The sequence below is a fragment of the Camellia sinensis genome, chromosome 11 (genome assembly GCF_055761805.1).
Source record: "Camellia sinensis isolate YWXY chromosome 11, ASM5576180v1, whole genome shotgun sequence".
NCBI lineage: Eukaryota > Viridiplantae > Streptophyta > Magnoliopsida > Ericales > Theaceae > Camellia > Camellia sinensis.
Genome location: NC_138971.1, coordinates 47913413 through 47978079, shown reverse-complemented (window position 1 = coordinate 47978079; position 64667 = coordinate 47913413). Strand labels below are relative to the sequence as shown.

The window sequence follows — 64667 nt, the reverse complement described above, 5'->3', positions numbered from 1 at the left end:
TTTGTGCCCTGCCTATTGCAGATTGACTATCACAATGAATGCATATAGCTGGCACAGGTTTTGGCCACATTGGAATGCCTTCTAAGAAGTGACGAAGCCATTTTGCTTCTTCTCCTGCTTTGTCCAAAGCAATGAACTCGGATTCCATTGTGGATCGTGCGATGCATGTTTGTTTGGTGGATTTCCAAGAAACAGCAGCGCCTCCTAAAGTAAAGACATATCCACTTGTGGATTTTGAATCTTTAGTATCCGATATCCAATTTGCATCACAATAACCTTCAAGTACTGCTGGATATCGAGTAAAGTTCAAACCATAATCACGGGTGAATCTTAGATATCTAAGAACCCGAATGATCTCTTTCCAATGGTCTTCTCCAGGGTTACTAGTGTACCTACTCAATTTACTGATAGCATAAGCTATATCAGGACGAGTACAATTCATTAGGTACATTAGGCTTCCAATGATTTGGGAGTATTTTAACTGAGACACTGCATCACCTTTATTTTTTGATAAATAAAGACTGATGTCTACAGGTGTTCTAGCTAAATTCAAATCATCCTTGATAAATTTATCAAGAATTTTCTCAATATAGTGAGATTGAGATAATACATATCCGTCAGATGTTTTAGTAATTTTCATTCCTAATATAACATCTGCGACCCCCATATCTTTCATATCAAATCTTTTGTTAAGCATCTGCTTAGTTGATTTGATCATGTTTTGACTGCTTCCAATGATAAGCATGTCATCCACATAAAGACAAACTATGACATATCCTTGGTCAGTGTTTTTAACATAGACGCATTTGTCACATTCGTTTATCTTAAACCCATTAGTAAGCATTGCGTGATCAAATTTTTCATGCCATTGCTTAGGTGCTTGTTTTAATCCATAAAGAGATTTTACAAGTCGACAAACTTTTTTTTCTTGCCCTAATACTACAAACCCTTCGGGTTGTTCTATATAGATCTCTTCATTTAGATCACCGTTTAAGAAAGCTGTCTTAACATCCATTTGATGTATTTCTAAATTAAACAACGCTGCTATAGAAATAAGCATGCGAATGGATGTTATTCTTGTCACAGGGGAATATGTGTCAAAATAGTCCAGACTTTCCTTTTGTCTGTAACCTTTAACAACAAGTCTTGCTTTATACTTGCCAATTGAACCATCTGCTTTCATTTTTCTCTTAAATATCCATTTATATCCAAGAGGTTTAGAACCTGGTGGAAGATCCATCAATTCCCAAGTATGATTTTGCATAATGGATTCAATTTCATTATTAACAGCCTCTTTCCACAAAGGTGCTTCAGGACCTGTCATTGCTGCCTTAAAGCTTTGAGGTTCATTTTCTAACAAGTATGTCAGAAAATCTGGACCAAAGGATTTTGATGTTCTCGCTCTTTTACTTCGTCTTGGTTCATCATTAGGTAAATCCTGTTGGTCGAGACTGTTACTAGTCTCTTGTGTTTGATTGTCATTAGTCTCTTGACTTTGTGTACAATCATAAGTTCTTTTCTGTGAACTTAATTCCTGTCCTTTCTTGTAAGGAAAGACATGTTCAAAAAACACAGCATTCCTTGACTCTATAATAGTGTTCACATTTATATCAGGCATTTCTGATTTATAAGTCAGAAACCGATATGCACTACTATTCTGAGCATAACCAATAAACACACAGTCTACTGTTTTTGGTCCAATCTTAGTCTTTTTAGGAACAGGAACTTCAACTTTTGCCAAACACCCCCACACTTTTAAGTATTTGTAGGAAGGCGATCGACCTTTCCACAATTCATAAGGAGTGCTGTTGGTTTTCTTGTGAGGTATTCTATTAAGAACATAATTAGCAGACAATATTGCTTCCCCCCACAAGTTCTATGGTAAGCCTGAACTTAGTAACATGGCATTCATCATTTCTTTTAGGGTTCTATTCTTCCTTTCAGCAATTCCATTTTGCTGTGGAGAATAAGGGGCTGTAGTTTAATGAATAATGCCATGTTGTGCACAAAATTCATTTAATGGTGCATCATATTCACCACCCCTATCACTTCTAACCATTTTAATGGTTTTACCAAGTTGATTTTCAACTTCTGTTTTGTAGAGTTTAAACATTTCTAAGGCTTCATCTTTACTTCTAAGTAAATAAACATAACAATATCTTGTGCAATCATTGATAAATGTTATGAAATACTTTTTGCCTCCTCTAGTTTGAATAAATTTTAAATCACATACATCAGTATGAATTAATTCTAGAGGTTCGATTTTTCTTTCAACCGATTTAAATGGAGCCTTAGTTAGTTTCGCTTCTACACAAATTTCACATTTATGATTAGGATTAATTTCAAACTTTGGTATATAATCTAAACCAATTAATCTACGCAAAGCATCAAAATTCACATGTCCTAATCTACCATGCCATAAATTTGACTCAAGAATATAAACAAAAGATGTGTTATTCTTATTCATAGCAACTTTCGGTACAACTGTCATTACATTCAACTTAAAGAGACCATCACTCATGTATCCCTTACCAACATACATACCACTCTTTGTTAATACAAATTTATCAGACTCAAAAACAAGCCTAAAACCATTTTTACTTAACAAAGACCCAGAAACTAAATTCTTCCGGATGTCAGGTACATGCAGTACGTTGTTGAGGGTCAGTTCTTTCCCTAATGTCATCTTCAAGATCACTTTCCCTTGTCCAGCCACAGTAGAAGTAGAAGAATTTCTCATGAAAAGTTGTTCACCATTTGCAGCCTCATTGTAGGTAGTGAACATCTTCTTGTCCGCACAAATGTGACGAGTTGCTCCAGTGTCAACCCACTACTCTTTGGGATTTCCAACCAAGTTAGCCTCAAACACCACAGCAGAGAGGTTGATGTCATTCACTCCGTCAGAGATGTAATCCAATTCTGTTACGTTGGCCTGATTGGTGGTCTTCTTACTTGTACTTCCATGATCCTTCTTAGGGCGGCGGCAGTCTGAAGCTCGATGTCCAGTTTTGCCACAGTTATAGCATTTTCCTTTAAACTTCTTGCTACTATCGCCTTGTTTATGACCATCTCCAGTAAACTTTCTCTTTTTGTTATGTGGTTTATGAACTTGTTCTATCACATTAGCCTTGGACTCAATGAGATTTTTCCCATTCCTCTTTTCAGCCTTTCGGTTATCTTCCTCAATTCTTAATCTTACAATCAATTCATCCATAGTCATCTCTTTGCGTTTGTGTTTTAAATAATTTTTGAAATCTTTCCAAGCCGGTGGTAACTTTTCCACTAAAGCAGCGACTTGGAATGACTCGCTAAGAGACATACCTTCTGAATAAATATCATGCAAAATTATTTGAAAACTTTGAACTTGAGATATTACCGTTTGGGAGTCTACCATAACAAAGTCCAGAAATTTACCGACGACAAATTTCTTCGTGCTGGCATCTTCTGTCTTGTATTTCTTCTCCAAAGAATCCCACAATTCTTTTGCTGTTTTCAGAGGACTGTATACATTATACAGCATATTGTCAAGGCCATTTAGGATGTAGTTTCTGCACAGGAAATCTGAATGTTTCCAAGCATCTACAGCGGCAACAACTTGCCGATCACTTTCACCCTCTTTAAGTGCTGGAGCCTCTTCATGGAGAAACCGGGCCAAATTAAGAGTTGTAAGATAGAACAACATCTTCTGCTGCCATCTGTTAAACTCGGTACCATTAAATTTTTCCGGTTTTTCTCCATGATTGATTGGTACATGAACATGGTTCTGGATAGGGACCGATGTAGGTGTAACAATAGGAGTACCACTGCCAGATGCAGTTTCAGTTGTAGTAGCCATAATCTCTGATTACAAAAATCAGAAAAAAATAAAACACAAATTAATTTTCTAGTTACTAAAACCAGAAAATAAATTATAACAACAAAATAATTTTATTTTCCTTATTACTAAAACTAGAAAAATAAAATATCACAAGAATTTTCTGTAATACCAAATAATATTCTGAATTGTTAATGACACCAGTATCGTACTACTAGTTGTTGTCAAAGAAAAGAGACAGTATATTACTACTATCTGTCAAATAGCATAAATCACTGTTTGTTTTTCCAACCAGAATATTAATTTGAAAACACAGAAAATTAAATACAATGAAGATACCCAAAAAGGATTCTGTCTTAAGATTGTTGGACAATCTTCACTGTATTTAAAAAGATTAAATTCTGTTGTGTACAAAACAACAACAAGAATATAAAGAAATGAAGAAAAAGAGAGAATTTGTTTGATTACAAAAATCAAACTCGAAATAAAAATAAATAAATAAAACCACAGATTTTATTTTGTTACAAAAAAAAAAAAAAATCTGATTAAATAAACAAATAAAAAACAGAATAAAATTAAACAACTTACTTGGTTAATTTATTTGAATAACTTTTCTGATCAAGTCCAGTGTTTAACACTGTGTCCTTAAGACAGATTCGTCCTCTCCACGGTGCTTTCAGAATTTGGACGTCTATCTCCCAGGATGAAATGATCTTACCACAAACAATAGCAGCACTACAAATTGTTTGCCTTATGAACACACTAAGTGTTTACACTCTTTCTTTCAGAAATAAAATGCAACAAAATGCAGAGATTTAAAGCAGAGGATGGAGTACGAAAATTGGAGTGAAATCCAAATAGGAGGCTAGTCTATTTATAGATGTAAAGGTGGCTCTTGGTTTTGAATTGAACAGGTATGAAACCTGTTAGTTTCAAATTTAAACAGATTTGAATCTGTTGGGTTAATTATTCAAACAGATAAAAAGGGGAAGGGCTCTGTTTGGATGAGCAATAAATCCAAACCAGTTTAATTCTGTTTGAAAACGGCAAGGGCCCTGTTTGGATGAACAATAAATCCAAACCAGTTTAATTTGAATTCTGGATTTTATTTTAATAAAAAATAAAATTAAATTCTAATGTTTTTGGCCCAAAAAGATTAGAAGCCCAACCCCACACCACGCACCTGCGCCCAAGCCCAGCCCGACCGGACGGACGGCGGCGCGCGCACGCGCGCGTGTGGTGATTTTTCGGTCCAATGGGTCTAGCCCATTTTGCCCATAACCTCTCCCTCTAAAACACTTGGGTACCCCTTGGGGCACACCCCAAATATCTAACCCAAGCCTTATAAACCCTTTCAAAACATCCCACCAAATCAATGTGGGACAAGCCAATTTACAACCTTAAGGAATTTCCACCAAAACTCCATTTCCATGGAGCACACTTTGGCTTCAATTTCCCATTCACTCGGTATTGGTTTTGGGCAACCAAATATACCATGTGAATCACAACGCGGCATAGAACGCGTTACCACTTTGCCCCGAGTAAATCGACGCTCGGGGCCCACCTAAAAAATAAACCAAACTTGAGAAAAAATTCTGGTTTTACCCAGAATTTTTCTACCATTTCCAACAATGACGACGACAACGGCGGAGTTGGATTTTATTTTTGTGTAGTTTCTTTTTTTTTTTAATGAGAAATTTGAAGTTTTTCTAGATTGGAATTGATTTTTTAACAAATTTTATAGATTGTTGTTTCTAGTTTGAGTAGGGGTTTTTGTTTGGCCCGTTGGGAATTTGTTATTATTTTTCTTTTTAGTAGTTTGTATGATGTTAATTTTTATTTTAATATAATTACTTTATAATTTTTCTAAAAAAATTATATTTTTTTCTGAAAAAATTACTCTTACTAACCAAATCAAAGAAGTTATAAATAATTAATATCAAATTTAATAGGATTTTTATATATTACTTAAATATTTTATCAAAACTTTTCACTTTTCATGTAACTTCTTATGTGGCATGATGAGTTCTATCATTTTTTTTTAATATGATAGGTCTCATATATACACGTGACATTTGTGAGGACGTATTTTTTTAGGGACAATACATGGCCAAGGTGACGCCGGAGTGTCAGCTGAGATACCACGTGGTCTAGTTCTGACGTTGAGGTGATCTCAGTTAGGCCGAGGTTATCTGTGGATATATCGGAATCTGGGATGAACGGATAAAAGACAAGAGTCTTAGATGACATCAAGCTACCTATTTGGATAGAGATGAGACTCTTGAGGAATTTTATCTTAATCTGAATAATGTGAGTTGTGATAGATGTTATCCTTATAAAGGATAGAGTCCCATGAAGTAAAACTTTTAGGGGAAGCTGGACACTGATCATTATAAAAGTGAGACTCTCGTGGCTCTAAGGTATGGTTTTATGGGTGATATATTGGAAGCTATAAGTTCTTTCTTGTGAGTTAAGCACAATTGGCTATCTTTGAGAGACAATTACTAACTTGGTTGTCGGGGTTCCCCTGGGTGGACGAACCACCACCGGATTCTTATTTTTCTGTGACAGATTGTTCGGACTTAATCTATTATGTCGGTGCTCTCCTACTGAGTTTTCCTATTGGGCTGTGTGGTCAAAAATCAACACACACAATTTGGCGCCGTCCGTGGGAACGTAAGGAGAATAAATAGCCAGCAATGGACAGAAAGAAAATGTCGAGGATGACATCCCTAGTGGAAGTAGTAAGCATGTTGATGCTAATGTAGAGGAGGAAAACTGTAATGAAGAACCTCGGGATCAGAATCCAAGGGAGAAGGACGTCGGACAAGAGGGAGACCCACTGAAGAAAGCAGACCGAGATGAGTATTACAACGAAAACGACTTCCAGGTATGGAAAGACAGATGCTGGAGAAGTGACGGCGAGATGAAGGGAATGACAAACAAGTTGGCAGACCTACAATCGATTCTCAACTTCATGATGTAGAATAACGTCATGCAGCCACCGTTTCTATTGAAGGACATGCTGATTCCAGCGACCAAGAACGATGCCCAGAAAATAGAGCAGAAAGCCATCCCAGCAGTCCCTCAGCATGACAAGGTAAAGGAACGCTCACATCGGCCTTCACGGGATGCCAAGCGAGCAGAGTCAATGAGGGGAGAGTCTCAGAGGACGCTTCATACCAAAGGAACGTATGTCAAGGAACATTGGCATGTTCAAGGGAATGAACTTTGTTTTGATATGGTGAATGAAGAGAAGTCCAAAAGGACTCATAACGACACTGGGAGCAACGCACCAAAAAGGCTGAAATCCATTGACAGTCGAGCTCCTGGTCGGACTAAGAAGGATTTGAGGGACTACCTCCAGAGGAAGCGGCAGAATGCCGAGGTCACATCCCCAGTCAAGCCGGGAACACTATTCTCGGTAGAGTTGGATAAGTTTGAGGCCCCAAAAAGGTTTCATATGCCAAGGTTCCAAATATATGACGGTAAGTCTGATTCAAACTTTCATGTCGGCTTATATTTGAATTCAATGGCACTGTATACCGAGAACGAACTGCTGCTCTGCAAGGTGTTCCTCCCATCATTTGGGGAAATCTTATCAGATTGGTTTCACAAGTTGCCGAAAGGAACTGTGAAAAGTTGGGAAGGCTTGGCCGAGATGTTTGTGGCCAGGTTATTATAAACAAATTGAAGCCGTTGAGGGTAGACTCCTTGATGGCTTTGAAAATTGGCGAGGGTAAAAGCCTTAGGGCTTATGCCAAAAGGTATTATGAGGTGTTCAACTGAATACCAGGATGAAACCAGGAGTTGGCGGTCATATCTTTTTAAGAACGGCCTAGAAGATGATTGTATGCTTCGAAAGTTGCTGGCAAAGACTCTGCCAAAAAGCATGGAGAAGCTCATGGTAAGGATCGAGAAATATGCCAGAGCAGAAGAGGATACACCAGGAACAAACAAAGGAGGAGAAGAGAAACGGTTCGCCGAAGTGAGGCCGAGGTAATACAAGATATAACAGGCAAGAAATAGGACTGAGGGCTGCACAGGCAGTCACCGCTGTGTTCCGGATCCCGGTTTATAAAGTTTTAGAAAGGATCAGGAACTAGTCGTATTACAGAGCGCCAGAGAGGATCCCTGGCGAATTTATGGGGAGAAGTCTGGGGAACCACTTTGCCTACCACAATGACGATGGACACCTGACGCAGGGTTGTAGAGCCCTAAAGGTGCATTTGGAAGTTCTGGTCAGATAAGATCACTTAAAAGACCTAGTAGATGAGTCCCGAACGAGGGAAGAACAGGCAAGGCTGCCCAGGCACCAGCAGCACCATCTCCACTAGTGCCACAACAGCAAGTAGACGAAGCTCGAGTGATCAACGTGATTCACTCGAGGGTCAATGAGAACGAGATACGTGGGGAGACTCAGAGGGTGAAGCACTTACAACATGTGTATCAGTTCCAGCAAAAGAGGCCTAGGACAGACGAGTACCAGGGACCAATGGTGTCCTTTACTAAAGTCGACCTAGACATGGTGCAGCATCCACACAACGATGCTCTGGTAGTATCCCTCAGGATTAGAAAATGCCAAGTAAGGCGCATTCTGATTGACCAAGGAAGCTCTTGTGACATCATGTATGTCAGATGTTACAAGGAGCTCGCTCTTCATCGAGATGATTTGGAGCAGTCCAACAACCCAATGGTCGAGTTCAATGGAACGCCGACATGGCCCTTGGGAGCAATAAATTTGGAGGTACAGGTAGGCACCAAGAAGGTAAACACAGAGTTCACAGTAATTGACACCCCCTCCCCTTACAATGTTATCTTAGGAAGGCCATGGTTGTACGTAGTAAGGGCTATTCCCTCAACACTACACCAGCTATTGTGGTTCCTAACGAAGCATGAAATTGAGGAAGTCAGAGGGAATCAGGTGCAGGCAAAGAATTGCTCCATAGGAGTAATGAAATTCACTCGCAATGTGCTAAAAAAAGAAACAGTAGAGATTGAGGACGAGGATATGGAGGTCCTGGATGACATCGGTAAAGAGTCAGCCGACAAAAGCGAGAAAGCCTTAAAGAAGATCCTGGTCCAACAAGGGGATGAAGAGCGCTTCTTCATTCTTGGCTCAGGATTGGCTGAGGAGGAGGAGAAGGAGTTAGAGTCATTCTTGCAAGCAAACATAGAGGTGTTTGCTTAGACGCTATACGAGATGCTTGGCATTGATCCCGAGGTCACTTGTCATCGACTAAATGTAGATAGGTCGGCTAAACCTGTCATTCAGCGAACAAGGAGGCTGTAGACACCCCATTTTGACCAGCCCTAAAACTTAGGCGCTTTCTATTGATTACCCAATGATGACAATTAGAATGTGTTCCCCAGTAGTCCTCAACAAGAAAAATGGAATTTGAGCTTTAATCCCAACCTTCACAAATTTTTGGCCAAACTATTTTAAACCTTAAAACCCTCTTTTCAAAATATTTTTTCAAATGTTTCTACGATGTTCCGAGGCTCCCATTTTAATTAAAATATTGCACTTTTTAGTAAATCGAGTAAGGACAAAATAGAGATAAATCGAAGGAATGTGAACTCTTTAAAAAAAATCTTCTTTATAGGTTTGGATAGGTTTGGATTTGAAAGAAACAGAAAGGGATGGAAGAAAACTGGTTTAGAGAAAAGATGAGCATCAAATTGTTAAGAAGGAAATAAACAGGGGTACCATCAGATAGGTTTGGATAGGTTTGGATTTGAAAGAAAAAGAAGAATGGGAAGTTGAGGGTCTGCGTGGACTCTACCAGTCTGAATAAGGTTTGTCCCAAAGACAGTTTCCCACTCCCCAAGATCGATCAATTAGTGGATACCACTTCAGGGCATGGAAGGATGAGCTTCCTTGATGCTTACAAGGGGTACGATCAGATAACAATGTATCTCCCCGACGAGAAGAAGACTGCATTTATCACCCCAAAAGGCTGCATTGCTACAGAGTGATGCCTTTCGGGTTGAAAAATGCAGGAGCAACCTACCAGAGATTAGTAACCAAGATGTTCAGACATCTGATTGGCAAAATAGTGGAAGTGTACATTGATGACATGATCGTGAAGACAAACGAACCTGAGAATCACATGGCCAACTTAAAAGCAGTTTTTGATATCCTTAGAACATATCGGCTCCGACTCAATGCTTTGAAATGCGCATTTGGAGTTGGGTCTGGTAAGTTCCTAGGATACTTGGTTACCAGAAGGGGTATTGAGGCAAATCCAAATCAAATCAAGGCTATCCTGGACTTCAAAAGCCCAACACTGGCAAAACAGGTGCAAATGTTGACTGGAAGGGCCGCAGCCTTGAACAAATTTTTAAGCAGAAGTTTAGATAAGTATAAACCATTTTTCAGTTTGTTGAAGAAGGCCATAGATTTCTTGTGGATAGAGGAATGCGAAGTCACCTTGGCCGACTTAAAAGAGTACCTGACAATAGCTCCAATTCTGTCAAATCCAGTACCTGAAAAGGAGCTATTCTTATACTTGGCCATTTTAGAGCACGCAGTGAGTGCAGTGATAATCAGAGAAGAGAAAAGGGAACAAAGGGCAGTGTACTATGGGAGTAAAACCTTAGCAAGTGTAGAAACCAGGTATTTACCCCTGGAAAAGTTAACATTAGCCCTGGTGATGGCTTCAAAAAAATTGAATCATTACTTCCAAGCACACATGATTGTGGTGTTGACTGAGCATCCATTGAAATCCATGTTGCAGTAGGGAGATCTGACATACAGGGTAGCCAGATAAGCAGTGGGGTTTGGGCTAGTATGACTTACAATTTAGACCCAAAACGGCAATCAAAGGCCAGGTTTTGGCCGACTTTGTAGTCGAGTTCACACCTAGTGCCATCCCACGCCGGGCTCCAGTGAGTCGCGAATTAGGGTGTCTAGGGGGACAAGAGGAGACCCAGCTGGGAATGAAAAGCCCCACAACAGAGCAGAAGAAAGAAGAAAAACCCAAGCCCTGCGATATCTACATCGGTGACTCCTTTCGTCTGTTTGTTGATTGGAGTTCAAATCGTCAAGGAGCGGGGGCAGGAATAGTGTTGGTATCACCAGATGGGCGAATGCTGGAAAAGTCTATCCGTTTGGGATTCAAAGCCTCAAATAATGAAGTAGAACATAAGGCACTAATCGCAGGGTTAAAGTTAGTAGCAGCAATGGAAGCCGATGAGGTGGTAGTCTTCTATGACTCCCAACTTATTGTGAACCAGGCAACAGGCGAGTATGCAGCCCGAGATGAAAGAATGATAGCCTATGTCAAGGAAGTTGTTGGACTGCTAGCCTTGTTTCAGGATTGTCGACTATCACACGTTAGCCGAGATGACAACAACCATGCCGATGCGTTGGTTAACCTGGCTAGTGCAATGAAGTCGAGGGAGGCAAGGACAATAATGATTGATTATTTGTCAGGCCCAAGTGTGGAACCACTAAGCACAGAGTATGAAGCAATGTGTGTGGAAATAGGTCCAAGTCGGATGGAAGCAATAGTGATGTTTCTTAGGGACGACAAGCTACCAGATGATCACAAAGAGGCACATAAAACCAGACTGAAGTCGGCAAGGTTTAGCCTGACAACAGAAAGACATCTCTACAGAAGGTCTTTTACTGGTCCCCTTTTGAGGTGTGTGCATCGCTCCCAAGTTGAAGATTTCTTGTATAAAATATATGAAAGGGTATGTGGCAGCCATGCTCGGGGCAGATCACTTCCTCATAAGGCCATTACTCAGGTGTACTGGTGGCCCTACATGCAGAAGGATGCTGAAGCCTATGTCAAAAAGTGCGAAAAGTGTCAGAGGTTTGCACCTTTAATACATCAACTAGCAGCAGACTTGAACCCAGTGTCCAGCCCTTGGTCATTTGCCTAGTGGGGCATGGATCTTGATGGACAACTGCCCCAAGCAACTGGGCAAAGGTAGTTTATGCTAGTAGCAACTAATTACTTCACAAAGTGGGTAGAAGTTGAACCCCTTGCGAAGATTTGAGATATTGATATGAAGAACTTCATATGGAAGAATATCATCACCAGGTTTGGGATTCCAAGGGCAATAATAGTAGACAATGGCACATAGTTTGACTGTAAGTTAATAAAAAGCTTTTGTACAAAGTACAAAATCAAGAGCTACTACTCTACTCCAAGTTTTCCTCAGAGTAATGGTCAGGCAGAAACATCCAATAAGGCTATCTTGGATGTGATCAAAAAGAGGCTAGAAGCATCAAAGGGAAAATGGGTGGAAGAGTTGCCCAATGTACTCTGGGCATATCGGACTATGCCGAGAAGATCAATTGGGGAGTCTCTATTTGCCATGGCTTATGGCACTGAAGCAGTTATCCCACTAGAAGTCGGCATTCTAGGGATCAGAATGCAGGGAGTGGAAAATTGTACTAATGAGGCTTTTTTAGCCCGAGATCTAGACCTACTGGAGGAGAAAAGAGAGAGAGAGCAACAATTCAGCTGGGGGCATACCAGCAACAACTTGTTAGGGCTTACAACAAGAAGGTCAACCCAAGAGAGTTCAAAGTTGGGGACCTTGTGCTGAGAAAAGTAGTCGACAACAAGAAGCATCTTAGGGAGGGCAAGCTAGGCCTAAATTGGGAAGCGCCTTATAGAATCATCTCGGTCACCAGCAATGGAGCATATCGATTTGAGAACAGTGATGGCAAAGAGTTGCCAAGGCCCTAGAACACTTGCAACTTGAAGTTTTTCTATTATTAAATTTTTTGTTTTTTGAAGTTTATGTCATTAGCCGAAGTAATAATAAAATTTTAGTTTGATTTTTATGAATTTGAAATTTGTGTGATAGGACTAACCAGTCTTACGGTGATGTTTTTGAATGAAACATGACAAATAACTTAGACTTATTATATGGAAGAGTTGAATTATACTTGCATATAATAGAGTTGAACTAAGTTGGCAATGCTTTCGAACGAAACATGACGAATAACTTAGACTTATCATATGGCAGAGTTGAATTATACTTGTATATAATTGAGTTGAACTAACTTGGCGATGCTTCCGAATGAAACATGACGAATAACTTAGACTCATTATATGGTAGATTTGAATTATACTTGCATGTAATGGAGTTGAACTAATTGAACTAAGTTGATTAACGGAGAAACTAAGGTTGAAACACCTCGGGGAGCCTTTGTTGAATCTAGTCCGACTTTGTGAAATGACTTGCGAGGTGTAGGATAAGTGGGAGCCAGAAATGGAAAAAGTGAAATACCACTACTTTTAACATTATTTTACTTATTCCAAGAATCGGAGGCAGGGCACTGCCCCTTTTTTTGGACCCATGTCCCGCCATGGGCGGAAGATATTGTCAGGTGGAGAGTTTGGCTGGGCGCGATGCATCTATTAAAAGATAACGCAGGTGTCCTGAGATAAGCTCAACGAGAATAGAAATCTCGTGTGGAACAGAAGGGTAAAAGCTCGTTTGATTTTGATTTCCAGTACGAATATGAAACCCTGAAAGCGTGGCCTAACGATCCTTTATACCTTCAGAATTTGAAGTTAGATAACTGGCTTGTGGTAACCAAGCGTTCATAGCGATGTTGCTTTTTGATCCTTCAATGTCGGCTCTTCCTATCATTGTTAAGCAGAATTCACCAAGTGTTGGATTGTTCACCCACTAATAGGAAATGTGAGCTGGGTTTAGACCATCGTGAGACAGGTTTGTTTTACCCTACTAATGGCAGTGTCGTAATAGTAATTCAACCTAGTACGAGAGGAACCGTTGATTCACATAATTAGTCATCGCGATTGGTTGAAAAGCCAGTGGCGTGAAGCTACCGTCCGATGGATTATGACTAAACGTCTTTAAGTTAGAATTCGGGCTAAAAGCGACGCTTGTGCCCGCCGCCCACTTGCCGACCCGCAATAGGGGTCGTCCGTCCCCTAAAGGCACGTGTTGTTGGTAAAGCTCGTGGAGCAGATGAGTTATGCGGGCCCCCTTAAAGTACAATTCCTATCTCGAGCAGTGGGTAGAATCCTTTACAGATAACTTTAATACACGACGGGGTATTGTAAGTGGTAGAGTGGCCTTGCCGACACGATCCACTGAGATTCAATCCTGTGTCGCTTTGATTCATCCCTCCCCCCTCCCTGTCCCTTCTTTGACCAATTGCCCGTGAGGTTTAGAACATATAATATAGCCTAAGTGTGTGCCTCGACACACAAAAGCGATTTACTTGCATGCCGAAAAGAAATTCCTAAGGCCTACGGGGATAAAAGAATTTTAGTTACACAAAAATTTTCAGTAAAGCTACTATTTAAGGATTTCAATAATACTCCATATAGAAAAGTATATCAATCGATATTCTAGAATTTTTTTTTTTTGAAATAGCCAAAAGGAAAATTTATTGATAATGATCAAGCAAATACATAGACAATTATCAATAAAACGAAAGCCCGAGCCCAACTAAGTTGGCACCAAGAAACAAACAAAGAAATAAAAATCACCACCCACCCAAAGTTGGTAAGACACTAACTCAAAGCACAAGGGAGAACTATATCAGCAGCCCAAAACAATTTTACTCCCCAAGCTGCATCTGATTTGGCTCAGATTGGTCAAGAAGTCCAGAATAGTGAAGTGATAATCCTTAAATCTTTGATTAAGCCACATTGGAACTCTAAACTTAATCAAATCACAAACTTCCACCAACTTAGGTGTAGCAGACTCAAAAATGCACTTATTTCTAAGTTTCCACAATGACCACAAGACTGCCAAGTGGATGACCTTCCAAATTAATTTTTCTTTTCTGTTCAATTGATCACAATCCCACCGCTGAAGTACAGCTTCTATAGAATCTAGAAGAGCTCCTTGCATCTCCCACCAATTCAACATTGCAACCCATTCCTTCCATGAAAAATGGCAATGTAGCAGCACATGACAGATCGATTCAATCTTTATTTTACAGAAAACACAGAGTGCTGGAGCATTAGCTTGAATCACTCCAATTTTCTAAAGAAATTTTGCTAACTTGACTCTGTTTTTCCAGGCTAACCAACATAAAAATTGAACTTTTAGAGGTGCAAATCTATTCCAGATTAACTTACAAGTAATAAGGGGTAGACCAAGGGAGACAACTTCACTTCTATAGGCAGAGGAGACAGAAAACAGACCAGAATCTGCTGCCAACCAGACTAGTTTGTCTTCCAGATCATCACATATACCAGAAACAAATGGCAAAAGCACTTTGAGTCTGCTAACTTCCCTCCCTTCCCACTTGTACAACCTTCTTCTAAATTGAAAGTTCCAATTCCCTGAAGCAACACTTCTGTCATACATGATCTCAGGGATTTCTCCTTATCTAGCACCAATTTATAAAGAATAGGAAATTCAACTTTGAAGCAGTGATTGTTGCACCAATAGTCTTTCCAGAAGTTGGTTCTTATACCATCCCCTAGCTTGATATGAACATTGTTATAATAGAACATCGACAGATTGTTATTTCTTTCTAGTATGGAGATTATGCCTTTCCACACACAAGACTGCCTACTGCTTGAAGTAGAAGAGGGACACAATCTTTTAACATCCAGATTGTGCTTGCTGCATATGATCTTTCTCTACAAAGCATCTTTCTCTTTGCCAAACCTCCACCACCATTTTAATTACATACAATCATTGACCAACCCGATTCTCCTAATGCCTAGGCCTCCCTGCTTCACACTCTTTGCTAAGTCATCCTATTTAACCAGGCGAATTGGTTTTCTTGATTGTGACCCATCCCAAAGAAAAGCAGCCTGCAGCTTCTCATATTCCTTTGATACCCCTGCAGGCATTTTGAATAGAGATAAATAGAACAATGGTAAGGCAGAGGTTACAGACTTTAGTATAGTGAGTCTCCCTGAGAATGAAAGCAACTTCCTTTTCCATCATGCTAGTCTGTTTATTACTTTATCAAGAACTGGTTTTCAAGTTGACTTGTTATTTGGATTAGCCACCAAAGGCATACCCATGTACTTCAAAGGAAATGCCTTGAAATTGCAGTGTAGTTTTGATGCAAAACTGGATAAAGACTCCTCTAGAACATTAATTCCATACACCTGACTCTTATGATAGTTTGGTCTACATCATACAAATTTCGAATGTATACTTTGCTTTCGGAATAATTTTTCAAATAAATATTCCATGTAAATAGCATTTTTCATTTTATTTTTGATCAGCAATAATATTACTGAAGTTTTTCAGACAACCATGAGAATTTGAGGGGATCATGGGGCTCACCATGAGTTGCGTTTCGATAATTCAAATCTTTTCTTTTGTAAAGTTCTTGAAAAAAATTGATTGTTCCGATAATCGTAACAATTTTATTTTATTGTGTTTGTCTCCCAAAACATAGATATAATAAAATAAAATTGTTATGATTATCAAATCAATCTATTTTTTTAGATCAAAACGAGATACGTTGTAACCTCCACAGACCAATCAAGTTCTCTCAATATATTTATTTTTTTTGTTTAATTTCTATGTGCTTTTCCATTTGAGGCACGCATGGAGTCAAATATATATATATATATATATATACATATATATAATGATAAGGCAACAATAAAAAATTCAGTAGAATTGTTATCGAAGGATTTCAATAATACTACTCTCTCGTCCCAATATATTAGTCTCTTATTTCATTTTTCATTATCCCAAATATTAGTCCATTTTCAAAATTAAGTACAAAAATAATATAAATTTCCTATTATGCCATTCTTTTAAATTCATTAACAACATAAAAAGTACAATTATGACATTGATATTCTCCCAAAAAAATGTATTATCAAAGGAAAATTTTAAAAAAATCAATTTTTTTTTTTAAAGTGCAATAATTGTACTTCCAAAAAAAAATTGAATTCTCCAAAAAGAACCATTATTTTGAGACAAATGGATTACACAAAACAATACATCTACCAATATGGTGGATTTGACTCACATTATAAAAATTTCGAAACTACACATTTCGTCTCAATTTCGAGCTAAATATTTCAAGTAAACACCATTTTATTTTCTATTTGTTTTTTTTTCTCAATAATATTACTAAGGTTAGTCAGGCAAATCCAAGTAGATTACTAGGGAAAAATTAAAAAATAAAAAAAATAGAAAACTAGCATTAGGGCTGCAAAAGAACCGAGCCGAGCTCGAGCTGAGCTTGGCTCGTTTACTTATTGAGCTCGAGCTCGGCTCGATAATTTTTTTAATATTATTTATATTATTTAATATATAAAAAATGTATTTATATATATTTATATATTATTTAATATATAAATAATATATTTATTAATTTAAATGAAGATAAACGAGTCGAGCTTATGTGAGCTCGAGCTCGGCTCATTTACTAAACGAGCCGAGCCGAGCTTGTTCATGAACAGCTCGGTTCATTTGCGGCCCTACTTAGCATGAAGAGTACTAGAAACCCAAAATATTCAATGGAAGGTTGAGATTTATTTTGAATGTAGGCTCACCATTCAAGAATTGAATCATACATCTACTAAGGTCACACATAACAAGGGGCTTACAATAGTTATAACGGCGGTGATGAGTGATGAGTCAAGAATCAAGCACTCCGACGAGATTTAAGGTCATTGATCAAAGCAATGACATTGGCATGAGATGAGCCACCATAGTCTACAGCTTTCTTGGCCTTCACTCCAAACTCTTTTGCTCGGATTCTCATCTTCTCCGCTTCATCACCACCACCACCACCCATTAGCCATTTTACCGCCTCCTCCACTTTATCTCTTGCCACTGTCACCTTTGGTTCCCAAAACAACCACATCCACTCCTCGTTCCCCACTCGAATCCCAATTTTCAACACATCTGTGACAAGGCTTTCAACGAAGAAATGCTCTGCTGTGATTGGCCATGTGATCATTGGAACACCCGCTCCTATCCCCTCGATGGCCGAGTTCCATCCACAATGAGTCAAAAACCCTCCAATGGCTTGATGTTCTAAGATTAGCAATTGTGGAGCCCAACTCCTTACAATCAAACCTTTCCCGGACTTCATCATCCTCTCCTCAAATCCATCCGGAAGCTTCTTACCTCCGTGACCCTCTCTCCCTTCGTTATTTTTTTCATCATCCCCATATTCTAACATATCTCTGCCCACCCAAATAAACGGGCAGCCAGAAATCTCGAGACCGTGAGCAATCTCGAGGAATTGTTCGGGAGCCATACGAACTTGGCTCCCGAAACTAACATAAAGTACTGACTTGGGTTCTTTAGAGTTGAGCCAGTTCAAAACTGTACCTCCATCAATGGAATTCTTTTCGCCCCTCTCGGTCTTTTGTTCATTTCCTTTGTTAAAGAGACACACAGGTCCTGCGAGCCATAACTTTTTGCCCACTTCATTCTTGAAATACTTGGCATAAGCTGCCTCCAAGTCATAAAAGCTGTTGACTATAGAATCCGGATCCTCCGTCGCCCTTTCCTGCGGCGGGTCCCTGTCGCCCTCCAAAACAACGTCGTTTTGGAGGGTTTTTTGTTTTTTTTTCTTTTTTCTTTTCTTCTTCTTCGTTCTCTCTCCACTGATTCCATCTCTGTTTTCCTCTGCAACTCCATTGCTATTTTTTAGGACTAGTGGAGTGAAGAAAAGAATACCCACTACTTCTCACAAAGAGATAAAAGAGGGAGGAGAGAGAAAGAGAGTGTGTGATACAGTGAACCCATCTTTTTGTTTTGTTTTGTTTTTCAGGTTCCTTTGAATTTATGGGTCTTGTCTACATCGAAAGCTCTTGAAATCTTTAACTTCGGTGATAAAAGAACAGAAAAGAAGAGAAAAAAACCAATTTTGCTGAAATATTATTATTATTACTAGCAGTGAAGGATACAAACAAAACCGTATAAAGCAAACCGAAAAAGCAGATTAAAATACAACCCCTTTTTTCGATTTTTGTTTGTTTGTGTTTATTTGTGTGTGTGTGTGTGTCTAGTACTGATCATGACTCGGTGATAGCTTTGCTCCCATGTCGGTTGTGAGAGGTTGGGAATGAGAATGGGTTTCTTGCTGATAAACTAGAGAAAGAAAGTGCGAGAAAACCGGGGAAAAAGTCGACTCTTTGTTTCTTGTTATTTTCTCGGATTTTAGCCATGGAGGTCATAGTTTTTTAGATTACAGAAGAAGATAGAGATCGAATTCATGGTTGCCTATTCTGATTTTTTTGATTTCTGGGTTTTATTCTTTGATAGAACTCCAAGGTGGGTCTTGCAAATTCATGGCGGTTTCTAGCTAAAGTCCCATTTCTTTTCTGGTCCGTAGTCTCTCTCTCTCTCTCTCTCTCTCTCTATATATATATATATATATATATATATATATCTATATCTATATATCTATCTATCTATGTGTGTATGAATATTTGATGGGTTTTGGTTTTGATGATTTGTTTTGGGTATGAACAGAGAAGACTGATGTTGAGGAAGAGATCAAGAGCAACAAGTAAGCAAGCTCTAATGGCGGATCATGGTTATTCACCATCACCGAAGGAGCCTTTTCTTTTGTTTCTTGAATTTTTTTCCTTAGGCATTGGAAAGGTAGGCCTCTTCTAGATTCCTCATCTCATGCTCATGTCATAAAAAAGTTATCATATTCCCTTCAAATGCTTCTTGACTTGATGCCTTTTTGTTCTTAAAAACCTCCACTTCTCTGCATTTCGTCCTCAGAGAGATAGAGAGGGTTGTGAATTCTATGGCTTTCTAGCTATGTCCACCAATTGTTCACTATACCACCATGAGAGCTAAGGTACAGACCCAAAGAGGGATGCGCCGCAGCGAGAGAGAGAGAGAGAGAGAGAGAGAGAGAGTTATCAGTGAGAGAGAAAGAAGAAGAAGAAAAGGATAGAAAAAAAAAGCCCCTCCAAAACGATGTCGTTTTGGAGGGCGACAGGGTCAAGCCGCAGGAAAGGGCGACGGAGGATCCGGATTCGTTGACTATAACCCCATAGGTCTTTGACTCGGCCTCTTGCATGTTGTCCTGAAGATGTTCCAAATCAGCTTTGGCTGTATACCAGAATGGGAGCTGGCGCTTCGAAAATTTGATGTTGTCGTCGGGGAGACCCGGCAAAACAAAGGTCTCTGTATCAGAATTTACCTTCTCATGTGGTGCATGGCGTTTAAGGCTATCGTCACAACAAAGTGGAAACAAACCTGTAACATGGAACCATGGTTTGAAAAAAAAACCTGCATCAGACTTTACTCTTGTTTGATTTGTTTTTTTAATTGTTAAGTTTTCGAAAAATTATAGACTATTTTTGCAACTTTTAATCTATAGTAAACTCTTCTCATTTTCCTTTGTCTTTGTTAAAAAAATAATGAAAAAAAAAATCACTTAATAATAATAATAATAATAATAATAATAATACTGCTAATAATAATAATAAAGAAATAAAAAGGTCAGTAGCAACGAAATGATCAACTTGGTGTCTTCCGTTCATAAATAGTAACAGAAAATTTGGGCACATCAATACATTCACAAAATTCATTGTGGGGTTGAGGTGGTGTGAGAGTTGACTATTCTAATCATTTTTTTAAATATTTTTTTATAAAGGAATATGTTAAAAAATAAAGAAAATACTATGATTAGGTATTTTAATTAATTAATTAATTAATTAATTAATTTTTTATTCAAAAAAAACTTCAACCCAAACGGTAAATGTGAGCCACACAAAATTTGAACCATACACTATTTTTTCTAGTATTTTTCTGTACATGAGTTCTGTACAAACACGTATAGAGAGACTCTGTCAAAACTCCCTCATAATAAAATTTGGGTAAATTACACTTACTTCCCTTGATATTTTTGACAAATACAGGAACCTCCCTTGTGATTTAAATAATTACAGAAACCCCTCCTATTTTAGCTGATATTCTCCAAATTCTTTTATTTTTTGACTTCCATTTACTTGCTTCACACAACCTGTTGATGTCATCAAAGCCATGAACTAAAATACCCATAATGTCCTCAAGTGCTCTTAACCCATCTATATATACCAATATCAAATGTTGGTCGGTCATCCACCAAGATGTTCAACCGAACGTCTGGAACAGTGTTTTTTTTTTTTTTTTTTTTTTTCCTTTCACAATTACAACCTTTTATTTAAAAACATAACAACATGTAGGTTATCCACACCTATTAAAATTTATTCTTATTTACTTATTTTATAGTATTACTTCAATCAAAATTTCAATTTACAGTAAGATGGTATAAACAATTAATTAGCCAAACAATAACAAAAAAAACATATTTGGTTCTCTTTTAGAATCACAATTCCAATTAGAAATTTTCAAAAAAAATTTCAAAACTCATAACCAAATGCGCAACTCAAAACTCAATTTAAAACTCTTTTTAAAATTCAAAAGCAAACTTTTTTCAAAACTCAAAACCAAACTTTTTTCAAAAATCTATTTTAAAAGAAAAAAAATTAAAAAAAAAAAATTTTATTTTATTTTATAAATTTATTTTTAGAATCATTATTTAAGTATAGAGTCGTATTTTGACTTATGAGTTTTGAATTGAGTTTTCAAAAGAAAAAATTTATTTGGTTATAAGTTTCGAGAAAAAGTTTTGAGTTGTAATTCGAAATTTTTTGGATTTAATTTTTTAGGGTAAATATTTTATATTTTAAATATTTATTTATTTATTTTAATGTACACTACGTTTCATACATTTATGTACTGCATGTTTTTAAATTTTTTAAATATATTTGTGAAATATTAAAAAATTTAAAAAATGTATATATATTTATTTTAAATATATAGTTTTATTTTAAATATTTTATTATATATATATATATTTTTTTTTTTTTTGAAATATTTTAATTTTTTTATTATGTGTTTAGTTACGATTTGAGTATAAAATTTTGAAAATAGTGTAGAGTTTTAAGTTATGTGTTTGCTTATAAGGTTTGAAAATAATTTTTGAATTCAATTTCCGGTTATGTGTTTGGTTACGATTTGAGTATGGAGCTGTGTTTTGAATTTAAAATATTAAAATTAAAAAATCAAAATATCTACAAAATAAAATAAAATATTTATGAATATTTAAATAAAAATTATATATTCAAAATAAAAAATTAAAAATTTTATTAAACATTTTTTTAATATTTTAAAAAAATAAATCCAAAAAAATAAAAATAAAAAAATCATATGTTGTGTTTAATCAGTTGGTGGGTCGTGTTTGAGTTGATTACTGTATGACGTCAACATAGTGGACAAGGGTACCATCATCTTTTTGTGCTCAAAATGAAGGGTAATAAGGTTATTTATTATATGAAAGTAACATCGTTGGTTCTAATTTGACAGAACGGGAGAATTTGGAGAATGTCAGGTAAAGTATGGGAGGTAATTGTAATTATTGAAACCACATGAGATGTCTCTGTATTTGTCAGAAACCTTAGGGGAGGTGAGTGTAATTTACCCATAAAATTTTAATGCATTAAGGACAAGTACAGAAATTTTTTTTTTGAAAAGTCAAACACATATCACTATTTTAAAAATATTAAACTTTAAAATTATATAACTTTGATGTAGATGTCGGTTTTTAGTAAAATTAATATTTTTAGAATTTTCTCATGAAGATCTATCAAATAAAATCCATATTGACTATGAAATTCTTAATAAAAAAAATTATTATTACTGTCGAAATTGATGTAAACAGTAATAATAACATGTTATTCTGTGTGACAGTAACATATTACTCTGTCTTACAGTAATATGTTACTCTGGTTTAAAATAACATGTTATTTTGACAATACTATCCAAAAAAAAAAAAAAAAATTTATTTTATCTTTATTCAATTATGTATTTTATCTTTAAAAAACTTAAGACATAAAATAAATTAAATTGTCATTATTACAAATAAGAATAATGTTTGAGAGCCACAATTTGTGTGGCTCAAATGGCTCAAAACTGCAAAACGACGTTGTTTTGGCATGTTTTGTGCTAAAAACGACGTCGTTTTGACAGTTTTGAGCCATTTGAGCTACAAAAATTGTGACCCTCTACCATTGCCCTACAAATAAAGGTCTAAGAAAAAGATTTTGACTTCTCACACATACAAACACCCATACGAAATGCACATAAATGAAACACAAAACAAATGAATGAATTAATTAATTAATTGCGTGATTGGGATTTTTTTTTATAAGTACAATCCACACCAGAGTTGGGATAAATTTCAACCACATTACATTTTTTATGGATAAATTATCAATAGGTTCTAATATTTGAAATTATTTTTTTTTATCAAATTCTATTAAACATAAGGTTTATGAAAATTGTCGTTAAAAATAATTTTTTTTGATATTTTTGTACATACGTCGCTAGAAATTAACAATTAATGATTTTTTTGTCACGATTTTATAAATTGTAGCGAAGACTTACAATTAATGACATTTTTTCGTACTGAAAATTTTAAACTGTCACTGAAAATTAAAAATTAGTGACTTTTTGTGACGATTTTTTTAAAATTATCACTAAAATTTATAATTAGTGATATTTTTTGTAATAATTTTTAAATTATTGTTGAAAATTAATAATTAATGATAGTTTTAATAATATTTGATGAAAATATATTATTAATTATTATAAGACTTATTTGATAATAGATTTACCTACCTAATAAGACCAACAGTAAGTGTTGTATTTTTATGTTTTATTTGACATTTCAACTTGGGGAAAAAATAAAAAATAAAAACCTGTGACATGGAACAGGAGCCTGGGAATGCCGAGTCGAGCGGCGGAGATGGCAGTCCAGGGGAAGAACATGTCGCTGACGATGCAATCGGCGCAGCGTTCTCGAAGGAGTTGCTCGATAGGTTCTTGGAGCTTCTCGATAGCCTTGAAAAGCTTTAGGCTCATTTCGAAGGAGATGGAGAGTTGATTCTCACATCCCTCCGGCAAGCCGAACTCGGATGTGGGTAATTCGAAGGTATGGAAGTCGACTTCATGACCTAATGATTGGTCTTGCTCGATGCTTTTCTGGTAGAGTTTTGCGTAATATGGTGTTATTATTATGGTGACTTTAGCTCCGTGAGCTGCAAACACTCTCGCTGCGTCCATCATTGGAATTAGGTGCCCTCTGGCTGTTATACATGGCAAGAAGAACATTTCTACTTTACCATCTTTAGAATCCATCGAGAGAGAGAGAGAGAGAGAGAGAGAGAAAAGCAGCAATGACACTTGATCGATCCCAAATTCTAAATAGCAAAGCACTCATGGTGTGTTTGGTTGGAGGATTTGGGGAGGGATTTGGAAAGGAAAAGGGAAAAGGTGTGTGAAACTATGTGAAATTTAGGCATTTTTTCATTTCCCTTTCCAAATCCCTGCTCAAATCCCTCAACCAAACACAACATCAAGCTATAAAATATAGGGTAAATTACGTTGACACGCATGTGGTTTATATTTATTATAATTTTCTCACTCATTTCTTAAAAATTATATCTCTTTTTTTTAAGTTTAAAGTTTCATTACAAATTATCTCATGAGATTTAAAGTTTCATAACAGTTTCTCTTCACCGTAATAATCATTATACATAAAATTAAATTAACAGAAGAATCAATATAATTTTTTAAATATAAAATAAAAACTATAATAAATGTAAATTTCAAAAAATGTGAGTATAATTTATTCTAAAATATAACCAGCGGTCTGGTCAACAAGTGTTGCTTGCATATAAATAAAAGATAAAATATTTATAAAATATGAAACCCATATTGTCGACTAGCACCAGGCTCACGCGGCCACCCGAACATCAATTCATGATTTTAATTTTGACATCCAGCATGAGGCTCACGCGGCCACCCCGAAATAAATTCATGACTTCAACTTTGATAACGATATTTCAACAGCTCTTCAAAGAAACATTTTTGGTCCATACAATTGTATTTACTAACCCAAGCTGAACAGCAGCAGCGGGTTTAACAGCTTCTCCCTAAATTTTTAGGATAAATTGTTGAGTTTTCAACATCTAGAATGGTCTCTTTTTAATTCTTCTTTTTTACCGCTGTGGACGTTTTTTTTCTTTTAACTCCAATTTCCAGCGCTAATCGATGTATCAGAAGGCAATGAAGGCAGGGACGATGGCGATGACAACGACAACGGCGGAGTTGGATTTTATTTTTGTGTAGTTTTTTTTTTTTTTTAATGAGAAATTTGAAGTTTTTCTAGATCGGAATTGACTTTTTAACAAATTTTATAGATAATTAATATCAAATTTAATAGGATTTTTATATATTACTCAAATATTTTATCAAAACTTTTCACTTTTCATGTAACTTCTTATGTGGCATGATGAGTTTTATCATTTTTTTTTTTAATATGATAGGTCTCATATATACACGTGACATTTGTGAGGACGTATTTTTTTAGGGACAACACATGACCAAGGTGACGCCGGAGTGTCAGCTGAGATACCACGTGGTCTAGTTCTGACGTTGAGGTGATCTCGGTTAGGCCGAGGTTATCTGTGGAGATATCGGCATCCGGGATGAACGGATAAAAGACAAGAGTCTTAGATGACATCAAGCTACCTATTTGGATAGAGATGGGACTCTTGAGGAATTTTATCTTAATCTGAATAGTGTGAGTTGTGATAGATGTTATCCTTATAAAAGATAGAGTCCCATGAAGTAAAACTTTTAGGGGAAGCTGGACACTGATCATTATAAAAGTGAGACTCTCGTGGGTCTAAGGTATGGTTTTATGGGTGATATATTGGAAGCTGTAAGTTCTTTCTTGTGAGTTAAGCACAATTGGCTATCTTTGAGAGACAATTACTAACTTGATTGTCAGGGTTCCCCTGGGTGGACGAACCACCACCGAATTCTTATCTTTCTGTGACAGATTGTTCGGATTTAATCTATTATGTCGGTGCTCTCCTACTGAGTTTTCCTGTTGGGCTGTGTGGTCAAAAATCAACACACACAATTTGGCGCCGTCTGTGGGAACGTATGGAGAATAAATAGCCAGTAATGGACAGAAAGAAAATGCCGAGGATGACATCCCTAGCGGGAGTAGTAAGCATGTCGATGCTAATGTAGAGGAGGAAAACTGTAATGAAGAACCTCGGGATCAGAATCCAGGGGAGAAGGACGTCGGCCAAGAGGGAGACCCGCTGAAGAAAGCAGGCCGAGATGAGTATTACAACGAAAACGACTTCCAGGTATGGAAAGACAGATGCTTGAGGAGTGACGGCGAGATGAAGGGAATGACAAACAAGTTGGCAGACCTACAATCGATTCTCAACTTCATGATGTAGAATAACGTCATGCAGCCACCAGTTCTATTGAAGGACACGCTGATTCCAGCGACCAAGAACGATGCCTAGAAAACAGAGCAGAAAGCCATCCCAGCAGTCCCTCAGCATGACAAGGTAAAGGAACGCTCACATCGGCCTTCACGGGATGCCAAGCGAGCAGAGTCAATGAGGGGAGAGTCTCAGAGGACGCTTCATACCAAATGAACGTATGTCAAGGAACATTGGCATGTTCAAGGGAATGAACTTTGTTTTGATATGGTAAATGAAGAGAAGTCGAAAAGGACTTATAACAACACTGGGAGCAACGCACCAAAAAGGCTGAAATCCATTGATAGTCGAGTTCCTGGTCGGACTAAGAAGGATTTGAGGGACTACCTCCAGAGGAAGCGGCAGAATGCCGAGGTCACATCCCCAGTCAAGCCGGAACGCTGTTCTCGGTAGAGTTGGATAAGTTTGAGGCCCCAAAAAGGTTTCATATGCCAAGGTTCCAAATATATGACGGTAAGTCTGATTCAAACTTTCATGTCAGCCTATATTTGAATTCAATGGCACTGTATACCGAGAACGAACTGCTGCTCTGCAAGGTGTTCCTCCCATCATTTGGGGAAATCTTATCAGATTGGTTTCACAAGTTGCCGAAAGGAACTTTGAAAAGTAGGGAAGGCTTGGCCGAGATGTTTGTGGCCAGGTTATTATAAACAAATTGAAGCCGTTGAGGGTAGACTCCTTGATGGCTTTGAAAATTGGCGAGGGTGAAAGCCTTAGGGCTTATGCTAAAAGGTATTATGAGGTGTTCAACCGAATACCAAGATGCAACCAGGAGTTGGCGGTCATATCTTTTTAAGAACGGCCTAGAGGATGATTGTATGCTTCGAAAGATGCCGGCAAAGACTCTGCCAAAAAGCATGGAGAAGCTCATGGTAAGGATCGAGAAATATGCCAGAGCAGAAGAGGATACACCAGGAACAAACAAAGGAGGAGAAGATAAACGGTTCGCCGAAGTGAGGCCGAGGTAATACTAGATATAACAGGCAAGAAATATAACTGAGGGCTGCACAGGCAGTCACTGCTGTGTTCCGGATCCCGGTTTATAAAGTTTTAGAAAGGATCAGGAACTAGTCGTATTACAGAGCGCCAGAGAGGATCCCTGGCGAATTTATGGGGAGAAGTCTGGGGAAGCACTGTGCCTATCACAATGAAGATGGACACCTGACGCAGGGTTGTAGAGCCCTAAAGGTGCATTTGGAAGATCTGGTCAGATAAGATCACTTAAAAGATCTAGTAGATGAGTCCTGAACGAGGAAAGAGCAGGGAAGGCTGCCCCAGGCACCAGCAGCACCACCTCCACCAGCGCCACAACCGCAAGTAGACGAAGCTCGAGTGATCAACGTGATTCACTCGAGGGTCAATGAGAACGAGATATGTGGGGAGACTCAGAGGGTGAAGCACTTACAACATGTGTATCAGTTCCAGCAAAAGAAGCCTAGGACAGACGAGTACCAGGGACCAATGGTGTCCTTTACTAAAGTCGACCTAGACATTGTGCAGCATCCATACAACGATGCTCTGGTAGTATCCCTCAGGATTAGAAAATGCCAAGTAAGGCGCATTCTGATTGACCAAGGAAGATCTTGTGACATCATTCATGTTAGATATTACAAGGAGCTCGCCCTTCATCGAGACGATTTGGAGCAGTCCAACAACCCAATGGTCGAGTTCAATGGAACGCCGACATGGCCCCTGGGAGTAATAAATTTGGAGGCGCAGGTAGGCACCAAGAAGGTAAACACAGAGTTCACAGTAATTGACACCCCCTCCCCTTACAATGTTATCTTAGGAAGGCCATGGTTGCACGTAGTAAGGGCTATTCCCTCAACACTACACCAGCTATTGTGGTTCCTAACGGAGCATGGAATTGAGGAAGTCAGAGGGAATCAGGTGCAGGCAAATAATTGCTCCATAGCAGTAATGAAATTCACCTGCAATGTGCTAAAAAAAGAAACAGTAGAGATTGAGGACGAGGATATGAAGGTCCTGGATGACGTAGGCAAAGAGTCAGCCAACAAAAGCGAGAAAGCCTTAAAGAAGATCCTGGTCCAACAAGGGGATGAAGAGCATTTCTTCCTTCTTGGCTCAGGATTGGCTGAGGAGGAGGAGAAAGAGTTAGAGTCATTCGTGCAAGAAAACATAGATGTGTTTGCCTAGACGCCATACGAGATGCTTGGCATTGATCCCGAGGTCACTTGCCATTGACTAAATGTAGACAGGTCGGCTAAACCTGTCATTCAACGAGCAAGGAGGCTGTAGACACCCCATTTTGACCAGCCCTAAAACTTAGGCGTTTTATATTGATTACCCAATGATGACAATTAGAATGTGTTCCCCAGTAGTCCTCAACAAGAAAAATGGAATTTAAGCTTTAATCCCGACCTTCACACATTTTTGGCTAAACTATTTTAAACCTTAAAACCCTCTTTTCAAAATATTTTTTCAAATGTTTCTTCGATGTTCCGAGACTTCCTTTTTAATTAAAATATTACACTTTTTAGTAAATCGAGTAAGGACAAAATAGAGATAAATGGAAGGAATGTGAACTCTTTAAAAAAAATATTAGGTGGCGACTCTGAGATCTGATGACTCAGTCCATTTCTGGCAAAAAGTTTTGCAATAAAATGGATTTTCTAAAAGTTGTCAAATCTGGATTCTCATCTATGTTTCACATTGCACTAATGAGAGTAAATCAAAGAGACTGAGGGTCCGAATTGTTTAACGCGCACGGGTATCTCCCAGGCATGTTATAGAGGCCGACATTGGTTCATGTGGAGGTAGTAGAGGAGGAAGTGGACAAATTGTTGGAGGCCAAAGCCATTCGGGAGGTAAACTACCCAACTTGGTTATCAAACATAGTTGTTGTGAAAAAGAAGAATGGGAAGTGGAGGGTCTGCGTGGACTCCACCAGCCTGAATAAGGTTTGTCCCAAAGACAGTTTCTCACTCCCCAAGATCGATCAATCAATGGATACCACTTCAGGGCATGGAAGGATGAGCTTCCTTGATGCTTACAAGGGGTACCATCAGATAGCAATGTATCTCCCCGACGAGAAGAAGACTGCATTTATCACCCCAAAAGGGCTGCATTGCTACAGAGTGATGCCTTTCGGGTTGAAAAATGCAGGAGCAACCTACCAGAGATTAGTAACCAAGATGTTCAGACATCTGATTGGAAAAATAGTGGAAGTGTACATTGATGACATGGTCGTGAAGACAAAAGAACCTGAGAATCACTTGGCCAACTTAAAAGCAGTTTTTGATATCCTTAGAACATATCGGCTCCGACTTAATGCTTTGAAATGCGCATTTGGAGTTGGGTCTGGTAAGTTCCTGGGATACTTGGTTACCAGAAGGGGTATTGAGGCAAGCCCAAATCAAATCAAGGCTATCCTGGACTTAAAGGGCCTGACATTGGCAAAACCGGTACAAATGTTGATTGGAAGGGCCGCAGCCTTGAACAAATTTTTAAGCAAAAGTTTAGATAAGTATAAACCATTTTTTAGTTTGTTGAAAAAGGCCATAGATTTCTTGTGGATAGAGGAATGCGAAGTCACCTTGGCCAACTTAAAAAAGTACCTGACAATAGCTCCAATTCTTTCAAATCCAGTACCTAAAAAGGAGCTATTCTTAAACTTGGCCATTTTAGAGCACGTAGTGAGTGCAGTGATAATCAGAGAAGAGAAAAGGGAACAAAGGACAGTGTACTATGGGAGTAAAACCTTAGCAAGTGTAGAAACCAGGTATTTACCCTTGGAAAAGTTAACATTAGCCCTGGTGATGGCTTCAAAAAAATTGAATCATTACTTCCAAGCCCACATGATTGTGGTGTTGACTGAGCATCCATTGAAATCCTTGTTACAGTAGGGAGATCTGACATACAGGGTAGCCAGATGAGCAGCGGTGTTGGGCCAGTATGACTTACAGTTTAGATCCAAAACGGCAATCAAAGGCCAGGTTTTGGCCGACTTTGTAGTCGAGTTCACCCCTAGTGCCATCCCACGTCGGGCTCCAGTGAGCTGCGAATTAGGGTGTCTAGGGGGACAAGAGGAGACCCAGCTGGGAATGAAAAGCCCCACAGCAGAGCAGAAGAAAGAAGAAAAACCCAAGCCTTGCGATATCTACATCGGTGACTCCTTCCGTCTATTTGTTGATTGGAGTTCAAATCGTCAAGGAGCGGGGGTAGGAATAGTGTTGGTATCACCAGATGGGCGAATTCTGGAAAAGTCTATCCGTTTGGGGTTCAAAGCCTCAAACAATGAAGTAGAACATAAGGCACTAATCGCAGGGTTAAAGTTAGCAGCAGGAATGGAAGCCGATGAGGTGGTAGTCTTCTATGACTCCCAACTTATTATGAACCAGGCAACATGCGAGTATGCAGCCCAAGATGAAAGAATGATAGCCTATGTCAAGGAAGTTGTTGGACTGCTAGCCTTGTTTCAGGATTGCCGACTACAACACGTTAGCCAAGATGACAACAACCATGTTGTAACATGCCCGGGGGGTACCCGTGTGCGTTAAACAGTTCGGACCCCCGAGATCTCTTCGATCTATTCTCACGAGTGCAATGTGAAACATAGATGAGAGTCCAGTTTTGGCAACTTTTATTGAAAATCCATTTTATTACAATTTTGTCAAAAATGGACTGCGTCATCAGATCTCAGAGTCGCCACCTAATATTTATTTTGGGAAAATTAGGAAACCCATGACTCGTGCCAAAGCTACTGTTCGTCGTAACCAAGGATACTTGGCTCGGAACCTTAGGTATGAGAGGGGAAGGTCAATAATGAGCACCCCCGCCCACCCGATCAAAGATCGGCCTTTACTAACCATGATATGAAATTTATTTTATTTATATGTTCATGTTCTGATTAGTTAATAAATCCTAAAATTTACTATGTGAAGCATACAAGTATAGACTATGCCATTCATTTTGGAACAATTTGATATCATGCATTTTGAAAGAGTTTTGACGATGTACAACCCAAATAAATTGAGTTTACAAGCATGAAAAATCAACATCATTCCAAATTAAGCGACACAACCTCCATCCACTGGCATTCATAGAGTTATATCACATAAGCAACTAGCCTCATGGTAGAATGCTAGACATAGTAAGAAAAACACGCACACATGGGATGCTAAAGCATAAAAACTCACATGTTTGATGTCCCACGAACAAGCTGCAAAACAAAGTTAGTAAAATATGCATGATCTTATATACAAAACCCTAATGCAATTCACTCATGAGATGCAACTAAAGATTCGGCTTCTAAAATATGATATGTGAATCATCTCAAGAACATGAGGTAGCGCACATAATCACATAGGAATTGATTAAATCCACAAATGCAAACTTAGCCGAATCAAGATGCATGAAACATGGATGCAAAGCATAACTATGATGAAAAATAAATATGATGTTTATGTACAAATAAAGAAAGCAAGTAAAAGAACGGGATGGAAAGAAGCGGGGCGGGGAATTATTACAACATTTTAAAGAATAATTACAAACCGAATTAGAGAGGGATGAGGAGAATATTACAACAAAATAAAAACCTCACAATACACTCAAAATAAAATAAATAAATAAAATAAAAGCTTCATGTTCTTTAGAACCGCCGGCGGAAATTGGCCAATATTGGAAGATTACGCCATCTTGTTCGGAAGAAGCTAACCGACCGGCCAAATAGGCCGGCCGGCGAACTAGGCCAAGCAAAACCTGTCTTGTTGCAAAACCAAGAAAAGGAACAAACAAAAAAAAAAATATGTAGGTGGCTCAACTAACCACTACCGGTTAGATTAAAAAAGAAAATAAATATAAAATAAAATAAAATAAGTGCAAACTCACAATATAAACCTAAAGCAATAAAACAAATATAAGATAGAACATGCAAGATTATAACAGAACTAATATGAGACTAATACACGAAAAAAAAATAAATGTGAGGTAAAACATGCAAGATTACAACAAAACTAATATGAAATTAAAGTATGCGAATAAAAATAAATAAATAATTATGAGCTAAACAAACCACTAGGATTATAACAACATACTATGAAATATAAAGTAAGAAAATAAATATGAGATAAACAACTACTTGGATTATAACAAAACACAATGAAATAAGAAGTAAGAAAATAAATATAAGATACAAAATATAAGAAAATGAAAGATTAAAAATTCACCTTCCAAAGAAAGATTGGACTTCTTGATTTCCAAACTTCCTCTTGATTACCCTCAAGTGTAGGAAGTGTGTTCTCAAATCCTTAATTCAAAATTATGGAGTTTATGGAGTTTGTGGTATGAAAAGTGGTTAACTCTCTAGTTTTTTTTCACTTTCAATCACTAAACATTCTTCCTTATGGTCGAGGCAATTGATCTTTGGCTATATCAGAATTTTTGGAGTGGTTTTGGTGTATGGAAATGAGGAATTTCAGCAGCTATGGAAGGTATGAGGTGTATATGGAAGATAGGAATATTTTTGGTTCAAAAACTCAATTTTTCTCTCTTTTTTCACCATTTTCTCACTCCTTTCTCTTCAATTTCGTGGTCCTCCTCCTCTCTTACAATATGATCATTCTATATAGGCAATGAGGGAGAGTAAAGGTCAAAAAGAAGGTGGGAGACAAGGTGGGAGACAAGAATGTGATAGGAGGGCAAATTTTCAAGGTGGTTGCATGGGATACTCCTTTATGGATGCAAACAAAACCTCTTTTTGACAATGGAGGATGATTAGGTATAATGGAGGATGAGTGGATGCACTTGAATGGCTCAAAAAATAGGTAAATGGGTTGCCCCAACCGAACCAAAACCAAGAAAAATGGGCTATTGTTGTTTTGGGTCGAATCAACAAAATCTGCTTTTAATCCCAACTTCAAATGGACATATCTCTGCCATATGGACTTGGTTTTAGGCAGTTCTTGGGTCTAAATTGAAGCCCCAAAAGTCTACTTTCCAATGGTGGTGGCCTCACATTTAAATTCCAAGTGTACAAAGAGATATGCCTAATTTAGTGAAGGCTGTCTCGGGCTGGGTCAACAAAATCTGCTCTTAAGCTTCACTTCAAATGGGCATATCTCCCTTATTTAGACTTGGTCTAAGGTGGTTCTTGGGTCTAAATTGAAGCCCCAGAAGTCTACTTTCCAATGGTGGTGGCCTCACATTTAAATTCCAAGTGTACAAAGAGAAATGCCTAATTTAGTGAAGGCTGCTCATTTCCTTCTTAATGATTTGATACTCATCCTTTTCCTAAACCTGCTTTCTTTCATCCCCTCCTATTTCCTTCAACTCCAAACCTATAAAGAAGATATTTTTAAATATTTTTCAAAAATTTCACCTCCCTTCCATTTATTTCCAGTTTGTCCTTTTTACTGAAAAGTGCAATATTTTAATCGAAATGGGAGCCTCGGGACATCGTAGAAACATTTAAAAAAAAACATATTTTGAAAAGAGGGTTTTAAGGTCTAAAATAGTTTGGCCAAAAAATGGGTGAAGGTTGGGATTAAAACTTAAATTCCATCTTTCTTACTGAGAATTTTGTGAGAAACACATTCTAATTGTCATCATCGGGTAATCAAAAGAAAGCGCCCAAGTCTTAGGGCCGGTCAAAAATGGGGTGTCTACACATGTCGATGCGTTGGTTAACCTGGCTAGTGCAATGAAGTCAAGGGAGGCAAGGACAATAATGGTTGATTATTTGTCAGGCCCAAGTGTGGAACCACTAAGCACAGAGTATGAAGCAATGTGTGTGGAAATAGGTCCAAGTTGGATGGAAGCAATAGTGATGTTTCTTAGGGACGACAAGCTACCAGATGATCACAAAGAGGCGCATAAAACCAGACTGAAGTAGGCATGGTTTAGCCTAACAGTAGAAGGACATCTCTACAGAAGGCCTTTTTCTGGTCCCCTTTTGAGGTGTGTGCATCGCTCCCAAGTTGAAGATTTCTTGTATAAAATACATGAAAGGGTATGTGGTGCATAAAACCAGACTGAAGTAGGCATGGTTTAGCCTAACAGTAGAAGGACATCTCTACAGAAGGCCTTTTTCTGGTCCCCTTTTGAGGTGTGTGCATCGCTCCCAAGTTGAAGATTTCTTGTATAAAATACATGAAAGGGTATGTGGCAGCCATGCTCCGGGCAGATCACTTCCTCATAGGGCCATTACTCAGGCGTACTGGGGGCCCTACATGCAGAAGGATGCTGAAACCTATGTCAGAAAGTGCGAAAAGTGTCAGAGGTTTGCACCTTTAATACATCAACCAGCAGCAGACTTGAACCCAGTGTCCAGCCCTTGGTCATTTGCCTAGTGGGGCATGGATCTTGTTGGACAACTGCCCCAAGCAACTGGGCAAAGGTAGTTTATGCTAGTAGCAACTGATTACTTCACAAAGTGGGTAGAAGTTGAACCCTTTGCGAAGATTCGAGATATTGATATGAAGAACTTCATATGGAAGAATATCATCACCAGGTTTGGGATTCTAAGGGCAATAATAGTAGACAATGGCACATAGTTTGACAGTAAGTTAATAAAAAGATTTTGTACAAAGTACAAAATCAAGAGCTACTACTCTACTCCAAGTTTCCCTCAGAGTAATGGTCAGGCAGAAGCATCCAATAAGGCTATCTTGGATGTGATAAAAAAGAGGCGAGAAGCATCAAAGGGAAAATGGGTGGAAAAGTTGCCCAATGTACTCTGGGCATATCGGACTATGCCGAGAAGATCAACTGGGGAGTCTCTATTTGCCATGGCTTATGGCACTGAAGCAGTTATCCCACTAGAAGTCGGCATTCTAGGGATCAGAATGCAGGGAGTGGAAAATGATACTAATGAGGCATTTTTAGCCCGAGATCTAGACCTACTGGAGGAGAAAAGAGAAAGAGAGCAACAATTCAGCTGGGGGCATACCAGCAACAACTTGTTAGGGCTTACAACAAGAAGGTCAACCCAAGAGAGTTCAAAGTTGGGGACCTTGTGCTGAGAAAAGTAGTCGACAACAAGAAGTATCTTAGGGAGGGCAAGCTAGGCCTAAATTGGGAGGGGCCTTATAGAATCATCTCGGTCACCAGCAATGGAGCATATCGGTTTGAGAACAGTGATGGGAAAGAGTTGCCAAGACCCTAGAACACTTGCAACTTGAAGTTTTTCTATCATTAAATTTTTTGTTTTTCGAAGTTTATGTTATTAGCTGAAGTAATAGTAAAATTTTAGTTTGATTTTTATGAATTTGAAATTTGTATGATAGGGCTAACCAGTCCTACGGCGATGTTTTTGAATGAAACATGACAAATAACTTAGACTTATTATATGGAAGAGTTGAATTATACTTGCATATAATAAAGTTGAACTAAGTTGGCAATGCTTTCGAATGAAACATGACGAATAACTTAGACTTATCATATGACAGAGTTGAATTATACTTGCATATAATAGAGTTGAACTAACTTGGCGATGCTTCCGAATGAAACATGACGAATAACTTAGACTCATTATATGGTAGATTTAAATTATACTTGCCTATAATGGAGTTGAACTAATTGAACTAAGTTGATTAACGGAGAAACTAAGGTTGAAACACCTCGGGGAGCCTTTGTTTGAATCTAGTCCGAGTTTGTGAAATGACTAGCGAGGCGTAGGATAAGTGGGATCCAGAAATGGAAAAAGTGAAATACCACTATTTTTAACATTATTTTACTTATTCCATGAATCGGAGGGAGGGCACTGCCCCTCTTTTTGGACCCAAGTCCCGCCATAGGCGGAAGACATTGTCAGGTGGAGAGTTTGGCTGGGCGCGGTGCATCTATTGAAAGATAACGCAGGTGTCCTAAGATAAGCTCAACGAGAATAGAAATCTCGTGTGGAACAGAAGGGTAAAAGCTCGTTTGATTTTGATTTCCAGTACGAATATGAAACCCTGAAAGCGTGGCCTAACGATCTTTTAGACCTTCAGAATTTGAAGTTAGATAACTGGCTTGTGGTAACCAAGCGTTCATAGCGATGTTGCTTTTTGATCCTTCGATGTCGGCTCTTCCTATCATTGTTAAGCAGAATTCACCAAGTGTTGGATTGTTCACCCACTAATAGGAAATGTGAGCTGGGTTTAGACCATCGTGAGACAGGTTTGTTTTACCCGACTAATGGCAGCGTCGTAATAGTAATTCAACCTAGTACGAGAGGAACCGTTGATTCACATAATTAGTTATTGCGATTGGTTGAAAAGCCAGTGGCGTGAAGCTACCGTGCGATGGATTATGACTGAACGCCTTTAATTTAGAATTCGGGCTAAAAGCGACGCTTGTGCCCGCCGCCCACTTGCCGATCCGCAATAGGTGTCGTCCGTCCCCTAAAGGCACGTGTTGTTGGTAAAGCTCGCGGAGCAGATGAGTTATGCGGGCCGCCTTAAAGTACAATTCCTATTTAGAGCAGCGGGTAAAATCCTTTACAGATAACTTTAATACACGACGGGGTATTGTAAGTGGTAGAGTGGCCTTGCCGACACGATCCACTGAGATTCAATCCTTTGTCGCTTTGATTCATCCCTCCCCCCTCCCTGTACCTCCTTTGATCAATTGCCCATGAGGTTTAGAACATATAATATAGCCTAAGTGTGTGCCTCGACACACAAAAACGATTTACTTGCATGCCGAAAAGAAATTCCTAAGGCCTACGAGGATAAAAGAATTTTAGTTACACAAAAATTTTCAATAAAGCTGCTATTTAAGGATTTCAATGATACTCCATATAGAAAAGTATATCAATCGATATTCTAGAATTTTTTTTTTTTTTGAAACAGCCAAAAGGAAAATTTATGGATAATGATCAAGCAAATACATAGACAATTATCAATAAAAAGAAAGCTCGAGCCCAACTAAGTTGGCACCGAGAAACAAACAAAGAAATAAAAATCACCACCCACCCAAAGTTGGTAAGACACTAACTCAAAGCACAAGGGAGAACTATATCAGCAGCCTAAAACAATTTTACTCCCCAAGCTGCATCTGATTTGGCTCAGATTGGTCAACAAGTCTAGAATAGTGAAGTGATAATCCTTAAATCTTTGATTAAGCCACATTGGAACTCTAATCTGAATCAAATCACAAACTTCCACCAACTTAGGTGTAGCAGACTCAAAAATGCACTTATTTCTAAGTTTTCACAATGACCAAAAGACTGCCAAGTGGATGACCTTCCAAATTAATTTTTCTTTTCTGTTCAATTGATCACAATCTCACCACTGAAGTACAGCTTCTATAGAATCTGGAAGAGCTCCTTGCATCTCCCACCAATTCAACATTGCAGCCCATTCCTTCCATGAAAAATGGCAATGCAGCAGCACATGACAGATCGATTCAATCTCTATTTTACAGAAAACACAGAGTGCTGGAGCATTAGCTTGAATCACTCTAATTTTCTAAAGAAATTTTGCTAACTTGACTCTGTTTTTCCAGGCTAACCAACATAAAAATTGAACTTTTAGAGGTGCAAATCTATTCCAGATTAACTTACAAGTATTAAGGGGCAGACCAAGGGAGACAACTTCACTTCTATAGGCAGAGGAGACAGAAAACAGACCAGAATCTGCTGCCAACCAGACTAGTTTGTCTTCCAGATCATCACATAAACCAGAAACAAATGGCAGAAGCACTTTGAGTCTGCTAACTTCCCTCCCTTCCCACTCGTACAGCCTTCTTCTAAATTGAAAGTTCCAATTCCCTGAAGCAACACTTCTGTCATACAATGATCTCAGGGATTTCTCCTTATCTAGCACCAATCTGTAAAGAATAGGAAATTCAACTTTGAAGCGGTGATTGCTGCACCAATAGTCTTTCCAGAAGTTGGTTCTTATACCATCCCCTAGCTTGATATGAACATTGTTATAATAGAACATCGACAGATTGTTATTTCTTTCTAGTATGGAGATTATGCCTTTCCACACACAAGACTGCCTACTGCTTGAAGTAGAAGAGGGACACAATCTTTTAACATCCAGATTGTACTTGCTGCATATGATCTTTCTCTACAAAGCATCTTTCTCTTTGCCAAACCTCCACCACCATTTTAATAACATACAATCATTGACCAACCTGATTCTCCTAATGCCTAGGCCTCCCTACTTCACACTCTTTGCTAGGTCATCCTATTTAACCAGGTGAATTGGTTTTCTTGATTGTGACCCACCCCAAAGAAAAGAAGCTTGCAGCTTCTCATATTCCTTTGATACCCCTGCAGGCATTTTGAATAGAGATAAATAGAACAATGGTAAGGCAGAGGTTACAGACTTTAGTAGAGTGAGTCTCCCTGAGAATGAAAGCTACTTCCTTTTCCATCATGCTAGTCTGTTTATGACTTTATCAAGAACTGTTTTCCAAGTTGACTTGTTATTTGGATTAGCCACCAAAGGCATACCCATGCACTTCAAAGGAAATGCCTTGAAATTGCAGTGTAGTTTTGATGAAAAACTGGATAAAGACTCCTCTAGAACATTAATTCCATACACCTGACTCTTATGATAGTTTGGTCTACATCATACAAATTTCGAATGTATACTTTACTTTCGGAATAATATTTCAAATAAATATTCCATGTAAATAGCATTTTTCATTTTATTTTTGATCAGCAATAATATTACTGAAGTTATTCAGACAACCATGAGAATTTGAGGGGATCATGGGGCTCACCATGAGTTGCGTTTCGATAATTCAAATCTTTTCTTTTGTAAAGTTCTTGAAAAAAATAGATTGTTCCGATAATCGTAACAATTTTATTTTATTGTGTTTGTCTCCCAAAACATCGATATAATAAAATAAAATTGTTATGATTATCAAATCAATCTATTTTTTTAGATCAAAACGAGATACGTTGTAACCTCCACAGAGCACTCAAGTTCTCTCAATATATTTATTTTTTTTGTTTAATTTCTACGTGCTTATCCATTTTAGGCACGCATGTAGTCAAATATATATATATATATATATATATATATATAATGATAAGGCAGCAATAAAAAATTCGGTAGAATTGTTATTGAAGGATTTCAATAATACTACTCTCTCCTCCCAATATATTAGTCTCTTATTTCATTTTTTATTATCTCAAAATATTAGTCTATTTTCAAAATTAAGTACAAAAATAATATAAATTTCCTATTATGCCCTTCTTTTAAATTCATTAATAACATAAAAAGTACAATTATGACATTGATATTTCCCCAAAAAATGTATTATCAAAGGAAAATTTTAAAAAATCAATTTTTTTTTTAAAGTGCAATAATTGTACTTTCAAAAAAAAATTGAATTCTCTAAAAAGAACCATTATTTTCAGAGAAATGGATTACACAAAACAATACATCTACCAATATGGTGGATTTGACTCACATTATAAAAATTTCGAAACTACACATTTCGTCTCAATTTCGAGCTAAATATTTCAAGTAAACACCATTTTATTTTTTATTTGTTTTTTTATCAATAATATTACTAAGGTTAGTCAGGCAAATCCAAGTAGATTACTAGGGAAAAATAAATAAATAAATATATAGCAAACACTTAGCATTAGGGTTGCAAACGAACCGAGCCGAGCTCGAACTGAGCTTGGCTCGTTTACTTATTGAGCTCGTTTATTGAGTTCGAGCTCGGCTCGATAATTTTTTTAATACTATTTATATTATTTAATATATAAATAATTTATTTATTAATTTAAATAAAGATAAACGAAACGAGCCGAGCCGAGCCGAGCTTGTTCATGAACAGTTTGATTCATTTGCGGCCCTACTTAGCATGAAGAGTACTAGAAACCCAAAATATTCAATTGAAGGTTGAGATTTATTTTGAATGTAGGCTCACCATACAAGAATTGAATCATACATCTACTAAGGTCACACATAACAAGGGGCTTACAATAGTTATAACGGCGGTGATGAGTGATGAGTCAAGAATCAAGCACTCCGACCAGATTTAAGGTCATTGATCAAAGCAATGACATCGGCATGAGATGAGCCACCATAGTCTACAGCTTTCTTGGCCTTCTCTCCGAACTCTTTTGCTCGGATTCTCATCTTCTCCGCTTCATCACCACCACCACCACCCATTAGCCATTTTACCGCCTCCTCCACTTTATCTCTTGTCACTGTCACCTTTGGTTCCCAAAACAACCACATCCACTCCTCGTTCCCCACTCGAATCCCAGTTTTCAACACATCTGTGACAAGGCTTTCAATGAAGAAATGCTCTGCTGTGATTGGCCATGTGATCATTGGAACACCCGCTCCTATCCCCTCGATGGCCGAGTTCCATCCACAATGAGTCAAAAACCCTCCAATGGCTTGATGTTCTAAGATTAGCAATTGTGGAGCCCAACTCCTTACAATCAAACCTTTCCCGGACTTCATCATCCTCTCCTCAAATCCATCCGGAAGCTTCTTACCTCCGCGACCCTCTCTCCCTTCGTTATTTTTTTCATCATCCCCATATTCTAACATCTCTGGCCACCCAAATGAACGGGCAGTCAGAAATCTCGAGACCGTGAGCAATCTCGAGGAATTGTTCGGGAGCCATACGAACTTGGCTCCCGAAACTAACATAAAGTACTGACTTGGGTTCTTTAGAGTTGAGCCAGTTCAAAACTGTACCTCCATCAATGGAATTCTTTTCGCCCCTCTCGGTCTTTTGTTCATTTTCTTTGTTAAAGAGACACACAGGTCCTGCGAGCCATAACTTTTTGCCCACTTCATTCTTGAAATACTTGGCATAAGCTGGCTCCAAGTCGTAAAAGCTGTTGACTATAACCCCATAGGTCTTTAACTCGGCCTCTTGCGTGTTGTCCTGAAGATGTTCCAAATCAGCTTTGGCTGTATACCAGAATGGGAGCTGACGCTTTGAAAATTTGATGTTGTCGTCGGGGAGACCCGGCAAAACAAAGGTCTCTGTATCAGAATTTACCTTCTCATGCGGTGCATGGCGTTTAAGGCTATCGTCACAAGAAAGTGGAAACAAACCTATAACATGGAACCATGGTTTGAAAAAAAAACCTGCATCAGACTTTACTCTTGTTTGATTTGTTTTTTTAATTGCTAAGTTTTCGAAAAATTATAGACTATTTTTTCAACTTTTAATCTATAGTAAACTCTTCTCATTTTCCTTTGTCTTTGTTAAAAAAATAATGAAAAAAAAAAACCACTTAATAATAATAATAATAATAATAATAATAATAATAATAAAGAAATAAAAAGGTCAGTAGCAACGAAATGATCAACTTGGTGTCTTCCGTTCATAAAGGGTAACGGAAAATTTGGGCACATCAATACATTCACAAAACTCATTGTGGGGTTGAGGTGGCGTGAGAGTTGACTATTCTAATCATTTTTTTTTAATATTTTTTTTTATAGAGGAATATGTTAAAAAATAGAGAAAATAATATGATTAGGTATTTTAATTAATTAATTAATTAATTAATTTTTTATCCAAAAAAAACTTCAACCCAAACGGTAAATGTGAGCCACACAAAATTTGAACCATACATTATTTTTTTGAGTATTTTTCTGTACATGAGTTCTGTACAAACACGTATAGGGAGATTTTGTCAAAACTCCCTCATAATAAAATTTGGGTAAATTATACTTACTTCCCTTGATATTTTTGACAAATACAGGAATCTCCCTTGTGATTTAAATAATTACAGTAATCCCTCCTATTTTACCTGACATTCTCCAAATTCTTTTATTTTTTGACTTCCATTTACTTGCTTCACAAAACCTGTTGATGTCATCAAAGCCATGAAGTAAAATACCCATAATGTTCTCAAGTGCTCTCAACCCATCTATATATACCAATATCAAATGTTGGTCGGTCATCCACCCATATGTTCAACCGAACGTCTGGAACAATACTTTTTTTTTTTCTTTCACAATTGCAACCTTTTATTTAAAAACATAACAACTTGTAGGTTATCCACACCTATTAAAATTTATTCTTATTTACTTATTTTATAGTATTACTTCAATCAAAATTTCAGTTTACAGTAAGATGGTATAAACAATTAATTAGCCAAACAATAACAAAAAAAACATATTTGGTTATCTTTTAGAATCACAATTCCAATTAGAAATTTTCAAAAAAAAATTTCAAAACTCATAACCAAATGCGTAACTCAAAACTCAATTCAAAACTCTTTTTAAAACTCAAAAGCAAACTTTTTTCAAAACTCAAAACCAAACTTTTTTCAAAAATCTATTTTAAAAGAAAAAAAATTTTAAAAAAATATTTTTTATTTTATTTTTTAAAATTATTTTTGGAATCATTATTTAAGTATGAAGTCGTATTTTGACTTATGAGTTTTGAATTGAGTTTTCAAAAGAAAAAATTTATTTGGTTATAAGTTTCGAAAAAAAATTTTGAGTTGTATTTTGAAATTTTTTAGATTTAATTTTCTAGGGTAAATATTTTATATTTTAAATATTTATTTATTTATTTTAATGTACACTACGTTTCATACATTTATGTACGGTATGTTTTTAAATATTTTAAATATATTTGTGAAATATTAAAAAATTAAAAAAATATATATATATATTTTTATTTTAAATATATAGTTTTATTTTAAATATTTTATTTTATATATATATTTTGAAATATTTTAATTTTTTTATTATGTGTTTAGTTACGATTTGAGAATAGAGTTTTGAAAATAGCGTAGAGTTTTAAGTTATGTGTTTGCTTATAAGGTTTGAAAATAATTTTTGAATTCAGTTTTTAGTTATGTGTTTGGTTACGATTTGGATATAGAGCTATGTTTTGAATTTAAAATATAAAAATTTAAGAATCAAAATATTTTCAAAATAAAATAAAATATTTATGAATATTTAAATAAAAATTATATATTCAAAATAAAAAATTAAACATTTTATTAAACATTTTTTTAATATTTTAAAAACATAAATCCAAAAAAATAAAAATAAAAAAATGATAGGTTGTGTTTGATCAGTTGGTAGGCCGTGTTTGAGTTGATTACTGTATGACGTCAACATAGTGGACAAGGGTAGTATCATCTTTTGTGCTCAAAATGAAGGGTAATAAGGTTATTTATTATATGCAAGTAACATCGTTCATTCTAATTTGACAGAATGGGGGAATTTGGAGAATGCCAAGTAAAGTATGGGAGGTAACTGTAATTATTGAAAGCACATGAGAGGTCTCTGTATTTGTCAGAAACCTTAGGGGAGGTGAGTGTAATTTACCCATAAAATTTTAATGCATTAAGGACAAGCACAGAAAAAAAAAATTCTTAAAAAGTCAAACACATATCACTATTTTAAAAATATTAAACTTTAAAATTATATAACTTTGATGTAGATGTCGGTTTTTAATAAAATTAATATTTTTAGAATTTTCTCATAAAGATCTATCAAATAAAATCCATATTGACTATGAAATTCTTAATAAAAAAAAATTATTATTACTGTCGAAATTGATGTAAACAGTAATAATAACATGTTATTCTGTGTGACAGTAATATATTACTCTGTCTTACAGTAATATGTTACTCTGGTTTACAATAACATATTATTTTGACAATACTATCCAAAAAAAAATATATATATATATATATATTTTTTATTTTGTCTTTATTCAATTATGTATTTTATCTTAAAAAACTTACGAAATAAAATAAATTAAATTGTCATTATTACAAATAAAGGTCTAAGAAAAAGATTTTGACTTCTCATACATACAAACAACCATAAGAAATGCACATAAATGAAACACAAAACAAATGAATTAATTAATTAATTGCCTGATTGGGATTTTTTTTAAAAGTACAATCCACACCAGAGTTGGGATAAATTTCAACCACATTACATTTTTTATGGATAAGCGAATTAATTAATTAATTGCCTGATTGGGATTTTTTTTAAAAGTACAATCCACACCAGAGTTGGGATAAATTTCAACCACATTACATTTTTTATGGATAAGCTATCAATAGGTTCAAATATTTGAAAGTAATTTTTTTTTATCAATTTCTATTAAACATAAGGCTTATGAAAATTGTCGTTAAAAATAATTTTTTTGTGATATTTTTGTACATACGTCGCTAGAAATTAACAATTACTGATTTTTTTTGTCACGATTTTATAAATTGTCGCGAAAACTTACAATTAATGACATTTTTTTGTGATGAAAATTTTAAATTGTCACTGAAAATTAAAAATTAGTGACTTTTTGTGACGATTTTTTTTAAATTATCACTAAAATTTATAATTAATGATATTTTTTGTAATAATTTTTAAATTATTGTTGAAAATTAATAATTAATGATAATTTTAATAATATTTGATGAAAATATTATTAATTATTATAAGACTTATTTGATAATAGATTTACCTACCTAATAAGACCAACAGTAAGTGTTGTATTTTTATGTTTTATTTGACATTTCAACTTGGGGAAAAAATAAAAAATAAAAACCTGTGACATGGAACAGGAGCCTGGGAATGCCGAGTCGAGCGGCGGAGATGGCAGTCCAGGGGAAGAACATGTCGCTGACGATGCAATCGGCGCAGCGTTCTCGAAGGAGTTGCTCGATAGGTTCTTGGAGCTTCCCGATAGCCTTGAAAAGCTTTAGGCTCATTTCGAAGGAGATGGAGAGTTGATTCTCACATCCCTCCGGCAAGCCGAACTCGGATGTGGGTAATTCGAAGGTATGGAAGTCGATTTCATGACCTAATGATTGGTCTTGCTCGATGCTTTTCTGGTAGAGTTTTGCGTAATATGGTGTTATTATTATGGTGACTTTAGCTCCGTGAGCTGCAAACACTCTCGCTGCGTCCATCATTGGAATTAGGTGCCCTCTGGCTGTTATACATGGCAAGAAGAACATTTCTACTTTACCACCTTTAGAATCCATCGAGAGAGAGAGAGAGAGAGAAAGAGAGAGAGAAGCAGCAATGACACTTGATCGATCCCAAATTCTCAATAGCAAAGCACTCAAGCTATAAAATATAGGGCAAATTACGTTGACACGCATGTGGTTTATATTTATTATAATTTTTTCACTTATTTCTTAAAAATTATATCTCTTTTTTGAAATTTAAAGTTTCATTACAAATTATCTCATGAGATTTAAAGTTTCATAACAGTTTCTCTTCACCGTAATAATCATTATACATAAAATTAAATTAACAGAAGAATCAATATAATTTTTTAAATATAAAAAAAAAAACTATAATAAATGTAAATTTTAGAAAATGTGAGTGTAATTTATTCTAAAGTATAACCAGCGGTCTGGTCAACAAGTGTTGCTCGCATATAAATAAAAGCTAAAATATTTATAAAATATGAAACCCATATTGTCGACTAGCACCAGGCTCACGCAGCCACCCGAACATCAATTCATGATTTTAATTTTGACATCCAGAATGAGGCTCACGCGGCCACCCCGAAATAAATTCATGACTTCAACTTTGATAACGATATTTCAACAGCTCTTCAAAGAAACATTTTTGGTCCATACAATTGTATTTACTAACCCAAGCTGATCAGCAGCAGCGGGTTTAACAGCTTCTCCCTAAATTTTTAGGATAAATTGTTGAGTTTTCAACATCTAGAACGGTCTCTTTTTAATTCTTCTTTTTTATCGCTGTGGACGTTTTTTTTCTTTTAACTCCAATTTCCAGCGCTAATCGATGTATCAGAAGGCAATGAAGGCAGGGACGATGGCGATGACAACGACAACGGCGGAGTTGGATTTTATTTTTGTGTAGTTTTTTTTTTAATGAGAAATTTGAAGTTTTTCTAGATCGGAATTGACTTTTTAACAAATTTTATAGATTGTTGTTTCTAGTTTGAGTTGGGGTTCTTGTTTGGCCCGTTGGGAATTTGTTATTATTTTTCTTTTTAGTAATTTGTATGATGTTAATTTTTATTTTAGTATAATTACTTTATAATTTTTCTAAAAATATTATATTTTTTTCTGAAAAAATTACTCTTACGAACCAAATCAAAGAAGTTATAAATAATTAATATCAAATTTAATAGGATTTTTATATATTACTCAAATATTTTATCAAAACTTTTCACTTTTCATGTAACTTCTTATGTGGCATGATGAGTTTTATCATTTTTTTTTTTTAATATGATAGGTCTCATATATACACGTGACATTTGTGAGGACGTATTTTTTTAGGGACAACACATGACCAAGGTGACACCGGAGTGTCAGCTGAGATACCACGTGGTCTAGTTCTGACGTTGAGGTGATCTCGGTTAGGCCGAGGTTATCTGTGGAGATATCGGCATCCGGGATGAACGGATAAAAGACAAGAGTCTTAGATGACATCAAGCTACCTATTTGGATAGAGATGGGACTCTTGAGGAATTTTATCTTAATCTGAATAGTGTGAGTTGTGATAGATGTTATCCTTATAAAAGATAGAGTCCCATGAAGTAAAACTTTTAGGGGAAGCTGGACACTGATCATTATAAAAGTGAGACTCTCGTGGGTCTAAGGTATGGTTTTATGGGTGATATATTGGAAGCTGTAAGTTCTTTCTTGTGAGTTAAGCACAATTGGCTATCTTTGAGAGACAATTACTAACTTGATTGTCAGGGTTCCCCTGGGTGGACGAACCACCACCGAATTCTTATCTTTCTGTGACAGATTGTTCAGATTTAATCTATTATGTCGGTGCTCTCCTACTGAGTTTTCCTGTTGGGCTGTGTGGTCAAAAATCAACACACACAATTTGGCGCCGTCTGTGGGAACGTATGGAGAATAAATAGCCAGTAATGGACAGAAAGAAAATGCCGAGGATGACATCCCTAGCGGGAGTAGTAAGCATGTCGATGCTAATGTAGAGGAGGAAAACTGTAATGAAGAACCTCGGGATCAGAATCCAGGGGAGAAGGACGTCGGCCAAGAGGGAGACCCGCTGAAGAAAGCAGGCCGAGATGAGTATTACAACGAAAACGACTTCCAGGTATGGAAAGACAGATGCTTGAGGAGTGATGGCGAGATGAAGGGAATGACAAACAAGTTGGCAGACCTACAATCGATTCTCAACTTCATGATGTAGAATAACGTCATGCAGCCACCATTTCTATTGAAGGACACGCTGATTCCAGCGACCAAGAACGATGCCTAGAAAACAGAGCAGAAAGCCATCCCAGCAGTCCCTCAGCATGACAAGGTAAAGGAACGCTCACATCGGCCTTCACGGGATGCCAAGCGAGCAGAGTCAATGAGGGGAGAGTCTCAGAGGACGCTTCATACCAAATGAACGTATGTCAAGGAACATTGGCATGTTCAAGGGAATAAACTTTGTTTTGATATGGTAAATGAAGAGAAGTCGAAAAGGACTTATGAAGACACTGGGAGCAACGCACCAAAAAGGATGAAATCCATTGACAGTCGAGTTCCTGGTCGGACTAAGAAGGATTTGAGGGACTACCTCCAGAGGAAGCGGCAGAATGCCGAGGTCACATCCCCAGTCAAGCCGGAACGCTGTTCTCGGTAGAGTTGGATAAGTTTGAGGTCCCCAAAAGGTTTCATATGCCAAGGTTCCAAATATATGACGGTAAGTCTGATTCAAACTTTCATGTCGGCTTATATTTGAATTCAATGGCACTGTATACCGAGAACGAACTGCTGCTCTGCAAGGTGTTCCTCCCATCCTTTGGGGAAATCTTATCAGATTGGTTTTACAAGTTGCCGAAAGGAACTTTGAAAAGTTGGAAAGGCTTGGCCGAGATGTTTGTGGCCAGGTTATTATAAACAAATTGAAGCCGTTGAGGGTAGACTCCTTGATGTCTTTGAAAATTGGCGAGGGTAAAAGCCTTAGGGTTATGCCAAAAGGTATTATGAGGTGTTCAACCGAATACCAGGATGCAACCAGGAGTTGGCGTTCATATCTTTTTAAGAATGGCCTAGAGGATGATTGCATGCTTCGGAAGTTGCTGGCAAAGACTCTGCAAAAAAGCATGGAGGAGCTCATGGTAAGGATCGAGAAATATGCCAGAGCAGAAGAGGATACACCAGGAACAAACAAAGCCGGAGAAGAGAAACGGTTCGCCGAAGTGAGGCCGAGGTAATACTAGATATAATAGGCAAGAAATAGGATTGAGGGCTGCACAAGCAGTCACCGCTGTGTTTCGGATCCTAGTTTATAAAGTTTTAGAAAGGATCAGGAACTAGTCGTATTACAGAGCCCCAGAGAGGATCCCTGGCGAATTTATGGGTAGAAGTCTGGGGAAGCACTGTACCTACCACAATGAAGATGGACACCTGACGCAGTGTTGTAGAGCCCTAAAGGTGCATTTGGAAGATCTGGTCAGATAAGATCACTTAAAAGACCTAGTAGATGAGTCCCGAACGTGGGAAGAGCAGGCAAGGCTGCCCCAGGCACCAGCAAGACCACCTCCACCAGCGCCACAACCGCAAATAGACGAAGCTCGAGTGATCAACGTGATTCACTCGAGGGTCAATGAGAACGAGATACGTGGGGAGACTCAGAGGGTGAAGGACTTACAACATGTGTATCAGTTCCAGCAAAAGAGGCCTAGGACAGACGAGTACCAGGGACTAATGGTGTCCTTCACTAAAGCCGACCTAGACATGGTGCAACATCTAAACAACGATGCTCTGGTAGTATCCCTCAGGATTAGAAAATGTGAAGTAAGGCGCATTCTGATTGACCAAGGAAGCTCTTGTGACATCATGTATGTCAGATGTTACAAGGAGCTCGCCCTTCATCGAGATGATTTGGAGTAGTCCAACAACCCAATGGTCGAGTTCAATAGAACGCCGACATGGCCCCTGGGAGTAATAAATTTGGAGGTGCAGGCAGACACCAAGAAGGTAAACATAGAGTTCACAATAATTGACACCTCCTCCCCTTACAATGTTATCTTAGGAAGGCCATGGTTGCACGTAGTAATGGCTATTCCCTCAACACTACACCAGCTATTGTGGTTCCTAACGGAGCATGGAATTGAGGAAGTCAGAGGGAATCTGGTGTAAGCAAAGAATTGCTCCATACCAGTAATGAAATTCACCTGTAATGTGCTAAAAAAAGAAACAGTAGAGATTGAGGACGAGGATATGGAGGTCCTGGATCACGTCGGCAAAGAGTCAGCCGACAAAAGCGAGAAAGCCTTAAAGAAGATCCTGGTCCAACAAGGGGATGAAGAGCGCTTCTTCCTTCTTGGCTCAGGATTGGCTGAGGAGGAAGAGAAGGAGTTAGAGTCATTCGTGCAAGCAAACATAGAGGTGTTTGCCTAGACGCCATACGAGATGCTTGGCATTGATCCCGAGGTCACTTGCCATAGACTAAATGTAGACAGGTCGGCTAAACCTGTCATTCAGCGAGCAAGGAGGCTGTAGACACCCCATTTTGACCAGTCCTAAAACTTAGGCGCTTTCTATTGATTACCCAATGATGACAATTAGAATGTGTTCCCCAGTAGTTCTCAACAAGAAAAATAGAATTTGAGCTTTAATCCCAACCTTCACACATTTTTGGCCAAACTATTTTAAACCTTAAAACCCTCTTTTTAAAATATTTTTTCAAATATTTCTACGATGTTCCGAGGCTCCCATTTTAATTAAAATATTGCGCTTTTCAGTAAATCGAGTAAGGACAAAATAGAGATAAATGGAAGAAATGTGAACTCTTTAAAAAAAATCTTCTTTATAGGTTTGGATAGGTTTGGATTTGAAAGAAATAGAAGGGGATGGAAGAAAATTGGTTTAGAGAAAAGATGAGCATCAAATTGTTAAGAAGGAAATAAACAGCGTTCACTAAATTAGGCATATCTCTTTGTACATTTGGAATTTAAATGTGGGGCCACCACTATTGGAAAGTAGACTTCTGGGCTTCAATTTAGACCCAAGAAGCACCTAAACCCAAGTCTAGATAAGGGAGATATACTCGTTTGACGTTGGGCTTAATAGTAAATTTTTTTGACTCGACCCTAAACAGCAGTAGCCCCGTTTTTCTTGGTTTTGATTTGGTTGGGACACCCCATTTACCTATTTTCTGATCCATTCAAGTGCACCCCTCATTATACCTAATCAGCCCCTATTTCCAAAAAGAAGTTTTGTTTGCATCCATAAAAGGAGTATCCCATGCAACCACCTTGAAAATTTGTCCTCCTATCACATTCTTGTCTCCCACCTTCTTTTTGACCTTTACTCTCCCTCATTGCCTATATAGAATGATCATATTGTAAAAAAGAGAGAGGACCACGAAATTGAAGAGAAAAGAGGGAGAAAATGGTGAAAAAAGAGAGAAAATTTGAGTTTTTGAGCAAAAAAAAAACTCCTATCTTCCATATACACCCCATATCTTCCATACAAACTAAAATTCCATCTTTCCTACACCCAAAACTCCTTCAGAAATTTTGAAATAGCTAAATTTCAGTAGTGATTGATCAAAGGAAAGAGTGAGTGTTGTTGAAAATGAGAAAAAATAAGAGAGTTAGCCACTTTTCCACCATACATACCCAGAGTTCCATTCTAGTTTCAAATTGAGGATTGAGAACACACTTCCTAAACTTGAGGGTGATCAAGAGGAAGTTTGGGAATCAAGAAATTCAATCTTTTTTTGGAAGGTGAATTTCTAGTCTTTTATTTTATTTTTATATTTTATATCTCATATTTATTTTCTTGCTTCTTATTTCATAGTGTTTTGTTATAATCCAAGTGGTTTGTATATCTCATATTTGTTTTCTTACTTTATATTTCATAGTGTGTTGTTGTAATCTAAGTGGTTTGTTTAACTCATAATTAATTATTTATTTATTTTTATTCACTTGCTTTAATTTCATATTAGTTTTGTTATAATCTTGCATGTTCTACCTCATATTTGCTTTCTTGTTTTAAGTTCATGTTGTAATCTTGCATGTTCTATCTTATATTTACTTTCTTGTTTTAGTTTCATAGTAATTGTGTTATAATCTTGCATTTCTTAGCTTATATTTTTCTTGTATTAGTCTCATATTAGTTTTGTTGTAATCTTGCATATTCTATACTACAAGAAAAGTGGGTTTATGAGACGGAACTATTTGCGACGGCACACTTGCCGTCTCAAAAAGTCACTTTTTGCGACGGCAGAAAATGTCGTCTAAAAAAAGCAGAATATTTGCGACGGCACTGTTTGCCGTCTCAAAAAAGCAGAGCATTTGCGACGGCACAATTTGCCGTCTCAAAAAATGAGAGTATTTGCGACGGCAGAAAATACCGTCGCAAATACTCTCATTTTTTGAGACGGCAAATTGTGCCGTCGCAAATGTTCTGCTTTTTTGAGACGGCATTTTCTGCCGTCGCAAAAAGTGACTTTCGTGTTTTTTTTTTTTTGTTTTTAGTGAATATTTTTAAAATTTTAAATATTTTTTTAGATGCACCTTACTTAGATGTATCTAAAAAAAAATTATGAAAAATATTTTTAAAAATTAATAGATATATAAAAATACAAAAAAAAATGTATTGAATTATTGTATTTTTGGTATTTAGTGAATTTTTAAAAGATTTTTTTTACAATTTTTAAAATTTTTAGGTGTATTTATGTTAGGAGTGTCTAAAAATTAAAAAAAAATACTTAAAATATTAAAAAAATTCAGTAAAAACAATATAACACGGAAAACAAGAAAGTATAATTTTCTCAAAAAAGTTTTTGGAAAACTCTAACCTGGCATAGTGATTGTGGTTTTGAGACAGCTTCATATATATACAGTCACAAAATGGTTTGAATAAATTCTAGTACTTTTTTCTGTCGCAAAAAAAATTAAAAAAAATAATGTCGTCTTACTCTTTTGATATAATATTTCTCTTTTCATTTATTTTTTCATCTTCCTGTCTCTCTGTCTCTATCTCTTCTCTTCTCTTCTCTTTATCTCTTTCACTCATCACTCTTCTTTCTCTGTCTGTCTGTTTCTCTCTCTCATTTTCTCTCTGTGTCTCTCATCTATCTCTCTTCTCTCTGTCTCTCACATTTGTTTTCTCTCTCTGTCTCCCTCGCTCATCTCTATTCTCTCTATCTCCCTCATTTCTTTTCTCTCTCTCTCTTATCTTTCTATCTCTCTCTATCTCTCTCGCTCATTTCTTTTCTCTCTGTCTCTCTCTTTTTCTATGTCTCTCTCTCGCTCATCTCTTTTCGTTCTATTTCTCTCTCTTTTTTGTCTATCTCTCGCTCTTCTCTTATTTCTCTCTCTTTTTCTATCTCTCCATCTATCTCTCTCTCTCTCTCTCTCTCTCTTTTTTTGTCTATCTCTCTGTCTCCATGTCTCTCTTTCACCCATTACTCTTCTCTCTCTCTCTCTCTCTCTCTGTCTACTTGTCTATTTGTCTATTTCTCCCTCACTACGTTCGCCTTGCTCACTCTCTTACTCCCATCTTCTCTATTTATCGAGCTCATTCTCGATTTATCGATCCATTATAAACGACGTCGCCTTACTCTTTTGAACATTTCTCTTTTCACATATTTTTTCATCTTCCTATCTCTCTGTCTTTGTCTCTCTTCTCTTTCTCTCTCTTACTCATCACTCTTCTCTGTCTGTCTGTCTGTCTCTTCCTTTCTCTATGTGTCTCTGTCTCTCTTTTCTGTCTCTGTCTCTGTCTCTGTCTCACTCATCACTCTTCTCTGTTTGTCTGCCTCTCTCTTTCTCTCTGTGTCTCTGTCACTCTTCTCTTTCTCTCTCTCACTCATCACTCTTCTCTGTCTGTCTGTTTCTCTCTTTTTCTCTGTGTCTCTCGTCCAACTCTCTTATCTGTATCTCTTTTATCTCTCTCTCTCTGTGTGTCTCTCACTCATCTCTTTCTCTCACCACTCATCTCCTCTACCACCTTCACCAATACTACAAACGCCATATCACTACCACAGTCGCCATTTCACCTCTACGACTACCATTACTACTACCATTGCCACCACTCCACTACCACCACTACTACTATTGCCACTACTACTACTACCATTACCTCTCTTTCACCACTGTCACTCCATCTGCTATACCACTACCACAATTTCACCACTAATCTCCTTCGCCATCACTACCACCACCATCGTCTCTTATCCACCACCTTCACCACTACTGCCGCTTCCTCTCCTCTACTACAAAATATTACCTCTCTTCTCTCTCTCACTTATCACTCTTCTCTGTCTGTCAGTCTTTGTCTCTGTCTCTTTCTCTCTCGCTCATCTCTCTTCTCTCTATCTCTCTCGCTCATTTATCTTCTCTCTATCTCTCTCTCTGTCTCTCTCGCTCATCTTTCTTCTCTCTTCGTCTCTCTTTTTCTATGTCTTTCTCTCGATCATCTCTTTTCGCTCTATTTCTCTCTCTATTTGTCTATCTCTCGCTCATATCTTGTTTCTCTCTATTTTTCTATATGGCTCTCTCTCTATCTCTTTCTCTCTCTATCTCCTTGTCTCTCTCTCTTTATATCTCTTTCTCTCATTGGCCACAACAAATTAACTTTATTTTAATGGAAAATATTATCCCTACTTCTACCAAATAAAATAATAATAATAATTTTATATTCATTAAAATAAATATGAAACAAATAAATTTTCAACCTTACTAAATGAAAAAATAAAAATAAGAATTCATTAACTATAAAAAAATTATTTTAATAAAAAATAATTTTTTTTAGCAATGACATCCTCCGTTGCAAAAAAAAAAAGAATCGTTTAATTATTTAAATATTCATTTGTAATGAAAATTAGAAAAAAAAAATTCAAAAAAATTTCCATTCTCCCCCCTTCCTTTTCCATTCCCGCTCGGGTTCCCCCACCCCAAACCCAAAATCCCCAATCTCAAAAATCCCTAATCTCTTCCCCTCCCATTTTTCTATTCCCGCTCGGGTTTCCCCTAACCCCAAACCCAAACCCAAAATCCCCAATCTCAAAATCCCTAATCTCTTCTTACGTCTCTCTCTCTCTCCGTCTCAATTTGTTTTAGATGCTGATTTGGATGATTCACGGTCGAGGAGGAAGAGGAAGAGCAGGAGTTCTAGGCGTAGAACTCTCCACCTCCTTTACAACTCCTGGTGGTTCCATGAATACTTCTACAAACTTAAATCAGTCGGCATCAATTGTGAAAGATGAAGCTGAAGTCACTCGGCAGAGAGCTCACTTAGAGAGAAGGCGAATGAGGATTATGAGGCAAAGGATTCCTTCTCCTCCTCCTCCTTCCCCTCATAGACCCTTGCCCCTTCACTTGTTGGTAAGATTGCTGAGGTTCTAATTGTATTACAGGAAACTCTTACCTAGTGAATTATTTATTTTTTATTTTTTGGTGTTGAATTTCATTTTTAACTTTGTTGAATCTCTCATTCCGTTTACCTCTCTACCCATTTGTCTCTCTAGGTTTTAGGGTTTTGAGTGTGAGAGAGATGGGGCAACAGTCTTTGATCTACAGCTTCGTGGCTAGAGGAACAGTGGTTCTCGCCGAATTCACTGGAAATTTCACGAGCATCGCTTCTCAGTGCCTCCAGAAACTCCCTTCCTTCAACAGGCACACTAGTCTTCTCATATATATCCTTTAGAAGTATTGAGGATACCTATGTTACAAAATGTTCTGTTGCTTACCTATTTTTTCATGAGAGATTAGTGATGATTCACCTTCATATCAGTATTGATTTGATTGTCACTTAATTTAACGTTGTCACTGATTTGAGATCCACATAATTTATGTGTCGCTTGGTTTACATGGATTATGCTTCAGCTATTAGTTATAAATTTTCATAGATTTTGGTATAATATTTATAATAGGAAAGAGGTAAAAAGTAATGAACTTATTGAAATGTGTAGACAGATATACAATCATCTTGGGACCTGTCTAAAATTGGAGGCAGGTTTAAAAGATAGGTATAAAGTCTTCATTTGCTAAATTAGAAATAAAAGATAAATGAGGTGTATATTTTTGTGATTGGGACACAATGGTTAGTTTGGTTTAGATGCACATTTTCTTGGAAATTTCACTTGTTAATTTAGTGAAGGAAACATTGCTTTGTTGAGCAGTAAAAGTTTGGCTGCCAAAATGTGGGTATGATTAAGAAAGGCAACCACTTCATAAAACTTAAGCCAAAAGATTAGTTTTTTATGGGTCTTACCTCTCACAGTGCCCTTGATCAAGGGAGGCCATAAGTGGGGAATGACTTTTTTGTACTCGTTCATTTAGTCTCAATATAAGTATATTTATGTTCAAGTATGCTCGTGTGCCATGAACAGAATATTGAACTAGCTAGTATGCTATGAACAAACATGTTGACTTACTTTTGGTTTTGCTAAGTCTTTATTTAAACGTTCAAGTAATAAAGATACTTCTCCATTCGGTTATAAAAATTAAATAAAAGATTCTTAACCAATTAGTTGACAGAAAAAGAAATTGTCTCCATCAATCAATTGTTTCAATGTTCTCAGAGGTGCCAGGGGAAAAATGTTTTGGCAATCTTGTGTTATGTCCTTATGTGTTAGATGACTAATAATTGAGGGTTGAGTCAACTAGTCCATCCCAGCTGAAAATTTATTGAAATATGAAAGGTTAGGCTGGTTTGATATGTCCAACGGGACAAAATATACCTAAGTTGATCTACTTTTTGCTTTCTTTAAAATGAGCATGTTTACATTTATTTATTTAAAAAATTTTCTCTCTTTGCCTAGTCAGTGTTTTATGTATAAAATATTACAAAATAGGTTAGATGGAGTTACACAACTTTCTGTTTGTTCTGGACTTAAGTTACTTCTTGCCAAATGAAAATATGACATTGCAGTTTGAAAGGTGTGCATAATTCATGTTGTTTGCAGTAAACTTATCCTGTTGCACAGGTGTATCTTTACGGAGGTCACGTGACATCTTGGAAGAATGATCATGGAGAGGAGTTGCTTTTTGTCAGTAGTAAGGTACTTTGCATTTCAATTAATATTTAGTGGATTAATTTACTGCAAATTGCCTTTTCTACCAAAGACCAATGTTATCAATTTCATTTTTCTTCACATCGAGATCAAATCTGATCTGATCTACCTTTTTCATAATTTCCCCCCCTTAAGCTTCATTTCAATTTGAGGTTGCAAATAGTTCTTATTAGCATGCACTGGTTACTGAAGTTTGTTCAAATGAAAACATCGTTCTACATTGATCCATTGATAATTATTCTGAGATTAATAGAAGAGACAGTGATGAGAGTCCTCTACTTAATTTTTTGAAGTGTAGTACTGTATGTCAGATGTTACCTTTATCTTGAATCAGTTGCTAATTTGCTATTGATATATTGTTTACTTTGTTTGGATGGGGTGATTTGTTGAGAAATGATGACAAAGAGAACTTTTTTTCATGTTTGGTTTATAAGTTGAGTGAGAAATGGTTAGAAAGAGAACTCCCTAACTAAGTCTATTTCATTCTCACCAAAAGTGGTGAGATTTGATAAGAAGCAAATTGACTGTTTGTAAAATATTCGGAATTGGACCCCTCCAGTTTAGACCTGATATGGTGAGAAGTTGTTCTCTACTTGTTATTCTAATAGTTACACATGCATGTGCGTGATTTCTTGGCATATTATGTTTCAATATGTTGATTGCTATAAAACATTGGAATTATTACTTTATTTTCTCCGCTTTTGGGTGCGGGTGTTCTCTGATGGGTCTGTGAGGTGTTCAGAAACCTACTCATCCAAAAGTTTGAATTGATGCAAAAGATTTGAAGTTTTTGGTAAGGAAATGTTGGTGATCTCCCTTGAGGTTTGGACTTAATTCTTCTCGACTACCATTAACTTTCTTCCATTAGCTGTTCACTTAATGGTGTTAACATAACCTGCAAAGAAAATGTGTGCAAAGAAAATTCTTTAGTGAGATCTGTTATCAATACTAAAAATACCATTAATCTTTCTTACAAGCTTATCTAGAATTTCCAAAACCATTCTATAATGTCTCGAAGTGGTTTTCCTAAAATTTTCTTGAAAGTTTCATCCCAACTTTTGAAACGGCTTTCTGGTGAAATTCGTTTCTACTGCTAAACCAAATTTACTGGAAAATTTGCTGGACACTAGCTAGGCTCTAAAGCATTACATATGTGAATTAGAAATCGGTATTGCACTTGATAATTGTCGACCCCCAATGTGTGTGCTTAACTTGAGATCTTGCTTATTTCTTAACCAAAATATGATATTGCACATGATAATTGTCAACCCTCGAATATCTGTGCCACTGATCATTGTGTGTACTTGCATCTTAACTTGAGATAGTATTGCTTATTTCTTGCTTTTTGATAGAAAATTGAAAATGTGGAACTTGGTTGAGAATTCGTAGGATCTTTAATTGATGATTACCTATCAATAAATTGCTCCTTACTTTGGTAAGGAAAAAAAAAAAAAAACCTCTAGCCTAGGCTTGTGCTTGAGAATGTCTGGTGCTTATGATGTTTTATACGACAAGCTCTCCTTTAAATGCATCGACTCCAAAGATGATTGATAGTGTTGTTTATTCTTTAAACCATACTAGAAGGTTTAGTTATTACTTAAGTATGTACATGTGATAGATGATGTAGTTGGTACGCGTAATCGATTGACTGTAATATATTATATTACGGAAACAGCTGTAGGTTTTGGACAAACGATGGCTGCTGTGATGTGGAATACTTATGACTTGAACAAATTTGGCTGCAGTCTTGGAGGTAGTGTGTTTCTTTTTACACACAATTCCATCCCACTTCTTGTATATGATGGTTATCGTTTTGTATGATATCAGGGCACAGCGAATTGATGCTCATTGCTCAATTTTCAGGAACTATAGTAGCAGAGGATTTTGCAATGAAGAGATTTACAGTATTCAACCCATCTATGAGACACAATATCTATGTTGGAAGGACCGTGCAATTTTGATGTTTGAAGCACAAACAATGGATTATCAGTTGGAAGCCATAGAACAGTTTGCAGATTGATTGTCTACCACCAGTGACATCAACTCTCTCAACTGCTGGACCTCTGTTCTAGATTTTGTAGAATATCTCAGTTGGGAGTTGGGAATTCTATGTTACTCAATTTTTGTATGAGCATGAAGCGATGTCATGGAAATCAGTGGTAAGAGCAGAACTACCATTTTTTAATTCTAAATCATGTTCTGGTTTTGTTTTCCCTCTACAATCTTGCATATTTCTGCAGACTACATCAACAATTATAAATATTATTCTGTTTATTCGAAGTATTCAATTTTAAAAGGATAGTTTGCTTCCCTGTTTTCCATGTTAGAGGAGAGAAGGCATCTGTTGAATTACATCGTCGCAAAAAATAGAAAATTTAAATATTTTTATTAATTTTGTTACAGGTTTTACTTTTTGCGACGACATTATACTGTCGCAAAACATAGAAATTTTATTATTTAAAATAGAAATTTTATTATTTTTTAATACTTTTTGCGACGGCATTACACTGTCGCAAAAAATAGAAATTTTCATATTTTTAATAATTTTTGCGACGGCACCACACCGTCACAAAAACAGTGTTTTTGCCGTTGCAAAAAAAGACTATTAGCGACGGTATTTTTTGCCGTCTCAAATAACATTTTTAGCGACGGTAAAATAGTGCCGTCGCAAAAAAGTCAAGAAATTTCAAACATTATTAGCGACTGCACAGTGCCATTGCAAAACATTAGTGATGGCATTGTGCCATCGCAAAAACTCTTTTGCGACCCCCTCTTGCCGTCGCAAAAAGTATTAGCGACGGCATTAGGAGTATTAGCGACGGTATTTTACCGTCACAAAAAGTCAATTTTTTTGTAGTGCTACCTCATATTTGCTTTTTTTATTTTAGGTTCATGTTAGTTTTGTTGTAATCTTGCATGTTCTATCTTATATTTGTTTTCTTGTTTTAGTTTTATAGGAATTATGTTATAATCTTGCATTTCTTGACTTATATTTTTCTTATATTAGTCTCATATTAATTTTGTTGTAATCTTACATGATCTACATTATATTTGTTTTCTTGTTTTAGATTCATGTTAGTTTTGTTGTAAGTTTGCATTTTCTTTTTCATTTTATATTTATTTTCTTGTTTTTAATCTAATCGGTAGTGGTTAGTTGAGCCACGTACATATTTCTTGTTTGTTCCTTTTCTTGGTTTCGTAATACGACAGGTTTTGCTAGGCCTAGTTGGCCAGCCGGCCTATTTGGCCAGCCAATTAGCTTCTTTTGGACAAGACGGCGTTGTCTTCTGATGTTAACCAACTTTCGGTGGTTTCCAAGGCACATAAAACTTTTTTTTTTATTTTGTTTATTTTATTTCGAGTGTATTGTGAGGTTTTTATTTTGTTGTAATATTTTCCTCACCCCCTTCTAATTTGGTTTGTAATAATTTATTCAAAATATTGTAATAATTTCCCGCCCCACTTCTTTCTATCTCGTTCTTTTACTTGCTTTTCTTATTTGTGAATATGCATCACGTTTATCTTATTTTATTTTATTTTATTTTTTGTCGTTATTTCCATGTTTTGCATCTATGTTCCATGCATCTTGATTTGGCTAAGTTTGCATTTGTGAATTTAATCAATTCCTATGTGATTATGTGCACTACCTCATGTTCTTGAGATGATTCATATGTCATATCTTAAAAGCCGAATCTTTAGTTGCATCTTATAAGTGAATAGCATTAGGATTTTGTGTATAAGATCATGCATGTTTTACTAACTTTGTTTTGTAACTGTTTGAAGGACGTCGATAAATATGTAAGTTTTTGTGCATTAGTATCCCGTTTGTGTGCGTTTTTGTTATTATATTTAAGCATCCTACCATGTGGCTACTTGTTTACTTGATATAACTGTATGAATGCTAGTGGATGGAGGTTGTGTCCCTTAATTTGGAATAGTGTTGATTTTCATGTTTGTAAACTCAATTTATTTGGGTTGTACATCTCCAAAACTCTTTCAAAACTGCATGAAATCAAATTATTTCAAAATAAATGACATGGTCTATACTTGTATGCTTCACATAATAATTTTTAAGATTTATTAAATAATCGAAATATGAACATATAAAATAAATAAAATTCATATCATGGTTTAGTAAAGGCCAATCTTTTGATCGGATGAGTGGGGGTACTCTATTAATGACCTTCCCCTCTCATACCTAAGGTTCTGAACTGAGAGACCTTTGGTTATGACGAATAATGGCCTTGGCACGAGTCATGGGTTTCCTAATTTTCCAAAAATATTAGGTGGCGACTCTGAGATCTGATGACGCAGTCCATTTCTGGCAAAAGGTTTTGCAATAAAATAGATTTTCTAAAAGTTGCCAAATCTGGATTCTCATAGATCAAAGAGACTGAGGGTCCAAATTGTTTAACGCGCATGGGTATCTCCCAGGCATGTTACAGAGGCCGACATTGGTTCATGTGGTGGTAGTAGAGGAGGAAGTGGACAAATTATTGGAGGCCAAAGCCATTCGGGAGGTAAACTACCCAACTTGGTTATCAAACATAGTTGTTGTGAAAAAGAAGAATGGGAAGTGGAGGGTTTGCATGGACTCCACCAGCCTGAATAAGGTTTGTCCCAAAGATAGTTTCCCACTCCCCAAGATCGATCAATTAATGGATACCACTTCAGGGCATGGAAGGATGAGCTTCCTTGATGCTTACATGGGGTACCATCAGACAACAATGTATCCCCCTGACAAGAAGAAGACTGCATTTATCACCCCAAAAGGGCTGCATTGCTACAAAGTGATGCCTTTCGGATTGAAAAATGCAGGAGCAACCTACCAGAGATTAGTAACCAAGATGTTCAGACATCTGATTGGCAAAATAGTAGAAGTGTACATTGATGACATGGTCGTGAAGACAAAAGAACCTGAGAATCACTTGGCCAACTTAAAAGTAGTTTTTGATATCCTTAGAACATATCTGCTCCAACTCAATGCTTTGAAATGCGCATTTGGAGTTGGGTCTGGTAAGTTCCTGGGATACTTGGTTACCAGAAGGGGTATTGAGGCAAACCCAAATCAAATCAAGGCTATCCTGGACTTGAAAAGCCCGACATTGGCAAAACAGGTGCAAATGTTGACTGGAAGGGCCGCAGCCTTGAACAAATTTTTAAGTAGAAGTTTAGATAAATGTAAACCATTTTTCAGTTTGTTGAAAAAGGCCATAGATTTCTTGTAGATAGAGGAATGCGCCGTCACCTTGGCCGACTTAAAAAAGTACCTGACAATAGCTCCAATTCTGTCAAATCCAGTACCTGAAAAGGAGCTATTCTTATACTTGGCCATTTTAGAGAACGCAGTGAGTGCAGTGATAATCAGAGAAGAGAAAAGGGAACAAAGGGCAGTGTACTATGTGAGTAAAACCTTAGCAAGTGTAGAAACCAGGTATTTACCCCTGGAAAGTTAACATTAGCCCTGGTGATGGCTTCAAAAAAATTGAATCATTACTTCCAAGCCCACATGATTGTGGTGTTGACTGAGCATCCCTTGAAATCCTTGTTGCAGCAGAGAGATCTGACATACAGGGTAGCCAGACGAGCAGTGGTGTTGGGCCAGTATGACTTACAGTTTAGACCCAAAACGACAATCAAAGGCCAGGTTTTGGCCGACTTTGTAGTCGAGTTCACACCTAGTGCCATCCCATGTCGGGCTCCAGTGAGCCACGAATTAGGGTGTCTAGGGGGACAAGAGGAGACCCAGCTGGGAATGAAAAGCCCCACAGCAGAGCAGAAGAAAGAAGAAAAATCCAAGCCCTGTGATATCTACATCGGTGACTCCTTCCGTCTGTTTGTTGATTGGAGTTCAAATCGTTAAGGAGCGGGGGCAGGAATAGTGTTGGTATCACCAGATGGGCGAATGATGGAAAAGTCTATCCGTTTGGGGTTCAAAGCCTCAAACAATAAAGTAGAACATAAGGCACTAATCGCAGGGTTAAAGTTAGCAGCAACAATGGAAGCCGATGAGGTGGTAGTCTTCTATGACTCCCAACTTATTGTAAACCAGGCAACGGGCGAGTATGCAGCCCGAGATGAAAGAATGATAGCCTATGTCAAGGAAGTTGTTAGACTGCTAGCCTTGTTTCAGGATTGCCGACTACAACACGTTAGCCGAGATGACAACAACCATGCCGATGCGTTGGTTAACCTGGCTAGTGCAATGAAGTCAAGGGAGGCAAGGACAATAATGGTTGATTATTTGTCAGGCCCAAGTGTGGAACCACTAAGCACAGTGTATGAAGCAATGTGTGTGGAAATAGGTCCAAGTTGGATGGATGCAATAGTGATGTTTCTTAGGGACGACAAGCTACCAGATGATCCAAAAGAGGCGCATAAAACCAGACTGAAGTCGGCATGGTTTAGCCTAACAGTAGAAGGACATCTCTACAGAAGGCCTTTTACTGGTCCCCTTTTGAGGTGTGTGCATCGCTCCCAAGTTGAAGATTTCTTGTATAAAATACATGAAAAGGTATGTGGCAGCCATGCTCAGGGCAAATCACTTCCTCATAGGGCCATTACTCAGGTGTACTGGGGGCCCTACATGCAGAAGGATGCTGAAACCTATGTCAGAAAGTGCGAAAAGTGTCAGAGGTTTGCACCTTTAATACATCAACCAGCAGCAGACTTAAACCCTGTGTCCAACCCTTGGTCATTTGCCTAGTGGGGTATGGATCTTGTTGGACAACTGCCCCAAGCAACTGGGCAAAGGTAGTTTATGCTAGTAGCAACTGATTACTTCACAAAGTGGATAGAAGTTGAACCCCTTGCGAAGATTCGAGATATTGATATGAAGAACTTCATATGGAAGAATATCATCACCAGGTTTGGGATTCCAAGGGCAATAATAGTAGACAATGGCACATAGTTTGACAGTAAGTTAATAAAAAGCTTTTGTACAAAGTACAAAATCAAGAGCTACTACTCTACTCCAAGTTTCCCTCAGAGTAATGGTCAGGCAGAAGCATCCAATAAGGCTATCTTGGATGTGATAAAAAAGAGGCTAGAAGCATCAAAGGGAAAATGGGTGGAAGAGTTGCCCAATGTACTCTGGGCATATCGGACTATGCCGAGAAGATCAATTGGGGAGTCTCTATTTGCCATGGCTTATGGCACTGAAGCAGTTATCCCACTAGAAGTCGGCATTCTATGGATCAGAACGCAGGGAGTGGAAAATGGTACTAACGAGGCATTTTTAGCCCGAGATCTAGACCTACTGGAGGAGAAAAGAGAGAGAGAGAGAAACAATTCAGCTGGGGGCATACCAGCAACAACTTGTTAGGGTTTACAACAAGAAGGTCAACACAAGAGAGTTCAAAGTTGGGGACCTTGTGCTGAGAAAAGTAGTTGACAACAAGAAGGATCTTAGGGAGGGCAAGCTAGGCCTAAATTGGGAGGGGCCTTATAGAATCATCTCGGTCACCAGCAATGGAGCATATCGGTTTGAGAACAGTGATGGGAAAGAGTTGCCAAGACCCTAGAACACTTGCAACTTGAAGTTTTTCTATCATTAAATTTTTTGTTTTTCGAAGTTTATGTCATTAGCCGAAGTAATAATAAAATTTTAGTTTGATTTTTATGAATTTGAAATTTATGTGATAGGACTAACCAGTCCTACGGCGATGTTTTTGAATGAAACATGACAAATAACTTGGACTTATTATATGGAAGAGTTGAATTATACTTGCATATAATAGAGTTGAACTAAGTTGGCAATGCTTTTGAATGAAACATGATGAATAACTTAGACTTATCATATGGCAGAGTTGAATTATACTTGCATATAATAGAGTTGAACTAACTTGGCGATGCTTCCGAATGAAACATGACGAATAACTTAGACTCATTATATGGTTGATTTGAATTATACTTGCATATAATGGAGTTGAAGTAATTGAACTAAGTTGATTAACGGAGAAACTATGGTTGAAACACCTCGGGGAGCCTTTGTTTGAATCTAACTTCGGCGAAAGACCATAGTCACATGCTTAATGTGAACTTAAGTGGAACTTAGGCTCACATTAGGGGGCAGGGAGCTGGAGTGATGAACAAACTTAAGAGTCTGACACTTGTTGAAATTTTGGAGAAATTTACAAGTTGGAGTTAGTCGAGGTAATTATGAATAAAGTATCCGAGATATATGTTACTCGAGGTGACCAATCAGGTTGTCAAAACTTGAAAAGGGCGAAGTCTTAATAAAAGATAACATATGAAGGTAAAAAAGCAATACTGAATAACACTTGTAAAATATTTTGATATTTTTTAAAGTGTTAGCCGAGGTATGCTAATGGTTGGCCGAGGTAAACATTTCACGTTTATATCTGAGGTATTATAACCCGAAGTGATTATATAGTTAAGGAATACTTCGGAGAAATGCAAAAATATTCTAAGTATGAAGGCGTACTAGGCATGGAAAGAAAGCAGTAAGCATACAAGAAAAGCATCCAAACACTTAAAGAGAAAAACATGCATTTAAGGGAGAAACTTGTTCGGATACAAAAACAAGGCACATCAACCAGATTGAAACTTAACATTATTCAAAATAGAAAGGTTGCAACAACTACAAAGGAAAAAAGACAAGGTACA

The 64667-nt window shown here is 37.1% G+C and overlaps 3 protein-coding genes, 2 long non-coding RNA genes and 2 pseudogenes across 5 annotated transcripts; 3 read left to right on the top strand and 4 right to left on the bottom strand.

Annotated features, from left to right (window-relative positions):
- Window positions 1-12973: 12973 nt before the first annotated feature.
- LOC145803369 (25S ribosomal RNA) lies at window positions 12974-13932 on the top strand (annotated as a pseudogene).
- Window positions 13933-17393: 3461 nt separating this feature from the next.
- LOC145802313 (abscisate beta-glucosyltransferase-like) lies at window positions 17394-18014 on the bottom strand. The gene has a single exon (XM_082895006.1). It carries the CDS (start codon window positions 18012-18014, stop codon window positions 17394-17396), a length of 621 nt encoding a protein of 206 aa, XP_082751132.1.
- Window positions 18015-31510: 13496 nt separating this feature from the next.
- Window positions 31511-32698, bottom strand: LOC145801931 (uncharacterized). The gene is made up of 2 exons (XR_014343833.1): window positions 32328-32698; window positions 31511-31860 (listed from the first exon to the last, which is right to left on the bottom strand). It is a non-coding gene; the product is annotated as an uncharacterized LOC145801931 (long non-coding RNA).
- A 3012-nt stretch (window positions 32699-35710) lies between these two features.
- LOC145803368 (25S ribosomal RNA) lies at window positions 35711-36674 on the top strand (annotated as a pseudogene).
- Window positions 36675-39941: 3267 nt separating this feature from the next.
- Window positions 39942-45160, bottom strand: LOC114268881 (putative UDP-glucosyl transferase 73B6). Its single transcript, XM_082895004.1, has 2 exons — window positions 44602-45160; window positions 39942-41132 (listed from the first exon to the last, which is right to left on the bottom strand). The coding sequence occupies exons 1-2, from the start codon at window positions 45158-45160 to the stop codon at window positions 40597-40599; spliced, it is 1095 nt and encodes a 364-aa protein (XP_082751130.1). The 3' UTR covers window positions 39942-40596.
- Window positions 40074-40526, bottom strand: LOC114310733 (abscisate beta-glucosyltransferase). Its single transcript, XM_082895005.1, has one exon. It carries the CDS (start codon window positions 40524-40526, stop codon window positions 40074-40076), a length of 453 nt encoding a protein of 150 aa, XP_082751131.1.
- A 10531-nt stretch (window positions 45161-55691) lies between the features above and the next one.
- LOC145803118 (uncharacterized) lies at window positions 55692-58131 on the top strand. Its single transcript, XR_014345228.1, has 3 exons — window positions 55692-56027; window positions 57715-57792; window positions 57867-58131. It is a non-coding gene; the product is annotated as an uncharacterized LOC145803118 (long non-coding RNA).
- Window positions 58132-64667: the final 6536 nt, after the last annotated feature.

Excerpts from the sequence above, each read along its gene's own strand:
- LOC145802313 (XM_082895006.1), bottom strand. The coding sequence starts at position 18,014 with ATGGCTCCCGAACAATTCCTCGAGATTGCTCACGGTCTCGAGATTTCT.
- LOC114310733 (XM_082895005.1), bottom strand. The coding sequence starts at position 40,526 with ATGAAGTCCGGGAAAGGTTTGATTGTAAGGAGTTGGGCTCCACAATTG.
- LOC114268881 (XM_082895004.1), bottom strand. The coding sequence starts at position 45,160 with ATGCGTGTCAACGTAATTTGCCCTATATTTTATAGCTTGAGTGCTTTG. Across the intron at positions 41,133-44,601 it reads GCTCCTGTTCCATGTCACAG|GTTTGTTTCCACTTTCTTGT; the intron begins GTTTTTATTTTT and ends TCCATGTTATAG.